Source organism: Diorhabda sublineata, chromosome 11 (genome assembly GCF_026230105.1).
Source record: "Diorhabda sublineata isolate icDioSubl1.1 chromosome 11, icDioSubl1.1, whole genome shotgun sequence".
Taxonomy (NCBI): domain Eukaryota; kingdom Metazoa; phylum Arthropoda; class Insecta; order Coleoptera; family Chrysomelidae; genus Diorhabda; species Diorhabda sublineata.
Genome location: NC_079484.1, coordinates 10,735,672 through 10,789,524, shown reverse-complemented (window position 1 = coordinate 10,789,524; position 53,853 = coordinate 10,735,672). Strand labels below are relative to the sequence as shown.

The 53,853-nt window shown below is 32.0% G+C and overlaps 1 protein-coding gene across 1 annotated transcript; it reads right to left on the bottom strand.

Annotated features, from left to right (window-relative positions):
- Positions 1–16,509: 16,509 nt before the first annotated feature.
- Positions 16,510–48,448, bottom strand: LOC130450269 (myo-inositol 2-dehydrogenase-like). Its single transcript, XM_056788585.1, has 8 exons — positions 48,309–48,448; positions 43,032–43,108; positions 35,301–35,469; positions 32,509–32,688; positions 25,131–25,258; positions 22,365–22,588; positions 20,029–20,197; positions 16,510–16,745 (listed from the first exon to the last, which is right to left on the bottom strand). The coding sequence occupies exons 1-8, from the start codon at positions 48,389–48,391 to the stop codon at positions 16,618–16,620; spliced, it is 1,158 nt and encodes a 385-aa protein (XP_056644563.1). The 5' UTR covers positions 48,392–48,448; the 3' UTR covers positions 16,510–16,617.
- Between the last annotated feature and the right edge of the window lie 5,405 nt (positions 48,449–53,853).

The following is a 53,853-nucleotide window of genomic DNA, read 5'->3' as shown; positions in this document are numbered from 1 at the left end:
CGGAACTTGTGGCACTTTATTGTAGTCGAAATTTTAAAATTATGATGGTTCAACATTAAGATGCATGAATACAAGAAAATCATCATAAACGTGGTTAGCGCTCACCTAGTGGTGACGTGTTAAACGGAATCTACCTCTAATTTTACAATATATCTCGTCTATCAAGATTTTATTTCATCGATGTGCAAAGCTAAAAGAAGTAGAAATAGAACTAAAAGGTACCAATACACTTATTGGCAATATGCGATTTTTCAGTGTTTCATATTTTTTTCGATTTTTAATTTTTTGCACCCTTAAGCGCTTCTAACATTTAATTAAAACAATTAAAAAAGAAACACTGTTAATACCGTGAAACATGCGATGGAAGAGAAATGGATGAAAGCATCTACTTAGTCCTAGTTTTAGATATGCCACTAGGAAAGCATGAAAACTTATACACAAAATTGAGCGTATCTAGAAACTTTTTTTCATCGAATAACGCTTTATATAAAATATACACTAAGCAAACCCTGTACTTTCAGAATACATGAAACGTTATACTATTGTCTGTGGTCGGTTTGGCAGAAAAAACCTTTAGGGTTGTTACAATAGCAATAAAGGATAACGATCGGCACAGAAAAAGGGTGCTGTTCGTTATTATCGCCATTAAGCATTTGGGGTTTTATAATGAGCGGACGATTTTAATCACATGAATGCATATGGATCTATTGCAACTGTACAATTTGTGTAAACGTGTCGAAGGTATTGAATAATATTGGATTTGTTATTTGTACGGATTTATTTTCAATAACAAAACGTGTAGGTTATTGAAGAATTTGGGTCGGTTTATCCATGTGCGTGCTTTTCCCTATATTATATGTTTGTGAATGTAAATATTCTATCACTTTCTGAAAAATTTCTTGAAAATAACATCCTAGAAATTCTTGAACAATTTTTCAAGTTTTATAACGTTTACATTTTCCTATGATCAATTGCTTAAAATTTTGGTTTGTCTGGAAAGTTTGAAGAATCTTTCGGAAGCTGCATGGCCTATTGGCACTTTCCGCAAACATTCCAGTGATTTCCAGTTTTTGGAGAATGCTAACATTTTAAAATATTAGAGAGTTCCATGAATAACTTTGTAGATAATAGTTTGAGTTTCTTGAAATATTTGGACAGTTCCAGAACTTTATTGAGCATAATAGAAAATTCGATTATCCTTTTTCAGAGATTTTAAAATCTTAAATCTTAAAACTGGCCTGTCTTTACCAATACACTGAGTCTTATATTTATACTAACCGATGCGTGTTTTGAAATCCAAGTCTTCTTCAGTGGCAGTTGAATTCTTGTTGAAACGCTTGTGACGAAGGGTCAATGTTGATGTAGAAGTAGTGAAAAGTGAGTTAATAATGTATATCTTAACGGTTCCAGAAATTTCAAATCCTTGAATTCTATTTTTTCTATTTTCATTATATTATTTATGGAAGAAATATTTTAGTATGCTTCATTTGTTTGAATATATTTGTTCCAGAAATATTTTCCATACTTTCTTCGACCTGCCCACTTTTCTGTCCACTCCTTTCCCTTGGGCGACAACTATTCCTACAATCGACACCTTACCATTCATAAAAAAATATGAAGTTCCTAGCGTCCTTGTGGAGAAAGTATTTTTTTAAATTCTTCATAGGAAATCCTTCGTCTCAATCCTGTATACTTCTGTGGCAGTTGCGCTGTTACTACAAATCACGAACTTATAAGTTCCTTCCGCGTTTGACGTACTTACACTGGGAACTATACACTATCCTTCAGGCTTTCAAATACAACTCTTCTTATACAAACTCTCCTTAGTGCATACAGTCAATTAAAATCATTTGCACCCATGACCCAATAAACCAAAACATCATTACATCTAACACATTTTTATTGCTCAAAAAATAACAGTTTCACTCTTCTGGCTGTCATCGCACACGGTAATTACTGGGAATGAATCTGCAATCTTCACGTCAACAACCAACAGATATCGTAGTAACACTTGACAATGACTTTTTTTTAGGCGATATATAAAGCAATGATACGACAACATGAGTTGGAGAGAAGCCGTAACAATCAGAAGACTTCGCTCTAACCATACCAAACATTTCACTGTTATTTGATATCCCTAGAGTCGTCCTATTTTCAAAAAATTGTCACGTTCTTTTGTCCGCTCAGCACATTATCTCCGATTATAGACAGTACTCTATCACATACCATCAGTTTAATCTGAAACCAACCTTAAAAAAGCACTCAACTGCCTCACATACATCAAGAAAGTCTTCGAGTTCTTCAAAGTTATTAAGCTATACCAGGAATATGATTTATATATTGTAATAGTTTTTGTAACTGTACTTAATGTGATTCTTATGCTTTTTGTGACTGTACCAATTACAGTTAAACAGAAACAAAATAACAGGGTATATCAAAGAACAAAGAGGTTGAAATGGAACATACAAGAAAACAATCAAGCGCACGGTTAGATGAAAAAAGATATAAAAGTATACGAAGAAGCCCGAAATTTGCCGAGGCGTTAATCTCATTTTCCATTGCATTTAAATAAAAGATAAAGCAAATTTTATCACTCATATACTTTGAGGTAAGTTTATGGTATACAACGCACATCTGATTTTTTTGTAGAAGTTTGCTGCATAAGAAACTTTCTCGTTTATTGAGAACATATATTCTTCCAGGTCTTTGAGGTCTTCCTCGTCTCCTTCTATTGTGCGTTTTAATACATCAATGCTTTCTTCGGCCACCTGTTTTGCTCCATCATTATCACATGTCCGTACCAGGGCAATTGTTTAGTCTTTATTCTCTCTGAAGTCGTGTATACTCGACCTTATCTTCGTCGTATATCTTCATTTCGTATATGCTGTGTTCTGGATATCCTGCACGATCTTCTCTCTACCGGGAGATTTTCCTTTTTTTAACATATTAATATTCAAACCCCATATTGAATATTCGTCGTCCAATTTTCTGTATCGTCCTCGTCGCAACCTGTAACAACTTGGTTGTATGCGACAAATAGACTTGTTAGGCACTTATCGTCTATCTTAATTCCCATTCTCGCAATTTTAATTCTCCAACTTCTTAGAACTTGCTGAATGTTTATTTTAAATAAGTTTGGTGATAAACTGTACCCTTATGTCAAACATCACGAATGCGAGAATGGTACTTCCTAGCTAGACTACACCTTTTTACTTTCAGTATTTGTTCTGAATAGCTCGAACATGAATATTACTGAGGTCCGATTTCGTCAATAGCGTTTTCAATGGTACCGTGTCGTAAGCTTTTACGAGATCCGAAAATACGAGGTGAGTAGCTAAAGTCCACTTTTCTCCAGTATTTACTTTAAAACAAATCAATACATGAGCGTCCCGCACGAAATTCGATATGTTCTTTTATTTCTATTTTTTTTCAATTTTATTTTTCCATACTTTGTCGTGGACTGTTTTTGCCGTCTTGCCCCCCGGGACAAATCTTTTGTTTGGGGTGGGACGCAGCGGTTATTGCAGTTATAGATAAAAACGAACAGACTAAACGATTTGAACTCTTGAACTCCTTTATTTATTACAATACTTCCAACAATTTTGGAATTCGTTATTTATACCAAGATGCCAATTTTGAAAACATGGAACTGCACAGAGGGCGGGCTCACTTTGGCATATCTTACATCTTAGATTCGTCTCTCTCCTTTTGTTTGTTTTTGCGCAATTTCTGCAGCAAAGGAAATAGGACTTTATTAATGATTCTCTGAAAGTTATAAACTGCAGCTTGTTATTATTAGTTAATCTTTTGAAAATTAAATAGCTGCTCCAAACTGATATGTCCAAAAAGTGAAAAATTACCTTGTACCAGAATATCGTTTTTCGAGGAGACGAATAATATGAAATCATTTGGTCGGATCTATCTATTCCTGACATAAATTTGTTATATTCAACAACTTCCATGGGCTTTGTTTTTGCTTGACCATACCGATTTTGATTATCTACTAATGCTGGGTGATGACCCGTTGTGAGAACAATTACATCGCGCTTATCCCTCCACTTTGACACATATACTTTTTTAGCGCTTCCAAATGTGTTCTCTCCGAGCCAGTTTTTTCACGACTAATGTTGGATTGCTTCTTTTATTAGATCGGAATGTTCCAGTCACATGAATTTGGTTTTGAAGAAGTCTATTTGCAAGATTCACGCAATTGTAATAATTGTCCATAAATAAATGGTGCCCTCTGGTTGCATTAGATTTAACACAAGAGTATCAAGTTTAGAAAGGTCAACAATAAAAAAAAATTATAATGCATCACAACACGTAATGTTAAGGTCCAATGCGAGTAAATATAGTTTATGTTCCTTCCAGAAGAATATTTTATTTAGAGGCTATGAAGGGCTGCAGCACATAATACGACTTGCCCGGTGGGACACCTATCATGTGTCTCATATACTTATAAAGCCTATAAAAATATGACGGCTACAGCAGGCGTGTTCCTGTGAGCAGGACGGCTATAACAGCCGTGTCCAGCAACGTGTTAATTTCCGTTGTGTTGGTTAGTACCAGGATAATGATATCAATTACCATTTATATAAAGTTATTATTGAATGTTTTCAGAACTATCTATGATTTTTTTGTCACTTATAATTTCTAGAAGTGTGCTAGGTTAAACTATACAGTTATTGGACTAGTTTTTAACCATATAAACACCGCATCTATATCACAAGAAACAGTAAAGATTTTCAATGTCTTCTCCACTATTACTTTCTTCTACGATATCTGAGTTTTCTCTGTAGTATTTATGACACAAATAGTCCAAATAGTCAAGTCCATTGTCTGGTATATGCAAAATCATTTTTGATAGCGTTTTTGTTCATGATTTTTGAACATATTCCACATAAAAACTTTCGTTTTCTTGGTTTAACTGCTTGATGACGTAACTTTTTTTATTTTTTATTTTTTTTATTTTTTACTTTCACGTTTTTTTTGTTCCTCTTTTTATTTTTCAAATAGCAAAGGAAGTTTTGTTTCAAATATCTACTGGTATTTTTCAGATGTTAAAGCATATGGAATTTTTTCAGTTTGACATTCATTTTTGCAATTGGTAGAATGTAGGTAGCAAAGGAATTGTGAAAGTGATACTGGTCTCTTGAACCTGATATACAAAAGCACTGATAGTAATATTGATCTCCAAATTAGATGCACTAATAGATGCAATAGGATTAGGGTAAAAACGACAGTAATTGGAAAGTTAATGAGCATCATAAAAATTCTTAAACAAATTTGATTTCAAAAATTTGAGAAATATATAATGATATGGTACTACCGACACTATAGGCTTACGGTTAATGGTAGGCTTCTTCTTAAGTGAAAAAGATTATATATAAAAAATTGAGGACAATATTGTTTTGACATAGTTATATTCGTAGTTTTTAGACATAACGAGAACATTATTTTAAAGACGTTAGTCCGTTGGAAATCCTTGATGGTTTTCTCAGAATTTATTCGTTCAACCTAAGCGTCAATTCCAGAAAACAATTGTCTTTTGTCGGATTCAGTAACACACGCGCTTGTTGTTGAAATTGCTTAATGCTGTCTACTCGTAATATGAAGATTTCTTTGGCCCTGGAAGATTCTTGAATGGGTTTGCCTGGGACCTATTTGACAGTAGAAACCAGGTTATCTAATTTCCTTGGAAATCCATTCCTACCTCCAACTCGGAAATCTATGGCAGTAAGTCGATAGAATAAATTCAGAATCAATAAGATCAATATTTCTATCAAACTTCAATTTAAATATTGAATTTTTGAAATTGATGAACCTAATATTTTTTGAAATATATTACAAAATTTAACACGCTGAAATAAGTAACTAATTGATTCCTAGATTATGAATACACAAGTATTCGAAATATATTGAAGTTAGTACACATTGGTGTTCAGTTTGGCCATAATCTCACACGAAAACTCTTATAATCTAGTTGGCAAAGACTCAAGACCAGCAGTGATTACTTTTATTTCTATTTTGATCATTTCATATTTTTTTTTTTTTATTTTAGCTTTTCATTTCCTAGGTGAAATTCCAATGTGTAGGCAGACTGAGACCTTGATATTAATAAAAAAGGGGCGATTCAATGAAAAATTATATATTTTTCATAGAAAACATTTTCTATGTTTTGGCCTTTATCTTTATATCCTATCGAAGACCGAAATTAGGTCGTGACGTCGATTCATGGAAATCTGAAATAAAAATTGTTTATTCTTCTTTTGCTCACCATATTATGTATTTTTATCCCTCCATTCATTTTTATTTTTTATTCCACTGTGTTCATTATCGTTTTCTTCTTCGCTATTATATAATTTCTCTTCATCTTATAGAAGTCCTTTTGTTCTGCATTTGATGCTGATTTTAATTACAACTCAGATGTGGAGATTATGTTGATGCAAAGTCAAACCTTCTAATTGAATCTCTGATTCAAAGAGACATTTTCATCTATTATTCTGTATAATATTCAATTGTTTCGAGATGGAATTAAAGCACCCTTCCAGTTTATCCCGAGCAGATTTAAATGTTAATAAACAAGTAGGCAACCTTTCATGCGATTTCCATGACAGTTCCCACAGTGACACAAAAAAGAAGTCAGAAAACCGATTATCGGCGTACGCAGTTCCTCTGATCGAAATTGATTCCCATTTTTCTCGTTCTCACATGCGAGCAGATGTGAATTTTCGGTCGCATGTTCCCCTCGGAGGGTAAACATTTGCAACGAGTCCCATTCATCATTATGATAATGAATTTCATGAAGTATGATTAGTAATAATCCAGCAATTTCATTGAGAGTAGGGGTAATAGAAGTTCAGGGCTGGAGTTCAAATATTTCTTTGATATTATTATAAATCTTGACTTTTTGCACTATATTATGAATATATGAAGTCATAATAATACTAATAATTATAATAATAATGTTTTATTTGACCATGTTTAGAAAAAGATTTTCCATAATTGAAAATATAAATTTCATTTTTAATTCAGGGTAAAAAATGACTGTTTTTTTCAGAAAGGAAATTTTTGGGATGCCCTCTCCCAATAATATCTTAAAAACGTAATATTTGATTAAATTAGAAGATTCAATGCCACAAATTCTTCAGATAGATCTTTCAATATATCATCTTCAATCTCGCTTGAACACAATTCTAAATTTTCTTGTCCATCACTAGGTAATAGCTTTTTAGTGATGTATTGTCAGAATTCATATCAACCAGGTATTTGTGAGTGATCCGTTTTTGATAATATAGAGGGTATCTCATAAATATTTTTGTTTTTCAATGCTCACCGTTTATTTAATATTCGTACAAAGAGAGATTCCTCATAATCCATACTAGCTCATCGCATCCTATGGTTTTAGCTCAACCTTCAGCAAGCTCTTTGGTAAAACCATTTTTCTGATTAAATGCAAAAAGTTGTCTCACTACATTTTCAACATCTCCTTTCCTATGGATCTGAATAAAGGTGCGGACTAAATGCTAAATTCCAATACCACTAATTCCTTCGATTATATTCTCATGAAACAACTCGCTTTCCATTAATTAAACCTGAGTATTTATCCGATAAAACCTCATACATTCGTATTAGCGGTCCACTATATAACTGGCATTGATTTCTCGACCATCTGGAATGATTTCGAAGAGCACTAAACCTTCATAATTTCACCACACACACAACAAGACTTTCCACTGTGCTGTGTGATCATTAACTGTGTATTTTCCATTAATTCCACATATTTTTCTTGCTGTCACAGCTACTTCAAATTTTTGTTTTCAATGATGTCTTAAAAACACAGGAATTTCATGTTTATCTCACTTCATATTACTTACTGCGTTGTCAATAAATAAAAAGAGAATGATTTGAGGAATGTGGTGCAACTGTTCTCTTCATAGGAATTTTCACATTTGAAAACCAACATCAATAATGAGACACCCTCTGTACCAAACATAACCTTATGTAACTTGCAGGTATTATCAATAGTATGATCTACTTAAGAATCTATTTGGTGGCTGCAAAAGGTCTATGAATTTCGTTTTAAGGTTTAGTGGGAAAAAGTGTTTGAATACTTCATGAAAATCCTATCACAGAAATTTATACCTTTCGCTTTGCGTTGGGTATTGAACTATCCGCTGAGGGTAACGCATCATGTTTATTTCTTTGTATGTAAATAGCTGTTTTGTTGATGTCTTTCTCTGGAGAAACCTGTTCACGAGAGCATGAAAGCCGAATAGTACAGATATTATTAGTTATTCTGAGTTCGTCTAGTAGGTTAGGTGTAACAAAATATCTCATGTTGGAAGATATCAAAATTTTCGTTTCAAAAAATTTGACGGGGCTAGAATTATAACTTATATTAATGTTGATTTATGTTACCGCAACTCCTACTGTCCTGTTAACTATTTTACAATGACGGTTATACATCGACCAAGTAGGCAAATTGCTGACCAAAGTTTAGAGTGGAGGGTAGACTCATTACTATTTTTATTTGACTGTAGACCACTATTGTCAATATTTGAGCTGGTGCAGGAAACGACAGCATTGAAAAGCAAAAAGGAGTATCCAGCGACAAATCGCGAATCTGTATAGGTATATATAAAATCATGGCACATGACTGAGTAATAGTTTGGGAGACTATTTCTTATGGTAGCACTTTACCAATTGTGTTTATTGAAGGCAATAGGATAGTTATGTGTAATGTTGATAATATACAGAACGCTTTACTGCCTCATCTTAATTGATGTCCACAAGTTATTTCTAAGAAGACGTGAACAATTTAGCTATGAGGTTCTTGAATATACGAGGATTATCTGAAAAACTATCGACCTAACAAAGAAGCAAGACATTTTTCTAATAATCATTTTTTAAAATAGCCACCTCATAGCTCAAACTTATTTAAACTTTCCAACTTAAAATTTTTATGGTTTAACATTGAAAAATACTAACATAAAATGAGATTTCAGTGTCTATAAGTGTGTCACATCATAAATGAATTTTTAAGGTGCCAAGCTAGGGTAATTGAGTGATACTTCAACTTAATGTCTATGAAGTAAGGAGTGGTATATGACAGGCGGTAGATGTGACAAAATCCAATAAATCTACTAAGACGAATTGTCGGAATTTAAAATGAGGTCAACTGATCGTCATTCCTTGTGTGCTCTCTCTAGCCAGTTCGTCTTAAGTTTGTTGCCTTTTTTACAACGATAATATCGTTAAAATATAAAAATTTATAAGCTCTTCGTCTAGTTGTCAATAAATAAACGCCACTCAGGAGAACAAAGGACATAACGTAGAAAACATCTTATGCCGACTTCGTTGGTCTGTTTTTTTGACATCAATAAGCAACTTTCATTGCTTCAAACGGGAGTCCAAAAAGCTCTGCTGCACTCTAAGGAAAATTCAAACTCATTAAGTCTTCTGAGGCATAAAAATGATGTTTTGGTAGCTTCTGCGACAGTAAAAATCTAATAGTTTTATTTCGTTAGGGCACTGGAAGTTGTGGGCTATGAGAGAATGGAGCCGAGACGAAGCAAGATCAGGATATTTGATAGGTTTTGATAAAACTATGGTACATGACTGTTGGGAGTAATAGTTTCTTATGGTAGCACTTCACCAATTGTGTTTATTGGAAGCAATAGGATAGTTATGTGTAATGTTGGTAACATATAGAATGCTTTACTGCATTATCTTAATTGATGACCACAAGTTATTTCTCAGAAGACTTGTACAATTCAGCTATGAGGTTCCTGAATATACGAGAGTTGTCTGAAAAGTTATCGACCTAACAAAGAAGCAAGACATTTTTCCAATAATCATTTTTTAAAATAACCACGATTTTAGATTATATACAGCCCAGTGATGCTCAAACTTCTTAACCCTTCCAACAACCTCTTTAACCCTTCCAACAACCCCTTTAACCCTTCCAACAATTTTCGCATTCATGTCTTCTTGCAGGATTAATTTTGCAAAACTAACAGTCACTGACGTGGTTTTTTATGGCACTCCCGAAATTATTGGTACTGTGAATTTCATTTTCCGTTTGTTACCTTAATGCCAGACTAAATTAAATAGAAATAACAATAAAAGTCTATTTATATAAAAGTGATGTTTTTTTCATTAAAAACTTGTATTCCTACCTTATAAATATCTTTTGTAATTACTGCAAGCAACATGTGGGGCCCAAGGTTTATACAAATTACGAACAGGGCATTTGGAATAAGATTTTAAGACGTATTTAAATAAAATTTCATATCTCATACTTTAACGAATATATCAAATCTATAATAAAATGCATCAACATCAGACTTACACTTTCTAGATGACATTTTAAGCTCTTTCAATCTTTTAAAAAAGAATTAATTGTTGTTTATCTCTTAAATGACATCAGTGTCTAACAGTTATGCCATCTTAATTTTTTCGCGGTATTTTTAAAAACATGATTATTGAGTACTTTTTCGTTTCTGAGTATGTGGGCATTTTTCTATTATTTTAAATCATTTACAAAATAGATTTTAGTACAAGTTTAGTTTCATTATTTCTACTAATCATTCAATCAAAGTCAATTCTTATAAATGTGTTATTTTTTATGTAACACTGTGAAAGTGTCCTACTTGGAAATTTTACAGTAATAAATAAATATTTGTGTTTAAATTATGATGAACTTCTAAAATCATCAACAGATTGAAACATTTCCAGTTACAGACCTGTTTATTATAGCAGTTATATCAAGCACACACCGACAATAGAATCGGGCACGTGTACATTAGACCAGTTTTTAGGGTAATTCCGCCCTATTCGCAGTCGGCCTTGCATCTGTCTCGTACAGATGTGCACGCGACATGGCACACTGCCGTTGTTCTGAAAGAGAAAACACCCTTTATACAAACAATTCAATACAACGAACAGGGGGTAAACTCATCAACGAATCTTCTAATGGGGATTTCATGGTTCAAATTAATAATTTTATTTCACACAGAAACATGCACCAGGTGCATCGTTAGCATTTTAGCCATGATCTGGAATAAAGAAAATATTATAAAATATTAATTATTCTTTTGGTCATTATAAACATCGGACCACTATAATCTTTTAAGTATAACTATTTTTTTTTCTAAATTATTCATCAGATCCAAAAAAGAAATATGCCGGTAAACAAGTGACACGTCTTTATGTGGTGATTGTAACGAATATCTGTAAAATGTTAAAATGATTGCGTTTGCAACAGAAATTTGCATATTATTCGTATCTATAATCCTAATAGTGTTCAAGTGTGTTATTTTGAAGCATACTTCACCAAAAAAACTACCCAAATTATTGCTTTAATCGAAAATGAACTTGGTCAGCGAGTTGTTGCAATAATTATTGTGTATGTATTGTGCAGTTGATCGAAGAGTGTGCCAGCGTTATAAGGAAGCTGGATCTTTTCATAGGTGACCTGGGACAGGCAGAAGGCAATTAACAACCACTCGTGATGAACGGCACTAAGGTAACGATTTCACGACAGGTCTGTGAGGTACGAGGAGTGGCAGTAAGACGAAGACCTTCAAAAAACCTGCGATTGGTCCAAAACTTACTCCAATTCATCAGCAAGTACACCTACGTTTTGCATAGGATCATTTAAATTGGACGTTGGACAATGGGATTCTGTTCTGTTCTCAGATGAGACCAGAATATGCCTCCGTGGTAGCCACCGAGGAAGGAAAATATACCAAACACCAAGTGAGTGATTTGCAGATTGCAGCTTTGAACAGCATACAGTTCTGACCTAAATCCGATAGAATATTTATGGGATGAGCTGAAAAGAAGAATTCGAGCTAGACTTCCTACTCCAAATTCGATCCCAGTGCTTATTTTAGCAGTAGAAGAAGAGTGACTTAATATCCCACAGGAAATAATAGCTAACTTCATTAGATATATGCCTAATCATATGAAAGATGTTATTGGGGCAAGAGGAGGTCATACCCATTATTAAGATATTAAGTGTTAAGTTTTAAATTGTCAATAACCCTATTTATGTTGATAATAAAGAAGCTCAGTTCGCTTAATGCGTTAATTTCACTATGTTAAACATGGAAGTCGAAATAAGTTTACATATATTTATACTTACAATAAAGCATATTAAATTGTCTTTCAAACAGCATAGTTTTTTGATCTGATGAATAATTGGAAAAAAATATATGGTTAAAATCTAAAATTTACATTGGGCCAATTTCAATACACACAAGTATAATTATATTCACTTCAATTTAGGCTCTATAATGTTCCTTCAAACATTAGGATATCAGGTAAAAGTAATTTCCGATAAGATTGGAGTCCTACGAGTTCAATTGAGAAGGAGACATAGGTTCTCTCTTTGTATCAGCTATATCAATATTGCGTGGAAGTGTATAAGCACTAATGTTATCCTAAAAATTTAGAAGCCGATATCCGAATCATTAAAAATCTTTGTGTCTGCGAAAGCAGAAATCGGAAGTCATTTGTCCGAACTTTGAGATAGCACTTCATATTATTCTACACTAACGACAAATTTTTCGGATGATTGGCGCTTTCTTTTTAAAAAGAGTGGATATCTATTCACAATCCACATTATGTCATAAAACGCTAAACGCTTTAGCTCTTTCTTACATAGAATTAGACCTGATGGACATAAGACTGGATAATTAATGATTTTACGAATTCAAAGGGGATCGCAAAGCTTTGCTGTGAGGTATTTCTATAATTCAACTGTAAAACCAACAGATAGATAAGAAAAAATATTTATTGTATCGTTTATAAACTGGGAGTATAATAAGGGGTTTTCCAATAAGAAATTGACCATTTTTTTTCAAAATAAAATGAAAACCATTTGGGATATTTGAAAAATTTTATTATAGGGTTGAAGTACAATCAAACAATCAAACAATGGAACTCGACTTCGCTCATATGGCCACCGTGGGCACGTTTGCAGCGGTTGATTCGTTGGACCCAATTTTCCATGACTCCACCACACATTTTGGCCGAAACGGCTGCTATTTTGCGTTCAATGTTGGATTTTAACTCTTCCAACGTCGTCGGCTTATTATCATAGACCAATGACTTGACGTAGCCCCAAAGAAAAAAATCTAGAGGTATTAATGCGCACAAACGAGGCGGCCAATCGATCGTGGTTTTTCATCAAGTACATGTGAATTTTCACCCGCCCAATACCGCATATTTTGTTTATTGACAAACCCATTGAGCCAGATATAAGCTTCGTCACTTCATTTTCCGATGACCTGATCTTGTATGGGTGTAAAGTAAGATTCTTACGCAGAATTCGCCATAAAGTGGTCTTGGCGATGCCCAACTCTTGAGAATACCGTAGAATTGGCTGATTTAGATCATTTGCTACGGACGCTATATTTTCGAAACTTCGACCAACCCATAGTCTCACTAGCACGGCAACATCACACAACGAATATATAGACTCAAACTTTTTCACTAAACTTGTTACTGCCTGTCTACTAGGAGGAGAATTACAACCGAAAATCGGAGTAACGCTCTTAAAGTAGCGACCACCAACTCCGAATTTCTGTAGTAAATTTTTAAGATTTGCAGTTCGTGTGCTTCACCATGAATAAAAGGTTATGTCTACTGAATAAACCGACAGTGACAGTTAAGTGAAAAGGTGCGTTCATAAACTAAATTCAAAATTGTCAAGTCCCTATTGGAAAACTTATGTATTAACGACACTCGTTGTGTATGCTATATTTATATTATACATTGCGGTGCACATGTATGGAAAAAATCAATTCAAGTGTTATTACGTACTTATGTGAAAAAAACCTGAAACACGTCGATTTTTATTCTTAAATTGACAACTTACAGTATGAAAATGTTAAATAAGAAAGGAGGTAAAGTGGCACCTTGTTGGGAAGGTATTTTAGTCCTCTATTCAGCAATATGAAAAGTTTTTCAAATTTTTAAGATGTGAAATTATGATAATGTATAACAAATACGTAGAATGAAGATGTCACATAATATTTAGAATGTATTTGTCAATGTACAAAAATTCCATAAGAAGTAATCGAGAGGAGTCAAATCGGCGAGTCTAGCCAACCATTCGGTCGTTCCACGTCTTCTAGTCCAACTATTGGAAAAAATCTCGTTGAAATAATTTCTAGAACTTAAAAAGAGGTTCGGAAATTAAATAAATACACATACACATAACAATAAATATCATGGTCAACATGTTTCGCGGTCTACAGTAAAATTGAGAAAAAGTTTCTTGAAACTAGACATGTAAAAAATATTGAAAAACCAGGTAGAAATGTTCAATTTACTGATGAAAAAAGTTAGGTGTGCTTCTAGAGATTGAGGAAAATCCGCATAAGGCAACTCGAGAACTTGCCACCGACAATGATGAATGCAAATCATCTATTTTGAGAGTTTCGCACAAAGAAACATACCACCTTTACAACGTTTAGTTGGTTCAGAAGTTGAATGAAGATGGTCCTGATAGAAGGAAAGAATTTTGTGAATTGATGATGAACAAAATGAACGTAGATTTACAGTACATAAAAAGAAGGTTTTTCCGGTGAAGCGACGTTCCGTTCAAACGGAACGGTTAATAAACAGAATTTTAGATACTGGAGCAGAGAAAATCCTCTCAGGATGTGTGAGGCTCACACTGAATACCCTAAAAAAGTGAACATTTCGGCTGGTATGTATCATTAACAATAAAATTATTGGTACTTATTTTTTTCTATTTACTACCAACAAGACGGAGCTCTACCGCATTTTGTACGTACAGTTAAAAATTATTTAAGCGATAGGTGGATTTGGAAGACGGAGAACGATCAAATGACCGGCTAGGTCCCCCGATTTGACTCCTTTCGATTAGATTCTATGGTTTTTTTTTTAAATCTAGAGTATATTTCAATGAAACAGACAATATTGGTGATTTGAAAGCTGAGATAACGGAAGAAATTAACAAAATAACCCCCGAGTCAAATGTAGGAGAATTACAAAAACGCTTCGATTTTTGTGAGTGAATGATGGTTATTCTGAGCATTTAATTTAATTGTAAAGTACATTGGAACGTACATTCTTAATATTATTATCTTTATTCTACGTAAAGTTTTATGATAGACAAAATTTTACATCCTAAAAATTAATGTTCTCAGTTATGATTGCACCAACTTTAAAAAACTTCATATTGTTGAGCAGAGGACTAACATTTCTTCCCAACAAGGTGCCACACCTCCCATTTTCTTATTTGAAAATTTCGATGGTGTGTTTATAATTGGATGCTGGAGAGGGTTGATATTTTTATATTTTAAATTGTCAATTTAAGAATAAAAATCGATCTGCTTGAGGTTTTGTTGACATAATACATGATAACGCTAAAATTGAATTTATTCCATAAATATGGATGTATTAGTGTTATTTTGAACGCAGTATGTGACTGAAATTGAAAGTAATTTGAATAATTTTCAACTAAGTTATCGAATATCAGTGGAGGCGGCAAAAGATGAGAAGTCTACAGTTTTATGAATGTTGTGTGATTGTGTGAAAGCAAAAATGTGATCCGTAAGTTTTATTGATTAATATTGCTTAATTTTGGAAATTGGAAAACTAGTGGGTTACATATTTTCTTTAAGAGCAGATTATAGAAAATTAATATTATATTTTTTCCAAGTCTCACGTCACTCTCCCAAATGTAACTGCAGATGTAAGTTATTGTATGATTTCCTCATTAAAACGAATTATAATGCGTTTCAACGTTTTAATAAAATCTAGTTATGTTGCTTATCGCGTTTTCCCTTTATCATTCTTAATAATGAATCCTATATTTAAACTTCTACAAAATTGAAATACTGTCTTACAGAGAGTAGTATTATCCGTTTTTAAATAGATTTAGTGAAATAAATCATGATTCATTTCATATATACAACAAAAAATAAAGGAGACAAATATTTTTTGGAATAAAAGAAGAAAGATATTTTCACTAGTTTTCAGAAAATGACATGATCTTAGACCTGGAATCGTACTTCAAAGCCATGTTTGTACTATTCCAATTGTAACAAAACAAGATATTCATAACTCCCGAATAATAAGTTTTAAAGTTATAAAACCAAAAAAACTATCATTTTCAATGGGAATAATAAAAAAGGTACCCAGAAACTATTGGTTACTATCTGTTATAATTAATATAATATAAAACCAATCCATCAAGAAACTTTTAATTTTGAATGAAAACAGTTTCTCCGAATTAAAATGGATAGTAGATTTTTCATTATAGTCTATAGGAGTACAAGATCTTGTGAAACTGTAATCATCTTAAACTATTGATGAATTGATAGAGAGTTTATCAAAAAAAGTGAAAAAATTATCTATTTTGATTTCTTGTTTTATTTAGCTAGTGATAGTAGAATTAATGACTATAAAATCCTAATCATTTCCTTGGGTATCCAACACACGCAAGATCTATGGATTAAAATTGACTTTATACTAGCTAAAACAATTTATGATTTTAACATATAACAAACATATATTAATTTACAGAGATATTTCTGATTCAATTCTGTCATATTTAGAACTCTTTGTTTGTGTTCAGTGTAGTTCCTCTTCAGTCCACGTTAAAAATACGACTTGGCCAGTTCTCCAAGATTTTTCACAAGCTGCTGCAATCTTGGAAACAGCTAGTAGATCTTTTTTGGTAATTATAAGTTCTTCTTTTCCTGCAAAAAATATAATATGAACTTGATATAGGGAAAAATTATTATTAATCTAAGCTACAAATTAAGTGGAAGACAAAAAACAACAATGAATTAGGGTTGAATCTTAGTGATCTGGGAAAATAAATTTTCTTATTAGATGTTTCATTTATTGAATTATACGGATTTAGTTTGAAGTACCTGAGTACCTTATATAAATGAAATAAACGAATAGAAACAAGTTATCAACAGATAGTTTGTTTATTATAGGATTATATGGTTGTATTAATTGAAAACAACGGTCTTACATACAGGTCTGTAAACGAGGATAACGAGTTGGGTTCATTTCACGGACGCTAAATTACCTTACTCTGTGGCCACCAGGTCGGCGTTGTAATCAAGAGATGGTGCCAAATTGTGTTATCCTAAGAATAGTAGTTATTATTATAGTAGTCTAAAAGTAGTTAATATGTAATGTAATTATATAGAAGTAGTTAAATAACAACAAATAATGATAATTGTGAATATGCTGTCAAAATTTTCATCTCTGCCCTTCCCCTTACATGAAACCATTTCCATCTTTATCATCTCTAGATAGCAGCGCCGCGGCATGGCTATTTCAATCATTTGGACAAGAGAACCAAGCCGCTATATATAAATTTCCATTGGTGTCCAGCCCTGTACGTAAGACTGTGCTCAAAACATATCATAACATGAAAAGGGACAACAATGATTGAATTTTTATATGGAATACCGTTTGTACTATATCAGTTTCTGAATCCCTCCAAAGTAACTTTGTTATGAAGTACTGTAGGCCTAAATTTGTCATTTTGATTATTGCTTACCCAACTTCTAGTGAACGGCAAAATTTGGACACTACGGAATGTATAATACATAGAAAGGCAAATAAAAGTTCAACAACAAAACATTGAAACTTACTTGTATTATAACTTGAATCTTTGAAATAATAATAATAATAATAATTTGAAGATATAAAGAAAAGGAATGAGACAAATTTTGAAAAGAATAACGTGTAAAAAGTAAACCGTTTACTATTTGACAGTATTCAACAAGAATGTTGAATCATAATTTCTTATTAGGTACTTAGAGTCTAGAGACTAGTCATGGTTTGTTAGTAAATAAGTGTAAATAAGTGTAAAATGTTGCGTGAAAATGGTTCTCAAATATTATAGGTATTCGTCAATAGAGGCTTTTTTATAACAAAATTAGGACCCATATTAGCATTCCTATGGAAAACCACAATTTTAGTTTTAATGGGATTTACTTCCAGCTTAAATTTTTCACATTAGGACTCTAAAATTTTAAGGTTTTTTGAAGCTCTATTCGAGACTCGTTTTCATTGTTGTCCAAAGTTACTCCTTCAGCACAATGATTTCAAAAGTAGGCTTCCAAGTCTGAGATCAGGAGGGAGAAATAACAAGGGGATCAGGATATCTCTTTGTCAGTTATTCTAATTTCTCCGGAGACTTGATTATTTTGCTCAATGAACAGTGAGGCCAAGTCGTAGATAATTTTTAGAATCCTAATAATTTTTGTACATATATGTTACGGGCAAATCATATAATTCAAGCATTCTATGAAATGTCTAGGCGTTACATGAAATTCCGGAATGAACTTAGGTCATGTATATAATATTCATATTAACTTCGTGAGTTTGCATTAATAGTTACTTTATTTATCTTCTGACGATTGACTTGAGCAGTGAAGTTTACAACTGATATATGGATAGTTAATACTTAATATAACTAACCTAAACTAACTGTGTTAAACATAAAGTTCAATGCAATTCAAAATGCAATTCGTCATGCAAAAACAAATTGGTGGATATGCAGCGAAAATTGATTTTAGTAATATACTTTTTTTACATTAAAACGACTGTTAATAATTTATATAAATAATTTGATTGAAAATTCTTTATAACTCAGTGTACACTGTGTTATGATAGTTGTTTTCTGCATTCATTGTTATATTAACAGTACGTACAATTACTTATCAGTTGTAAACTTCTCTCGTCACATCAATCGTCAGAAGATAAATGAAGTAATTTTGAATGCAAACTCACGTAGTTAATATGAATATTACATGGCCTAAGTTCTTCATGTAATGCCTAAAAAGACTAGGCATTTCATAGAATGCCTGCATTACATGATTTGCCGGTGACACATACATACAAAATTCACTTTAAATAAGAACTTAAGAAAGATTACCCAGGCTGTAGCGGACAGCGTTGTTTCTTGAAAAAATTGAGAACTGCGAAAACAAAGTTTGGCCTTAACGGTGAAGGAAATAGACAAAATTGCCGAATTTCCTCTAAACGCAATTCTCCTTGGATTAAGGAGAAACACACGCAACAACATATCTCCATTTCATGTTAACTAATATGTGGTATTAACAAGATGGTGCTTCATCTCATTATACATTGGATATACGATATACAGAGTTTTCATAGAGATGGAATTATAAAACGGCCGACCCTGTACTAGAGTTTTTGCTTTTAAGGATATCCTAAAAACAACATTGACAAAAATAGATCAGCATATGCAAACTCGTAGAGTACTGTCAAATAGTAAATGATTCGCATTTTTCATGCGTACATTTACTGTATTATTTGTTTAATCATTCTTTTAGGGTTGAAGTTATAATATAAATACAAGAAAATTGTGGGTACACTTTTCTTCACCATTCCGTGTATTTCATTTTCATTCGCAGCCCTATAATATTAGTGAAGAATGAACAGATTTGTCGTTCAATAGATCAGTTTAAATGTTGATGTTTGCGTGCCGATAGAATTCAGTCATGAGATTACAAAAATTAATTTAATTGACAGTAGTATGTATAAATTATTGGAATACAAAGAATATTATGAGAATAGCATTGCTGTTACTACACTTTCTAATTGTAATTATATAAAGCCACGAATTATTAAATAAATAAAATTTGTCATTTAATGTTTTCGAAAAGTGGACATTTCTTCAATAGTTGAGTAATAGATTATTGAAACAAAATAATATACTATAACAAAAGAAGCAATGATGGAGTCGGAAATTCAGATATGAAGAAAGTACAACAGTCAATCTAACTAGAAATCAATTGAAAATTATACCTACTCATATCTTATTTTAACTGTATTATCCTCTTTTTTTTATAATTTTTAATAATAAACCATTCTTAAAAACTTATGTTTCAAAAGTATATGTAGTTTTCTACTCAAATGTTTTTTTAATCTCATGAATTTTTAATAAGTTAGTAGTAATTTCATGAAAATTTTTTAACCAAATCAAATTACCTTCAAGAACATTCATGAAATGATCCATTTCTTTTCGATAGGCTTCTTGATATCGGGATGCAAAACTATAATAAATGGGTGATTTTTTGGTTACTCCAGGTTGATATTCCTCAAGATTTGACATGGGAGATTTATTTTCAGCTTTAATCATTCCCTTTTCTCCAAACACCTAGGCAATAGACACAATGAAAAGTTGAATAAAAACTCTTATGAAAATGTGTTCGTATTAAGTCATTGAAATATTTCTCAAATTACAACTTTTCAGATCTTAGACCTTTCTCTTGAAAAATCTATTTTTTATGGTGTCTTTTGATAGAAAATATTTATTCTTTTATTGTCTTATCCAATACGAACGTTAGCTATTGTTATTTGCTTACTGAGTTTCTAAACAGATCAACATATGATACTCCAAACCACTAGCGTAGGTTGTGCAACGATGAATGCCGTATTCTCTTACTATGCACTTTGCCTTGGACAATCAACTGTCTTAGCATGATACCAAAATACTACAGATTCTGTTTCCTTTCCATATTCTCTGCATAACATCCAGGTTGGTGATGACTCCGTCCAGGATATTTTCAAAATACGCAGATATATCCGCAACCTTCAGGTATTCTACTGAATAACCGAAGGATAAAAATATAATAAATCATTACTCTCATATTCGTAGTGGATTTTCTATCAGGTTGAGGCCTAGGGTGGCAGATTTCAAGGGACGGCAAATTTTTTTACAAAGATTTTTATTTGCATTAACAAAATCACACGTAGAAGACGAGTTTTGGAATTTTCACACTAATTTGATGAAAATTGAAATACAAATGCAATATACTAAATACCTAAACATCTCCACATGACCATTTGCTTAACGCTTTGTAAAATATACTACCACGATCATAAATTTTTAAATCATTGCAACAGACATCTGATATTAAGTTTGAAATTTAATCATTATTACAATCTTCAAGTTATAATTTTCCATCAATCACTATTAAAATTTTCCCTCCATGTCCCGTATATATTATCAAATCCACTCACACAATACAATAAGCAAAGTATCAATTTGAGTTTAGATATTTTTTATACGTAAAGAAAAAATAACTGAAGTAAGTTCTCAAGTTGAAACTTATAACATAGAGTTGACCACCATTGCAGAAATTTATAAATGTCATAAGCTTTTCATAGCCAAAAGAGGATGGCATCAAACGTAACATATGAAATACCTGATGAAGATATTAGAATTATTGCGAGTAATTACTTCAGAGTTAACACCTTTCTCTTCGTCATATTCGACTAACCAAAACGGCAAGAGGCCTATAACTGATTTAGAGAAAAATCATTACTCCTCACATGCCTCCAAAATCGAGTAAGTTAAAAAATCTTTGTTCCTACGAGAACAGAACTTGGAAAACATTTGTCCAAACTTTGAGATAATACTGTTATTTCTACTCCAACGACAAATGTTTCAGGTGATTGTTTAAAAAGAATAGACTATTCATGATACACATAAGTCAAGAAAAACTAAACGCTTGAGCTCTTTTGTGCAAAGAAATGGACCTTACATAAAACTAGATAATTAATGATCTGGTGTGAGCTGTATAATTTAACTATAAACTGTGAGTGTTCATATTATATGAGGTGTTATTTTGAAAGCAGTACATGACTGAAATTTTCTTGTTTTAAAATAATTTCTCTTAACAATAATTGTCAACTAAGGTATCGCATGTCACTAGTGGCGGCAAAATAAGAGAACCCTACTGGGCATACCTACAAATCACCCCGTGAACTAATGTATGGAAAACATATAGAAGGTTGTGGTACTTCTACAAACAAGCCACTGAAATTGCTTAACATCTCCTTTGCAACTGTGAAGCTATCCATAAAAAGCTGCGGCACATCCTTATCTCCGGAGCCCACCCAGACTGCGTTTCTCCCTAGTTCTAAGCCTGGATGAATAGAGAGGGATATTAATTGGGATAGCGATTCAACAACAGAAACAGTCATCTTAGTATGTAAGTAATAAAATAAAATTTTTACATCCTTATAAACGTAGTAAGTGTGTCGTATGAGTGAAATATATTGAAATTTAATTTGGTCAAACGTAGAAGTGGAGAGATAGAGAAGGATCGACCAAAATATATTCATGGAGGGTGTTTTCGTTGACTCTTTAACTTCTGTGGGTTTAATATTATTTTAAAATGTATATCAAACTAATTCTCAAGATTTTATTCGCCTTTCATCAAAATAATATAGAATCTTTCAAAGTATGATAGTTGAATTGAGAAATTTCTGTTTAAAATATTGATGCAGCTCTATTTTTACTGATTTTCAATACTTACTTCCAACCTTTGATCGTATCCAAAAATACATTGTCTACTGAGATCAATCATTGCCAATGTACCACTTTCGAATGACATAATTATATTGACGGTATCAGCATCGTCAATTGCTGCTATTTCTGGTATGTTAGCCTCAGCGAATACGGATACTTTGGTTGGATACTCACCAAGAACTGAAATGACTTGATCGATGTCATGAACAGCACAATCGTGAAAAATTCCACCTATAAATCAATTATGAAAATTATCATTTTGTCATGTTTGCTAGTTTCATTAAAGTTTTTACAGGATTAGAGTAATAAAGTTCAGTGAACTGTTCGTCCTTCACTTTGAAAATGTGAGGGATTGTAACCATCATTAGTCTTCACATTTATTACAATTATTTAAAATGTTACAAGAAGGTCCATATTGCTGTGCTTTATCGAAGTTACTTTTTCATGAAATATCCTTTATTTTATTTTAAAGATATTAATATTACAATAATATGAGGTTATGATGTACGGGATATTCAAAAAGTTATAACCAATTGTCCATCGTGACAAGCTCAATACCTCGTATAATGTAAACGAAATTCAGCAATGAAGCAATCTATTACACCCAAAATATTCAAATAGTAGTCGAACTTCTGGAAAGTTAATCATTTTGTTAATATTCATTGGATCTAATACAGGATGAATGAAAATAGTAATACATTATTTTCTTGGTTTTTTCAAATGAATCACCCTATGACCTTCAGAGACATCTATTCATACTTTAAAGCCATAATTGAAAAAAAAATGAGTCCATTTTATTGAAATTTGGTAACCTTCTAGGCCACTCCACTGGACCATTTCTTCCGATCCATATTCCAGGATATAGTTCATTCAGCTCACCATTAATGAATTTATTAGCGTAAGCAGACGTACGTGGACGAATTGAGTGACCAGAAAATCTAAATACATCTAACCATTTGATAAAATATGGTAACGTGCACGAACTTGTTGTATTGTAATACCATTCGTCCTAATCTGTGTGTCTCGTTTATATAGCTTTTCACATATTCATTGTAAAGCCTATGATTTTTTTCATATCCACTAATAGTTTCCTCTTGATATGCTGTTATGATACTATATTTAATATTTGATACGAGGGTAGCTACTGAAAGTTTGAGATATGGCAACACTGATGTGAATAAGTTTGACCATTTTAACACGTCAAATCACGGATCTATGCATGTGAGTGCGAAACTAAACAGCGATCGACTGTATGCGTCTTTCAAGACGAGCCAAATTTAACAGAAGTTGTTAACGCACGAAGCACTTCGAAGCAAATAATCGACTGTTTATTCAGAATAACTAATAATGTTGCCACCGTTCCATTAGAGCAACGTTGAACGGTAAATTTTGAATGGTAAATTAGAAATTGTTTGCCAAAAGTGTTCGAAATAAGGGTTACCAATCGCAAAAGACAATGCGAGTACTCACTCATCAGTTTCAACAAACACGTTTTTGAACAGTCAAAACAAGGAATTTCTGGATTATTCTCCGTATAATCCTTGTTGGGCACCCAATAGTTTCTTCTTATCACCGCAGATCAAAAGTCAATTGTGAGGTCAAAGTTTTTTTATACAAGAAGGTTTTTGCGTTCTAATCACTGTTTTGAAGGTACCTCAATCGGAATGGAAAAAACGATTTGATAATTGGTTCACACACATGCAAAAGTGTATAGATCATAACGGAAAATATTTTGAAAAACAATAAGATCATGTCAATTTATAAATTTGTTTTCCCTTCGTAATTACAAATGTTTGTTGGTAATTCCTTCTAATATGCCAGCCCCATGTGAGCTCTGATTTCTTTCATAGTTCTGTATATTGGAATAAATTGTTTAACTATAACTACAAACTTCGTAACTTCACATTAAATAGTCACCAAGTAGACATTAAAATTGGACTTCAAGACAAGACTAATTGTATTTATACACACTATGTCGTTGTGGGGTATAATCAATAGTCCCATATGAGTTATTTGTTAATTCGACATTTGTGGCATGATCTCACAAAGCAGCCACAGTTCACAATGCCCTCCAAAGAGTGGATCATTATGTTAGTAAGTCATTTATTTCATCCTTCACAAATTACTATATGCAGATGTTTCAATACTTGCTCAACATTGCTTACACTTTTCAATTTACTTCACGGGCACCGTGAAAATTTTTCATCATTAATAAATAATTTCACTTTTATCACGTTATCAATAACTGTCAGCTGTTATTTGCAATATCAACACGTGTATTAATATGAGTTTTCTTTTTATGCCGCTCGTACAATCATTACTAGCTTTATAAATTAATATTTTATTCTTACTACTTTCTATTTCTTTGTTTTTGTTTAAGTTTAGTTATATGTATATCCTTGAAAGTTGACTTCATTGACTGTACTCTTCATATATTCAATCTCAATGTTATATTCCCTGAATCTAATCCAATCCTAGTTCATTCTGAAGCCGAATATTTTATTGAAAATAATTGTGGCGGTTTCATTTGATACCTCAATGTATAGCTGTAAATTCCTTTAGAATAATTAGTTTGTTAAGCATCGTTTTTGTCAAAACAAAATGTTTAGTAAAATCCGGATACTACAAAATTGGTGGATCAATTAACGAGTTACGTGTTTCGAATGAAGTTTGACCATCATCTATCCAATTAAAATTTGCGTATCTCCTCGTCAATGAATTTAAAGAAGCAAACCAAAAATTGATGTTATTGTAAGATAAGATGAGATCATACCTGAAGTTTTCAGATAATCAAGTGGAGGGGGGCATCCATCTCTACTACATACTTTCACTGTTAATACCCTGCCTATATCTCCACGCATTACTTTTTTCTTTATGGTATTATACGAATCATCAAATCTCCTAAAACACACAACAAAATCATTAGAACACAAAACAAAAATATTCTTCACACACAATATTGCACCTATTAATAAAAGATGTATTTCGGGGAAAAACCTCTTAGCATTCACTATTTTGTTTGGGGTAAATTCATGCACTCTACACATTTCACTTTCAATTTTGATGATCTTGTGAGGCGGGTGTTTCTGCAGTTTATAGATTGAGCAATTTCTCAAATTATTCACTATTCAACGACAAAAGTCTACACATCGAAGCTGTTTACTTGACATCCTGTCAAAATGCATAGGTTAACAGGCCATTTTCTTTCCTTTTTTTTATTTTTAGTTTTTATTTTTAGTGTCGTCAATTCCGGTCGGGATACAACTGTATATTCTTCATAAAATCCTTTGTTTTTTAACTTACTTATAGCACCTATGATTAGTTATGTGAGTAGCTAAACATGTCATGAACCTGATACAACTGAATTTTCTCGATTCATTTAAATGCATGAGGCTATTCTCGTTAGTATCAGTCTTTGAATCAAGGGTTGTTTTTTGGTAGTAAAAATTCCATTTGCGTTCTTTCTATTATAAAGTGTATTCTTTGGAATTCACAAATTAGTTTCAAAATTGTACCACAAAATAGACAAAATATTAAATGTAATCCCATTTTTCCAAATACAACATACAAAAGCAGAAAAATTAAAAATGTTTTCAACTAATGTGAAGAAGTGTAAAATCACATAAGCTGTAAAGATGGAATAACTGAACCTCCACTAATCTGGCACCTTTGGGGATTGAAGGGTGTCTGTTGATTTAAAATTTTGTATTAACGAGCGTTGTATGAAATTGCCGGCAAACCCCGTCTTAGGTCGCTAAAAAACAGTCGTTGCTTGTCTAATAACTTATTCATAAATTTCGGTGTGTAAATGGTGATGAAATCTAAGGAGATGAATGAATTGCAACAAACATTTAGTTTGAACAGGAAATGTGTATACCGTAATTTAGACCATGCTAAAGATCCGCTGATTCGGCATCCACAGGCTGAAGCCCTGACTGAGGTCCTAACACATTTGCTAGCAAGTAGATTCCTCTACAAAAGGCTGATCACGATTCATATCTATACATTCCAAGACTTCTTCTTGTACCAATTTCCTTATTTCATGTTGTTATTTGTGGGTCACCAAGTTCAGTATTGCTTCATTGCAAACTGAATTAGTATTGGTGTTTGGTAGGCAGCTGGTTATAGTTTTCATCAAAATTTCTCCAAAGTAACAGATTTGAATTTTTCCACGTCAAAGCCATTCCAACGTAAAATAAAACACATTGTGAAAGAATGCACCACTACACTATACCTAAACTAAATTTCTGAATAAAGTGACAATGATTGAGGCAGACGTTAGACTAGGACGAACTAGCGGACGCTAGAGTCAAAATTGTTGCCAGACTATTAAAAGTGCCGGACTATGGAATGCCAGATTAGTAAGGGGTTATGTCTGTGCATCTATATCGTCTGACTGAGAGTAAATACACTTTTTAAATATTAACAATCGCATCAAATTATTTGAGAATTTTAAGAGAGGAGTGTTGCGGTAATTTTTAAAAAATACTGTAACTGTATTTGTTACAGAATCAAATATCCCCTTCCATTATCAATGTATCAATGTATTTGACTTCTCTTTCTTAGTAAATATAATATATGGGATAAGATTGTGCGTTTGGGCAAATTAATATCAACACCAAGATTGACCTCTTTCATATTTTTTTATATTGTGGAAATGTGAGATTATATTTTCGGAATGATATCAACAGAAATGGGTTAGAATTCTGCTTAAGGATTGGATCGCGTACATTTGTGCGATGACTTTCATGTTGGATTAAACCAACAGCCGTGTACCGATCAACTAGCTTCGATTTTTGGTGATAACTCGTCCAAAATTGGCTGTTGTTCCAGAAAACATCTCATTGGATATCGCATAATTAGAAAATCGCTCAAAAAAGCTTTTGTTGATTGGTGTTGATTGACTGCTGCTTTATTTGTTTTGACGACCTGCTCTACATCTCCATAGCTCATTATGTCTATTCCTAAATATCTAAATTTTAGTACCTGTTGTATTACATGACCATCAATTTCTATTTTGCAGCGTATAGGTTCCTTAGACATTGTCATGCATTTTGTTTGCTCAGCTGAAATTATCATATTGTACTGTTTACCTATTGTGTTGAAGATGTGTACTAGTCTCTGGAGATCGTCCTCGGATTCAGCTAACAGTACGGTATCATTATGACATTATTATATTGATTAAAAGGGGGCTTAATGAGTCATCTACTCTGATGCCGCTATTTACAGATGCAGCATTTATCAACATGTTATTAATTCTGGCTTGGACTTGGTTATGGGAATAGATGTTCTCGATAATCTGAACTATATTTATCGGGATGTCTCTATTATATAGCAGGTGTATAACATCTTCAAGTTGAATACCGTCAAACGCTTCCTGAAAGTCTATGAAACACAGATATGTTGGTTTGTTATATTCTATGGATATCTCAACTACTTGTCGCAATATGAATACAGCGTCCACGCATGACCTTTCGGATCTATAGCCTTATTCTTCTTCCGACAAAAATGTAATTGCGTTAATTGTGTTACTTTTGTGACTAATTTTAAAGTTGCGTCCAATAAGTTTATGCCCCTATAGTTATTTGGGCACATTTTTATCTCCTTTTTTAAACATTGGAATCATTATACTAGTTCTCCATCTGTCAGGTACCTTGCAGTGCAGTATAATTTTTTTAGTCAGATTGGTAAGTGCTGTTATTAAACTGTCTCCTTCGTATCTTAGTAGCTCGTTTGGTATACCGTCTTGTCCGGGTGACTTCCTATTTTTCAGAGATTCAAGGGCTTTTTGTACTTCTTGCTGATTAATATATAATTCTTTTCTTATTTGTGGTATATTAGTATGTTTATGGTTGTCATTTCCTTTATATAATTCTGTCAGATATCTTTCACATTCTTCTTGTGGTATATTGTTAGTTTCTACAAATTCTGTTATTTCTTCTCGCTGTGTCTGCAGGAAACGCCACATTTGTTTCCGAGCACCATGAAAATCACTTTCTAATCTTTTGGAGAATCGTTTCCAATATTCATCTTTTATCAGTCTTACTAGTAGATTAGTCTCATTTCGGATTAGTAGTATTGTTATTGGGACTCTGGGTTTCGTTGCATTTTGAGCTTGAACATGAACAAATGAGCATTCCGTTTTTCTTTGCATTTATCTTTCTCTTCTTTTGTAAGTCATGGTATTCTCTTAGTTCCCTCCTTGTTGAGTATTGACGCGTGTTCCTAAGGCTTCTTGTGCAGCGGATTGTATATTATTCATTATTTTATTCCTACTTTCATTTACGTCTTCTGTTTCATTCATTAGGTTCTGAACTAGCTTTTGTGTAAGTCTGTGTTGGTTTAGTTTTTTTGTGAAATCTTCCCACAGTGATTCTATATTGCTTCATTGTCTAGTTATTTTTTCTAATTCAGGCCTTGGTGTTATTTTCCCTAGTACCAACCTTTGTTCACCACCTACGTCAGCAGAATTTAGAGTCTGAACGTCCAATATCTGAGTTGGGTGTATCTGTCGATTTGTCACTATGTAATCTATCATTGACCTGCGTCCTCTAGAGTTTTCGAACGTATATGCTTATTTTTGATGTTTAAGATGATAACAGAGAAACAGAGTTTTTGGTAAAAAAAGATTGGTCTATCAATTATCCATGATATTTCATAACGCTGAGTAGAGAAATGATCGAGACAACATAGAGAGCATGCGAAGAACACATATATAGTGTTCGTTAAGAAAATAGCCAAAAGAAGTCTGAGAACGACTGAAGCTTGCACATAATAGATTTGAATTTGGACGATCCAGCTAGCACTGGATTGAATAATCGATTGTAATGTCTAATTTTCATGCTTGTGCAGATTGAATAGTTATATGCTTCAGATTATATTAGAGAAATTGCATCTTATTTGGGATACTGCAGGTAATTTGGAATACTTCCATATGCAAATTAATATAAACGCTATCTGGGTTTTTATATCCTAAACATAATGTCATAAGACACACGGTATTCAAAACAGCATGATATTTTGATATTTCGTCTGGCAGGCTTAAGGAATCGAGAAGCACGATTTAAAAATTTTTTCGGTCAGAATTAAATTAGTGATATATTTACTGTTATATGTTAAATCTCTATTGTAATTATTTCCACTGTTAAGTGACTTTGTTAGTTTATGATGTTACTACAATTTTGTGTATATTCTAGAATTAAAAATGTGTTTAGAAATTTTAGGTTAGGAAGATATTTTCTTTATTTGGAATACCGTAGTGAACGTAATTTGGAATATTCCAAATTTCATGCATTTTTATAAGTAGATATTATTCATTTTTTTTAAATGGCTACAACTCACAAATAAAAGAAGAGAAAGGCTATAGCCGCGGTAGAGAAAAGAGATGGGATACTTAAAGACAGCTAAACAGTTCAACGCTCCCAAGTCAACACTTTTTCGATTTTAAATGATAAAGACTCTCTGATTGAATCAATAACAAATAAAGTTTTTGATCAAGATATTGAAAATCTGCTAGTGGAGTATCTATTAATTATGGAGAGTAAGTTTTATGGACTGACCAAAATGAATTTGCGCCGATTGGCGCATCAACTAGCTATAAAAATTTAAAAAATCCTTTTGAAGAATGGGTTTTCTGGCAGATACTGGCTGAACGGATTTTTAAAAAACGCCAGATAATTTTTTCCATAATACTGCCTACTGGAGCTAATTTTACGACAATTTTGAAAGAATCCAAGCTGATAAGTCTTTCCCTGCTACATGCATATTTAACTTTGGTGAGAGTGGTCTCTCCATAGTCCAGAGTAAAATACCAAATATTATAGCTCCAAAAGGAAAGAAGCAAGGAATATTTGTACCCTCCATGTATTTGTACCGTCAAAATGACGTTTTTGCAGTTTGTTTCATTTGATACGTTTTGATAGTTTAATCAATGGTCTAATGAAAAAACAAGCTAGTATTCTAAATATGCTGCAGATGCCTAGTTTAGTCTAACCTAGAGTGATTGGATAGCTGCACTGGTGGAGTTTCAGTAGCCATGAGTCACTTCGACAGAAAGCGTCACGCTTTTTGTGTTCGCACGTTTTACGAGAACGATTGTTCATACGTCTTGACAAGGCGAATGTATCCTTCAAAACAAGGATTAAGACACATTAATGAAGCTCCGAGTGCAAATTTAATTAAAATATCGGTTGAGCGTTTTGAAGAGACCGGTTTCACTTTTAAACCACCAGCAAAAAATCGTCAAAGTACGTCTAGGACCACAGAGAATATTGATTGGGTGAAGGAGTCAGTATGACAAAATACGCGGAAGCGATCGGCAGCTTTAAACTTGTCGCGACGAAGATTGCAGCAAATTTTAAGTTGGATTTTAAACTGCATCCTTATAAGTTCCAGTTAATACAGGAATTAAATGATACCGACTTTGAAGCAAGGTTGGCATTTGCTTAAGAAATGTTTAGTACATTTTCCACTATTTACAACATCTTTTTTTCATATGAGGCTCATTTCCATTTAAATGGGTTCGTAAACTTACAAAATTGTCGTTATTGGACCGCAGCACTCACCCCAGATTTATTGACAAAAGTTTTCACAAATCTACGTTTAGATGAGTGTGAGTGCCGTCTTCGAGAGGACCGTCACTTGGAAGATTTTATTTTTAAAACATAAACTTCATTTAATTACCTAATCATCTTTTACTTCAATAATTCCTTATGTATTTATTCTTTTAGCATATCCTTACTAATTATAAATGTGAAAGCGTGGATGTTTGTTACGCTTTCACGCAAAAACTACTTGACGAATCATCATGAAACTTTGTACACGTATTCTGGGAGGTACTATAAGTAGCATAGTATACTTTTTAATACCAAAAATTTTTTTTACAAAAATAAAAAAAATATATTGACTTTACCGTCGGTAATATCGTACGTCGCTGATCTATTTTTTTGGGTTTGAACATATTACTGTATGTTAGATGGCGCCGAACTAGCAAAATATTGATATAACACCGACATTTTAAAAGATGTGCAAGGAGAAATAAAGGAATATTTGTCGATGGATACAATTTTGGATACGGAACTAAGTACTTCATATACTGTCGAGTTTTTGATTTTGAACTTGAACTGTCAGGTGTGCCGTAACATAAACTTTAATTAAAACTAAATGTACCAGAAATGCTAGATGCTCCTCGGCTATGTAATGGAACAAGGTTTCGTATAACAAAATTGGGGCAGAATATACTTGGTGCTACTATTTTCACAGGTGTCGGCAAGGAAGAAAGTGTTATCATACCTCGGATTCCAATTATTCCAACTGACCTTCCTTTTCAATTTAAAAGAGTTCAGTGTCCGGTCAAGCTTAGCTTTGCTGTTACTATAAACAAAGCACAAGAGCAGACATTACAGGTAGCAGGAGTGCATTTAGAAAAGCCAGGCTTCTCTCATGGCCAACTCTATGTATCGTGTTCACGTGTATCTAATGCCCGGAATTTACATACATTTGCACCCAAAGAAAAACTTATTAATATAGTCTACAAAAATATTTTTCTAGATTAATACTCAGCATTCTATCTTGTTAGTTTTTAGAAATCAAAACTATTTATTTTTGTCACAGGATAATATATTTTAACATTTGTTATTGTATTTTAATAAAGCTTCTTGTGAAACTTTGTAACATTGTATGTAGTAATTTTTAAAAATCGATAATATTAACCAAGCAATAAAATAAAATTATCATATCGATATATTTCTATTATAATGATTTCTGATACTTATTTAATGGATTAGATGCGAGCGAAGTCTCGGGTAAAAGCTAGTACTTAATAAATGCACGTTCTATTGCGCCACCCTGTATTATTGGAAAGGAGAAATACATGAAAATTTCCCGCAGTGGAAATACCAGACCTACTTTCCAGTTTGTAATATTTGATGATGATACTTTGTGAGCTAATAAAATAAATTTAGAAATAAATAGAAATTTTACTAATTTTACTTTTAAAAGGCTAATTTTCACTAGCCTCTTTTTATTGGTTACTGACATACCGTATTAACGGATGTGTATAATTAGTACAAAGATAAATATCAATTTACTTATATATACGAGTGTAATAAACTTTTTATCGGAAATGTAACAAATTTAATAATGAAACATACCTGTTGAACGCACTAAATAGAATTCGCTGCACTTTCTCAGAGAGTTCGAATAACGCTTTAGATTGAACTATTGACTCAGATATTGGTTTCTCACAAAAAATTGCTTTTTTGTTTTGTAGAGCATTTTTAACTATATTTTCGTGTGTAAATGTGGGGGAAGCACACACAATAAAATCAACACTAAAAAATAAAAAGTTTACATATTCTAATCTAAATAATAGTATTCATCAATTTTCTCAAGCCTTCTGAATAATCGTTTGGCATACTGGAACATGTATGTAAAGGAAGTGGCAATTATTATTGAACTGAAGTCCGTGTACAGTAATGGTGCCAAGTGTAGTAGCAGTACCTTGTATCAAGCTCTCATACAGTTTCACGTTGGAATCGTACGTGCTAGAGAATGCACACGCTGCGTGCAGTTGATTTATCCAGAATTATTCTGCTCTCTGTATTAAATGGAGGTAATAAAATTTGAGAACTAACAATTATATCAAAATAGTTGCCATTTTAATGGTAAGTGAAATGCAGTATACGGCTATTTGATTGGAGGTTATGACAAATTAATTTTTTATCCACGCCTCTCTATATTTTGTTTGATCTTTCAGTTTTATACCATTTCACATTTTCAATCCATGTTTTTTAGCCTTCCTCTATAGTTTTTATCTGCTTCTCTGGTTTGTGTTCAAACTATCTCAACTGTACTTTATGCGTTTGATCTATAGCTGTTTCCTTTTTCCACATTTAGTGACATTGAGAAGTGAATAATTGGTTGGATAGTTATTTACTTAACTAGTTGTGAAAAAAGGGATATTGTTCAACAAGCGTAATTCAAATTACGCAAGAACAATATCGCTCTTTCCATAACGTGTCTACGACCGTGTAGATGTATTGTTACTATGTATGCAATCAACGAATTTTCAAAATAAGTCAGAGCTAATTACTTAGAATGTCTTCAGATAGCAAATCTCAGATATTCCATTTGAAGTAAGAAAGTCTACAAATGCTGCAGTGGGTTGTTTAAAACTTAAAAAAATCAAGAAGTAGATACACCATGGCCTATCAAAAATTTGAAAAATGGCACAATTTGAGAAATATAAAGAATATCAACGAAAAGATACTACTTGCATATTTTGAAAATTTAGAAACATTAAAGGCGGTGACTGCGGAATACACATTCAATGTGGAGATCTGAACTCACCTTGAGCAAAAAAGTCGATATTAAGAAGTACATACACTATGCTTTTGTTTGGCTAAAGAGACGGTCAGCAGGATACCATGCAAAAAAAATTTTGTCGAAGTAGTATGTAGAAAGATTTATAAAAGAAGAAATATTTCTATTTGTAAAAGTATAACTCAATTTACGATTTGTTTATAATTTGTTATTAAATAAATTTGCTTCTTAGATTGCGAGAGCCTGCAAAAAGGCTGAATTGACGTACCTACGAGAAGGAGATATATTTGATGAAAGTAATTTTTTTAAAGACTTTCTGCTGTAAAGTACGACATTTTTTTTGTGCGATATTATAATGGAAAATGTGGCATAAAACCCGTGGGCATAGATACCATTGGACAATTACCAGCAATGATTGCTCAGTACCTCGGTGTACGTAACGTTAAAGGGTACACAGAACATTCTTTCAGACGCTCGTCAGCGTCTTTTTTTGGCAGACTTAGGGGCGGACATTCTGAAAATATAGCAGCACGGAAGATGGAAATCCAACAGTGTATGTTGAGAGTTCATTATAAAATAAGGGAAGAATTTCGGAAAACAATCAAAGCCAAGCCCTTAGCATACATGTAGATGTCACAGCTTCAAATGAAACTAACAAAATAATGCACTGACTTTAAATAACTCTGTCTTTAATAATATTGATTTCAATGTTTATATATCTTAAAATACTATAGAATTAAACTATTCAGTCAATTATCAGTTTAAATAATGAAATAATTGTCAGTTTTTACAGTAATTGATAAACTATTCTTTGAAACACAGAGCTAGGGGCTTGGGGGGCTATAGCCCAGGGCTCCAGGTCCAAGAGGGCACCATCATTTGGAAATCATTCTGTATTTTTTGATGTGTTGGTACCACAAATCTAACGTATTGATATACGTAGTGAATTTTTCCGGGTTTCCGAATTCCTTAAGGGAAGCTCCTCATTATTTTTTCCCCGAGCCTTATAAATCTTAATCCGGCCCTGTTGAAACATAATCATTTACGTAAAATTTTAATATGAAAAATGTTGCATTTCCTAATGTCAAGGAGTGACAAAGTGTCACATGTGATAGCGGAATTGGATAACAAATATTAGAAATTCACCCATTAAGTGTCTGTAGTATGGTGGATGAATCCAAACGTTCTTTTTACTTTTTCATTAACAATACACGATTGTTTTATCATCTATTCTAGAGCACGTAATATTCGAGTACAAAACTGAAAAACGCTTGATAGCTGTCTACTAACACACGATTTAGTAGTCTGATATTTGGATATAAAACAAAATATACTCGACACCGTTGCCGTACACTATCACGTTAGAAGTCGGTGTGTGTAAAACGCTTAGTTGTTTCATATGTCTTAATCCTAAGGGGTAGACGTTGACATTGCAAATTACATTATTCTACTACAAACTAGCATTTGGTTAGTTCGTATATAAAATAATACAACAAAATATATGTAATATATTTCAGGTCTTTTTTCGTATTCAGTAACTAGTAACTAGATCATTTTATTCATAAATTTATTTAAAATTTCGACTGTTTTGGTTTCTTACTTATAAGAATATATGACTCACCCAGTATCCTCAAACACTTGCTGTTGATCTTTGCTTTGGAGAAAAACCGTTTTATCTAAACTTCTTTTATAATAGTTTTTAATTTTATCTAGTTTATTAACATCGTCATCAACAATATACAAGATGTCTACTCTTCTATTCTCCGCAAGGTTTATTAAATGAATTGAACCTACAAGAGATCATTATTTCATCAGTTCTTCAAGCCCCATATCGAAATAGTTATTTATGATACAAGTGCGTGAAGTGATAAATTTGCGCACGAGCTGCAAAATGAAAAGCATGCGCGTAGCGAGCTTTATTTCGTAACGAGTGTCTAAAAGTACTTGACGCACGAGTATTATATAATATTTTATCTATAGTTACATTAAAAAATACTGTTGCTGAAAACAATTATAAATTTATGAATTTATAGTAGTTTTCAACATTGAATAATGAGATTATAACGTTGATGATTTCCTTTGAGATTGTCTTGATTTTTTCGAGAAATATTCAATAAGAACATTTTCCGTGTAATTTTTCATCTTTTTAGATTTTTCTAGAAGCAGGTTTTGAGTTACATCGCACGAAATGTCTGCAATCTCAGGAGGAGTGCAATCAGATTCTTCTTCAATGTTTATTTAGCTTAACAATCGGTGTTTTATAAATCAAAAGTAGAAAAACAATTTGCAATAACTTTTCACACTTCTTAATGACAGTACAAAATTCTTACAATTACAGAACCTTCGAAAGTACGAACAACACAAAATTATCTAAGTTAACGTGATAAATATACAAATAAAAAAGAGTGTTATAGTGATAATCCCATTTAAAAAGCATTGTACTTTTTCACTCTCTTTGTGGTTTTTTTTAATGAAACTTCCAATTAAAACGCATTGTTTTGTTTCGCACGCTTTTCACGTATTTATATGAGTTTTTAAATACTTAATTTTAATTGTGATCGTATATAAATTATGTTTTTGTTAGCCTTTATTATTGATAAAAGCCTTATTTTATATGGATTGTGAAATGATTTTTGATAAGTAATTATAAGGAATTAATGTCAACGTATTATCGGTGATATCAATGAAACATTTTATTTTTTATTTGTGATGAAATTGCTCATCATACACATACCGGGTGAGTACGGTACGTAAATCCATATTTATTGGAATTATCGAAAGAAGTCGATAGCTGTAATAAATATTGTTCTCACTATAATATGGGTTTTGTTCAGCTTTCAAAATTTTCAAATATAACTCAAATCACTACTACTAATATGTGATATGAATGGCTAAAGCTCATCAACATACATTAGAATAGGTACAATTTATTATTTATAATAAATCCCAATATCAAAATACACTACAACAACATTTACTGTTGGTGTAGTGGATACTTTCTGATGAGCATTTTTATAACCAGGTTGACTAACTAAACCCACCTATTCCATCTTCTATTTTTTGTCAGCTTTTGATTTAGAATAAAAGCTAATATTTCAATTTATTACTAAAGTAATGACCTCTAATGTATTGTCTAGGATATTATTATTCTTATTCAAACACTAATATTCAATTCTGAACATTGGTTTAGTATTAATATTGATTTGTAGTGCAAATATTCATGTCTGCCCGCTAGGAAATTATTTGCACTATTTTTCTATTTTAGGAAAGCATTTGACTCTGTAGAACATGCTTTATTATGGGAAAAACTATTCGATATTGGAGTGAGTACAAAAATTAGTAGGTGATTCAAATTTATCTAATACCCATTGAGTTAGATGATCAAATCTCCAAAAAAATTAAAATAACTAAAGGTGTTATGCAAAGAGATACCCTGAGCCCCTTGTTATTCTCTCTCTTCATCTCAGACTTGAGTCAACTTTCAAAATAATGGAGTAACTTTGTCTAACAATGAAAATATTAATATGTAAGCTTAAGATTTTGGAGTCCTACTGTGAACAATTTAAGTCAAATTAAAATAGTGGTTTTCCGTAGGAATGCTAATTTGAGTCGATAACCATAATTTCGTTATAAAGAAGCTACCATTGACCTTTCGAATACCTAGGAATATTTGGGAACCATCTTTACATTCAATAGAATATGTTTAAACAATCGAAGACAGGAAAAGCGAGACTCTCTCTAGCTATCATCATATATGCAAGCAGCATTTAGGTGTTAAGATACTTGAAACAAACAGAAAAAAATCAGAATAGTTTATGGAAGGACATCCTATATCTTGAAACACAAACAGCAGTTTATGTGATTAGAAGCGAAGTCGGTAGCTGGCCTTAGAGCACCTTCTAATGATAAAGGATTAAAACCCCAAAAGGTACTCTCATAGAGCACTTCTTCTGATCCAATTGAAGAACCCGTTTAACAACTTTGGTCAAAAATATAACTGGATTGATCAATTACACAAGCCACATTTACAAAATTCTATTCCCAATACATTCCGAACAACTCTTATGAGGATTTAAATAAAATAGTACACACTACGGATCCTATGAATACCTTCTACAGAATATGTTTTGTTGAAAAAATTACTTTTTGCAAAAATGAAACAGTGAGCAGGCATATTTTTTTCATCATGATATCCGCTGGAGACCGCATAATTTGACCACATTTCTATCACTATTACTTTAAAATGTTTTTTTTTTAATATAAAGGAAGGTAAATACGCAAAGGAGGACCAATTTGTTTATGTGGAATTACAAAGGTTGTTTCAAAAAAGGTAATCCTGTGTCTAGGATAGAAAGAAAACTAAAAATCTTTGGGGTTTTTTCAGTGAAAATACGCAATCCGTATTCAAGTTAGAGGGATTTGAAGAAAAAAATTGTATTAAAATTTTATACCAATATATTTTGCTGATACATCCAATGAATTTGTTTTTTATTTGACTCTCATACAGAGCGCTAGTTACACGGTTTGTACCAATTAATATTGAACATAACTTTTTCAATATTAGATTTATTAAGCAAAATTTCAAGTGGACTTAAACATCATCACACCAAAAAGGCACTCTTGATAAAATTCGATACCGTTATCTGATTATTTTGATTTGAAAATTATGAAGTAGTGACCGATGGTGGTAATTAAACAAAAATTCACAAGATAGACATTCATAAAATTGCTTATAACACAAAATAGAATTCGATTAGAGTAGGTGTTCATGTAGGTCAGTGTAATTAACAGAAACAAATACTTCAATCTTATTTAATTGGATGTTCAAATTGTTTTTTTTTGTCTTCTAATATTCACGACTATTATAAAAAGCGATATAGAATCAAGGCTGATGTCAGTATTCTATTCCTCAGTTCATTCCAATAACTATGTTTCCTAGAAACAATAGACTAACGAAGATAAAATGGGAGATCTTGCTGACGTGGTTCCACTTATTTGAATCCATCTGCCTCAGAAAATTTCATTGTTACCAACTGTACTTCTTCTTGCATTAACTGAGTCCACAACATAAATAAATGCTTCGATGAATACAAATTTTCGTCTAGAAAAAAAATTGCGATAACAGTGTTGTTGATATTACATACTTAGAAATAATCTTTCGAAAGTTCTTTTGTTCTTTGTCTTCGCATGTATTTACGATTAGTGCCACTCCAATACTGACAATTATGGCAATTGATTGTACCATTTAACAGAAACTAAAGCATCAACGTTTTTTTACCCCTCAGTGAAATCGATATATCAAAAATTCGAATTATTTTCTGAACACATATTAGTTGTTTAGAATTATTATTGAATGGACGTTCTTCTATCAACAGAAATCAATCATGCTAACATAAAATCGATCATCTTCTACAAGACATAAGTAATAGATTCTTTAATTATATATATTTGACGTAACGTGAATAACTGACTGTACTAAAAGTTGAATTTGACATAAGCTTTGTTTACTGAGTTGGTTATGACTAATTTTTGGATTGAAAGTGTATTTATTGTTGAAATCAGTCCTTTTAAGAACTAATTTTACTTTTTATTCAAATTTACATCAGTAAGTATAAATATAATACATCATCAACTTAATACCTGAAATGCCGTAAGATGGGAAGATTACAATACAGGTACTTGTGGTAACTAATGTTTATGATTTTGTACAAAACGTTAATCACTGTAGAATTTTAAAAATTGCGTCAAACAACTGTCTGATTATACTTCTGATTATACTTGTAACGGTATATTACGTAACATGCCATTCGGCTTGTTACTTTTTTCTTCGAACATTTTGAATATTCCTTTGTTTACGTATTATTGCACAGTAGTCACTTCTGATTTATATATTCCAATATTCGGGTTTTTAAAGAAATTAATTTGTTATCGACTCCATTCGAGAAATTCAATAAAACCTCGAAATTGATTCGAATTTTTCCTCTACCTATCTACACTTTAAATCAAAGTAAATTTGTGTTGATTTTACTCTTTATATTCGATGGTAAATTGTTCTTCGATTTTTTTATTATTGTGCTCACAATTTCTTTAATTTCTTATTTCTTAGACCTTTTGATATGTTTATGTTTCTAAATGTTCTTGATTTTGGGTCTATTTTGTTTCAAAATTAGTTTTTATGATAATTTTTAAAAGATAGACGAGATTGACGTTCCGACCTTTTTTAAGTCTTTACCAAAACATGATAATGACACCGACAATTTGCGTATTTATATTGAACAACGGATCATCTTCATCATGAATGTCAAAATAAAATCAAACTAAAACTTTCTTCTAATAAGAAAAATCAATTTTTCTTCAGTCCTTACATCTCAAATATTGAATTATTTATAGTTTTATTACAATTTACAAAGTGGAGCTATAAATTTTATTTAAATTATTCGGGTCTTTTTTATCATTTATAGCTGTTTCGTTTTTATGAATGTGAACCATTTCTAAAAATTCTCTAATTTATGTATTAGATTCCTTTCCAAGAATTTTTGAATCTTTATCATTGAATTTATGTTTTTTTGATATTTCATGGTTTGTTATTATTATTGATGACCTCTTAATCTATTTTCTAAATACTGAGATGTCTGCGCTATGTAGACAGCGTCACGATTAGTATAACGCACTTGATATATAATATTACTTCTTTTGTTTTTTATTGTTTTAGATTTTAATTCAGTGAAATATTTGGATAATGTATTATGTCCTTTATGACTTATATTAATATCATATTTCTAAAATAATTTGATAGTTGTTGGGAAAGATTAAAAAATTCTTGGAACGGAATCTAATACACGAGTTAGATAATTTTTAGAAATGGTTCATTTTCATAAAAACGAAAAATCTATAAATGATTATTAAATCTTTAATAATATCAAAAATTACCGGCAATCTCAATTAATTATTGTAAGTAAAATTTTATTATTGTTATACATTTATACATATTACTAATAATGTGTTTGACCATAATTTCAGTCCCAGACGATGAATACATAAGTATTCGAAAGCTCGGAAAATATAAGTAAGTCCACTTTTGTGTTTCATTGCCACGTTCCCAATAAAAAACTACTCTTATATATATTCAGTTTTTTTATCTTGGAGCATACACTACTTTTTATTTAAGTCTGTCATTTCTTCTTTAGTAATTTCCATCTGTATTTATGTTTCCTTCCTCATTTTTTTTCATTTTCTACAGCTACCTGGTTAGAGTTTTAACCACACTCAACCGGTACACCACAAACAAACAAATTCAACTCAACTCCAACAACTGGGAATTCAGTTGAGAGTTGCAATCATCGCGTATTTCCATTGATATGTCCCTGTCTTATCTTCAATATATATATATATATATATATATATATATATATATATATATATATATATATATATATATATATTGTGCTTCTTTGGATACGCAGTTAATGGGGAATTTATTATTTTTCCAATAAATTTATTTGTTGATGACATTTTTTTTATTGTTCTTAGCAATAAATATTAATTTTGATAATCGTGTCTAAGGGTAGTTATAGTTTGCTTAGTTTCCATTGTTAATTTAATTCATAAGGTGTTTCCGCTGTTTTTTATTCATTTTTATGTCGTTCGTTAAAAAGCTGGTGGCGTCCAATTTATTATTAATTGTTCACCCCATTTGAGTTCCGGATATTTATATACTTTAACTGAGGCCGAATACCACATTCTGAGGAAGAGTCTTCTGCTGGGGAGTTGAGGTTATAATTAACCCACAATTATTTTCAGAAAATGGCTGGAAAAAAGCTTAATTTCATCAAATATATTGAGATTAAAAAATAACAACGTTGGACCTTTTCATCCGTTCAGTTGATATTATTTTAAAGTTAATATTTATTCAAGGAAATTTGTGGCAGTGGCAACTGCGCTGAAAATATCATTGGAAGCAGTATGTTCCGTTTAAAAAAGGAGGGAAATAATCCAAATTTTCCAACCTCATTTGGATTTGATTGGGCATCTCGATTAAAACTATAAACAGAGGATGTACTCGAGAGAACTGAATTGGCTGTTCGGAATACCTTTTATAACATGTACGAACAAAATAAGTAAATAAACAAGGAATACAATGATACAATACTGTCCCATGCACCTAAATATTAGATTCAAGTTAGTTTACACTCTAAATAAACTTGAGGAAAATTAGAATTACACATAATAGTGCATGTAGTGATTTTTCACCAGTTTCCTATAGTGTGGTATCTGAAATTCGTAGAAAACTGGTAATTCAATGTAAGTCTAAGTATACAGATTAGGTAGTTTTAAAGATTTTAATGTTACTTTTAAAACCATGAATGACAAACTGAAGAATTATATTAATTCTATTGGTGTTATTGAAACATTTGAGATTTAAATTCAAAAAGGAATGCAACAGAAGGGCTTTAATAGAACGAACAAATATTGCTCGCCAAAGAGCATGTTTTCTTAGAAAATATAGAAAAAATATTGATAGTGAATTTTCAAAGCAAGTTATATTTGTAGATGAAACATAGATAAATGCCAAAGGAAACACATTAAGTTCTTGGCAGGGCATCAAAACCTCTCAAGACCTGAATCAATAGAAATAGATAAAATGAATCAAAAATAAAATGTATGTCATTGGTGAATTGTTCGAAAAACATGGTCATGAAGTCTTAAGGCTACCACCCTACTATTTCAAATTTAATGATATTAGAGGAAAGGATTTTCTGCTGTAATTCTACAGTCTTAATCAAATATTCTGAGTTATACGAGTGTTAGTCTTCTAACACTCCTAATATAAATTATTTTATAAAGTGCAATTTTTAATCAGTTAAGAAAATATCTAGAAGACAGACTCATTATGTTGCTTTCGTAAACTATATAAAAATATACCAACTTATACAAAATGCTAGTCATCTTGCAAAAAATCAGCTTTGCAGTAATAAGCCAGTATGGCTGATATTAATTTTGGATTTTGAAACTTATTCACCCACCCTTTATATGAATACTTTTATCGGAATACTTTTGTCAAATATGTTGATGTTAACCATAAAAATAAAATACGAACAATTAATAAAAGGCAAATTTCTTTTTTAAGTACCAATTCGTAAAAGGCCAACCTTTGGAATATTAGTCATAACGATTATTTCTTCTAAGTACAGAGAAATTTAGATTTGATTTAGATGAATATTGATTCTGACGTATTAGTCACGTGATGGAAGATATCTACAGGTCCTACTTGACTAGATGGCTTACAGAATACAATTGCATCAATTTTGTTACTCACTTACCGTTTACCAGAATAAATAAGTATATCACTCACCTGCCCTACCAATGCCAAAAATTGCTACACCGAAAGGTTCCGAGGTCGAACTATCAAATTTGGTTGTTTCTAAATAGCTGAAAAATAATATTTTGTTATAAGACAGGAGAAAAAGCGAGCAAGAAATCAATTTGAATCACAAAATAGGGAACTATGGATAGTTGTTAACCCATCAAAGAAACAAGAAATTTATTCCACAAGCGATATTGTAGTTGACTTTTTTCTCAAAATAATCATTTACGTATCGGACAACATCCTCGTCTGATGAAAATGTCCCTCCTTCAAGTGGAACCCCAAGGTTAGTGAACAGTAAAAATCGCCAGATTTTGTAAATACGGTGAGTGGTGAACCAACCAGAGTGCCAAGTCGTGAATTTCAGTTTCATGTTTCTGGTTGAAAAGAACTCTCGTTACTTACTTTCGGGTAGCTTTTTCCGTATTTATGCGTAATACTCCTGTCATTTTCTCATCTGTTTGAAGATAGTCCATCAATACATTCACATCCAAATAGACTGTCGCCATCATTTTTCGTCTGATTAAACCCTTTTCCGGAGCAGATTAAACCCCCTGTCTATAATTTCTTCTTTCTCTGTAACCCTGATCCGACCGTGAAATTTTTCGATGAATTCGCTGCTTGTCACAGTTTTTGGCCATCCTGAGAGACCGTCTCCAGTCAAGCTAACGTTTACGGGTCGAAGTCGAAAACTATTCACACAATTTTCGTATGTAGAAATGAAGCAACTTATATACTGCAGAAAACACCTGATGCAAACTTGGATATCCGTTTTGTTAATTAGAAGAATCAGTGAATAATGTCAATTATAATGTGTCATATGTCAATGCATCCGCATTATAATAGTAAATTCAATATATAACACTCGATGTTTGCAGAAGTAATAATGAAATATTCAACTGAGACTCCCCGAATGGAAATTTCAATGAGAATCTTTTATTGGGATGATATCAGAACCCAAGTAAACGTAACAATCTTCTTTATTTAAAAGTATCCCCGGTAATATTATAATGTGTCTTCATCTATACAGAAAAACTTTTGTCTAGGAATTATGAGAAGGAGATTCAAACCGCAGAATTTAATTCTGTAATAACCCACCAATAAATAGATGAAATGCTAAAATTTCTCTTCCTGATGAGTCAACAGTCATATTCAACGACGCAAATATTTGAGTCATCATTTTTTAATTCATCTTTATGAAAGGAAATTCATTTCAAACAAATAATCTCATTTATTCTCGAGCTGGTCAACCTATATCTCAATGCAATATTTGGTTGACAATCTTTTTGAAATTTTATTTGAATAACTTATATTCCCAGAAAACTAATAAGAATGGTGAAGCTGATTTGGAATAGAAATAAGATCAAAGTATTATCTTAATGGAAAAAGAGGGCTGAAACAGAAGGACTCCTAATCCACTTTACTATGTAACCTCAAGTTAGAGGTAATCACAAGGAAAGCGCAAATATAGACAAAAAGTTCAATCCATCACCAGAAGCATCAAATTTCAGCATACGCAGACGATATTGTGTTAATTGCCAGATCTCGGAGGAAATTGAAAAAAGTCTATAGGAATATCATTATGGAAAAGATGAGTCCTTCGACTATCTATCTATCTAGGTGTGTTGACTACGAATACGGATGATAAGACAAAACAGCTACAAAATCGGATAGGGGTCCTTGAATAATATTCTTACAGCAACAGCAATCTCCAAAGCAACACAAATAAAACTGTAAAAAATAATGATTAAGCCGACTGTATGTGAGTCCTGAAATAGAAGTATGGGAGAGGAATATATAAATATTCAGAGCCCAAAGAGTCCGGTGGCTGGGACAATTGTGCAAAATAGATGCAAACCGAATTGCCAAGAGATCACAAATGGAGAAAGAGGGATTTAGAAAAAGTAGAGGCAGGGAAAAAATGGATAGAAGAGGTAACATTGGATTTGAGAATAGTGGGAATGATTGAGTGGACAGAAAGAACATAGGAGATAAACGGATGGAGAGCTATACCGAAAAGAATCATTCAAAATAGAGTAGAGGAAGAAAAATAAAACGGAGCTTGAAGATTTTGAAATATGTATTTTGTATTTTTTTTAATTGTCGAAAATGATCCAACCATGGGCCTACAAGAATATTTCAATGAATTAATATTTTTATCAAAGTTCAATTCGAATATTGAATTTTTAAGTTGATTAATCCAATGTTTCTAAAAGATATTACAAAATTTAGCACATAGGAATTCTAAATTAATTGTTTTTTAGACGATAAATACATAAGTATTCGAAAACTCGGATAAAGTATTTCATATATGCAATTTTCAGAAAAAACTTTCTTCTAGGATTGATTATTTAGTATTAATCATCAGAGTTCATATACTATATAAATTTGCAGTCATTAAGAACGTTTGAAAAATATAAAAATATAAACGGTGTTTAACTCGAAATGAAAAGAATTCAGAGTGAGTTTTATGTGTGGAACACCTCAATCATTATGGTGGTATCTACATTATTGTCAGCTCATTCATTTTTCCAGAAAATAATGAACATTGTTATTTCAAACATTTTTTGCTTTTGGAAATCCTTAAGACATACTGATTATTTTTCATCTAATGTTCCCTGTACCTAATTGCCATATTTTAGTTATAGCTACATTTGCATTATCTCCCCCGAAGTTAAAATAATAAATTTAGGTGACGTTTCAATAAATTATTATTATAAAAATCAAGATCACAATGGTTGGTTTATCTGGATAGAACAAATTGATATTTTTTTAATGATATTAGGATATGGTGATAGGCGTAGAAGTCAACAAGAAACGGGTGATATCTTTAATAATTTATATCCTAACAGAAATCCCAAAACAAGATCTACTGCTAGTAAATTAGTAAGAAAGTTTAACGAAACTGGTACAGTAAAAGATTTATCCCAATGAAGGTGCAGAAAAACTTTATCAACCAAAAAAAAAATTTTTGTGTCCTGTTAAAACGCAAGACTCAATTGAGTACTAGACAAATATCCTAGGAATTTAATATTTCGCAAACATTCGTAATGAAAATTTTACGTGATAATAAATTCCATCCATCCAAAGAATCGTTGATTGAAGATTGAAGAGAAAAAGAAAGATCTAACAACATTGTTAATACCACCAATACCGGCCGCATTTAGGCAGAATCTACCATTGATTAGAAATAGGCTATAAATTAAGGTCTCTCATTGGTTGTTGCTAATCGCTGGTACGTTTTGTACAAACATTGCTGAGAGCGGGTAGACTTTGTCTCCTTGGGAATACTATGCGCACAATTGCCAATAGGAGGTAGGATTTGCCTTGATGTTGCTAATTAGCGGTATGTTTTATCTAACCATGTGCACGTTCATTCATGAACTTGCTGATAGAAAAGGAAATATATGGTAAAAGGAACAATACAAGCTTCATTATTCTATTATTAAAACAAAACATTTTAAATTATTACAGTAACATTTTTATGTTCAGTGCGCAGTAACATTTTTATTTACATTTAAAGCGAGATTTCTTTATCCAGCCTTTTTAAACATCTGTTCAAAAGTACTTTACATGTACCAAGCTCAGTATATTGTTCTCGTAGTGCATCTAGAAAATGTTCATACTCATTATCATTAGCATTTTTGCTTTCTGTGACTGACAGTGCTTCAGTATTTTCATTTACAGCATCATAATTTTCGTAATTTAAACTTATTTCATTTAAATCTGGATTATTTGAGCAGCTGATGTACTTACTTTCAACAAGCGGTGCATATAAATCCCTTTCCTTGGCGTTATCTCTTAATGCCAAAACTGCCATCGAGTATCTATCATTAGCATTAGTTGCAATTGGTTCAGTATAAAAAGAAAACACAGCAGCCTGATGCTTACAGAGTTTTCCGAGGATTCCACTTGAACATGTGCAATGCTTCATGCTAATGTCGATATCATAAAATAGTTCCTCATACTTGCTACTGAGTACTTGAAAATTACATTCGTTAATTTGTGTTATGTTAACTTTTGTCAAGTATGACTTTTTTTTCAGCAGATTATAAAGAAGATTTTTTGTAGGTTTTTTGCACGTCCATGTGCAAAGTTTCTGAAACGTCGAACATAATACTGTTCTAGAACGGTGCACGTAAAATCTACTAATGCCACGATATTGTAGGCTTTAAAGCGATTTAAAAGTATATCTTTATAAAGCAGGCACATATATCGGAAAAGTTGTTAGTTTGATTGCCGTGTGTACTACTATCCCTGTATGCCAAACAGCATGCATGTTGTCGCTCCCAGTACTTGTGCAAATAAGATACCCAATTTGGGTATTTCACATTAATTTCTATTAATAAAGCAGATTTGAGAAAAGTAGTATATTCTTAAATTGTATGTTTAAAAGTTGACGATCTTCCTTTTCAATAGAATGTTTCTTCACCAATTACCATCTCCAGATGGATTGTGAAACATGAAAAGTACAGAGAAAATGCTGATATTCATTGAATACATTTTTCACTAGACTTAATGTCAGCCCAGAAATTTCAAATCAGTATTCATATTGGAATGTATAATAATAATCAAGAGACACTGACTACACCATGCGAAAAATAAAACAGAAATGTATGACTCACAAAACAAGATAATGCAATAATACGTGTGTCGACAAAACATACCGCTGATTAGCAACGTAGGCAAATCCTACCTCCTATCGGCAATAGTGCGCATAGTATTCCCAGAGAGACAAAATCTACCAGCGATTAGCAATATTTGTACAAAACGTACCAGCGATTAGCAACAACCAATGAGAGACCTTAATTTATAGCCTATTGCTAATCAATGGTAGATTCTGCCTAAATGCATACCGGCCGTATCACAAGACCTTGTACAAAAAAATTTATAAAACACGTACAAGCTATTTCCGAGATAATTGAGGCGTTCCATATGTAAAACTCACACACACCAATTTTGTAATATAAGTATAAATAAACCACTTTATTCTGTTAGTGGTTTCCAAACTGTAATACGGGATCTGATTCATACGGAATTTTTGAAATTCTATTTATGGCCTCTGGGATATTTGAGAATGGTCATTTTTGGTAGTATTTTCACGTTGATTCAATGAAATAACGTGACATCCCACAAAAGTGAAAACTATGTGGTAATAAATAGAGATTTTAATATAATTATCGTTGATTAATAATTTCTTATTAACAGAAATGATAATTGATTATTTAAATAATAATAAAAATATTTATTAATTATAATACTTACGTTTTATATACTTCATCTTCTGGAGGACAATCCAAACTTTGTCTTGTATAAGGAGATGTTAATTTGTATTTATTAGTGGCCATCTTTCACTGAATGATATTATAAAAGGATTACTTCCATTATTCCATTCCTATCAGTAGAAATTTTGTACAAAAATATTTCTTGACCTCTGACTCTACAAAAATTATCACCGTTGCGTAATACATATTTGAAATAGATCAATTTGTACTAATAACGCAGTTGGTGTAGAAAACTATTCTCAGGACTCATTATTTTCAGTCCTGGTATTCAATACACTCAAACCTATCCAAAAGTATTAGACTCAGAACTCACGTATAAGTAGCTTCTCGTTCTTAATGAAAAGTTTTGAGAAAATAATGGACAAAAACGTTATTACTACTAATATAAAAAGAAAAAATGGGTTAGGTAATAAGTTTAAAAATAAGTTTCGAGATAGAAAAATAAAAATAAATATTTATAATTGGATATAGCATTATTATTTGACAAAATATTCTTCTTCAAGATCAATACACTTTTGCATGCGGTTAATTTTTTCCATGCGGATTGAGGTAACTCCAAAACAAGTGATTTAAACGCATCAAAAGCTTCAGATATAGATGCAGATGTTTTAACTGTTCAAAAACGATGTGTCAGAGCCCTTATCGACGAGGTGGAAAATTATCCGTCTTTTGCGATTAGTTTTCCTGACTTTTTTCGAACACTTCTGACTTCTGAAATAAATGCTTGTGTGCTGTTAAGAATTTATAGTTCTACGTTATTCTAATTCTAATTTTCTTGGATTTGGCTGGTCTTGAAAGACCCATATAGTTAATTGATATTTAGTTCACATACATACACCCATAATTAGTCGCCTAGGAGTCTTTTGAGGCACCGCGATTAAATTTTTTCAGCATCTCTTTGCACCAATCTACACGAGCTTCTTTGAGCAATTGTTGAATTATACGGTATCCAACGCAAACAAATATTTTTGACAGCCAAATGTTCATGCAATATTGAATGTATGTGAGTGGAACTTATGCCTCATTGTTACGGTATGTCACAAGAAAATCTTGCAATGTTACTTTACCCACAGCATTGATGTTTTCTGGCATAACAGTCGATTTTGGACGACCTGTACGAAATTCATCCTGTAGCGAATTGCGACCACAATTGAATTAGGAAAACCCGCGAAACACGATGTATCGAGATGGTCCTTCATCACCAAAAGTCGAAGTTAGTTGATCGGCACACTGCTGTTGGATTAATCTAAGTCGAAAGTAATAGAAAATCATCACACGTAAATATTGTCGATTTAATTCCAAGATGAATGTTTCAAGTATTTGTAAAGAAATGAAATTTCAATTTTGTCCATACAGTATGTCCCAATTTAAACATCATCGTTGTTTTCTTAAAATGGCGACACATAAATTGATATAGAGTATGTAAGTTGTATATAAGTATCAAATATGAAATTTATATTTGTCACCAATCATAGGAAAAATTCTCAAACAATATTCCATTTTTTCTCGTAATGAATTAGCGATTAAGTTTGATGGGGGTGTAATTCGACAACATTTTCTATATTGGGTGGATGATATTAACAGTGGATGGAGGGATACCATATTAATCACTAGAGGTTTTGAGCAATTATCGACACTAGCAATTGACAATATTTAAACATATTTGGAGATAATGAGTACCTTAATCAGCCAATTTTAGTATTAACGCTCTACTTTTTAATAGAAACATGTGGTTTGAGCAATATGGTGCTCCTTCTCTTTCATTCAAGCTAATAGATCTTTATTAACCTTCAGTCTCAGGAGACATTGGAGGCATTCAGCGGAAGAATCCGTTATACAACTGTTGTGAAACCTTAGCGAAATCGTTCGTTGGCGCATATGTTACGAATTCAACACGTTTTGGAGCGGACGCCATGTTTTGGAGCCCTTTTAATTTATGCTAGGTAAAGGTAGCAGAGCTGAAATGTGAAAGTAAACAAAAACTGAGACAGAACAAGGCCAGAAATTTGTTAAATCAACTGTGTTATATGATAAAACGTTAGGTTCTAGCCATCTTCCAGTTTTGAATTATAATGAGTTATATTGTATTAGAATATTATATATTATATTATAATGAATTATAATAATAAAATGCAGACTTTTTGAGTTATAAGTTTTTTTTTAAATTTGATCATGGCAGACCCTTATAAATTATTTTCTTACGAAAATACTCTTAAAGATATGAAAATGGTTTCTGTTCGGTTGCTTTTAACAAGTTTATACGTATTTGTATCTATGTTGAGAAAATTTTCATTTTATACAGGGTGTGTATAAAAAGTGTTCAATGTTTAACTTCATGAGTATCAAATTTCTTTATTTTTTGAAATAGAAATTTGCTTTTAATACATGGTATATGTGACATAGTTGTTACTAGAACATGTATTTCATTTGCTGCTATTTACATAATTTCCGTTATGAAATTGAGAAGGAGCCACTTTAACGATTTACGAAAGTATCAACAATTTACTAATGACAGTTAAATAAGTGTCACTTATTACAAAGCCTACTAAAATTAGAAATTAAAATTAATTAAAACAGACCTCGACAAGATAAAGGAAAATACTTTTTAAATAAAATTTAGACCACACCTACTTCTCTAAAAATTTACAGAAAACATTTAATATCTGGATAACGGTAAGGTTGAGGTATAGGAAAGTATACATAAATTTGCCGTATTTTTTACCCCTGAATGCATTAAAATGGAAAAAACTGGGTTGTCCTACTTAAAAAAATAAAGAAATAATATAGAAAAATAGTAAAGAAATTATTTTAAACTTTGAACACTTTTTATACACAACCTGTATAAAATGGAAAATTTTTCGACATAGATTCAATACATCTACTCTTGCTTAAAGCAGACGAATAGAAACAATTTTCATATCTTTAAGGGTATTCTCGTAAAAAAAAACTTTTTAAGGGTCTGCAACGGTCAAATTTGTTACAAAAAAATGAATATCTCAAAAATATGCATTTTTCCAAAAAAAAAGTTTCCATACAAAACTATAATAAAATGTTACGTAGATTTCAAAAATGTATTAATATACAGGATGTTTTATTTAAAATAACAAAATTAAAGTCGACTTCCAGTAGAACCGGAAATCAGCCATGTTTGAAAATATTTTAGTTAAGAAGATTGTATCCGAAAACCCAAACGTAGAAAATTTTATGATTTCACTCTAAGTATTCTGCTATATACAGATAGTTTTAAATCGTCGTGGGACACCCTGTATACATACAAAAGTGAGTGAAAGCTGGATATGCATTGTCATTAAAAAAAAGTATCACCACATAATGAACTCTCGTTAAGTTTAATAAAAATAATTTGGTTTGAATACAGTAAACAAAAAACAACCAATATAGCCTCTATGTGAAAAATACAAATGTCAAAAACTAACATCTTATAGATATCAAAAACGATTTGCCAACGAACTTTCAACACGTTCCCGATCACCATAGTGATATAGTGAAGAGTGTGTTCAATATATTGTATTTCACAGGATGTTTAAAAAAGATAAATATTAGAATTATTGAATTTATGCCCAATTGCAGATTATATAGAATTTTCACTTTTAACTCGTGAAAATTTCTCAAGAATTTTTTTAAATCATTGAAGGAACCAATTCAATACTGAGAGATTGAATAAAGACTTCGAATATTTCCTTTAGACATATCGAATCATGTACATAATGTTGTTCCTTATAATATTCATAATTTTTTCAGTTTTTCATTATGTTTTTTTTAATTATTAATAAACTCTAATAGCACCGGTGAACACTGTGTTTGTCACACGAACTTTGTTATGATTTTTCTTTGTCACCCAAAAACATTATTATTTTGTGTCAATCACATCCAGTTTTTTTGACTGGAGGCTATTCTGATGCAAGAGGCAAATCCTTCTACAAGCAGGGCATCGAGAATTTAGAGTAGCCCTGGAATGATTGTATTACTCTTGAAGGAGTTTACAATGATGAATAAAATCCATTGTTGGTAGAAAAATGTGTTATTATTAGTTAGTCACACGACTTATTGAGTGATGTGTTATTAAATCATTAGACGATATAATTGAAGAATCATATTCAAATAGTGTGTGATATCGTAAGAAATACACCTCAAATCTTTCAACATGTGAGGCAATCCATGACACGTATGCTTTGTTCATGTATTTTGGCTAAAGGTGGTTATTTCACTGTTTTTCATTCAATTTAGTGACGTTGATAGAAATATTTCTATCAACATCAATTTGAATATTGAATTTTGAAACCTATGAATTTAAAATTTTTACAAGAATCAATCCAATTCGAAACCACTGAAAATCTTAATTAATTTTTGCCAAGACGATGAATACATACGTATTCAAAATCTCGGAAAATATATTAAAGTTAATACACTTTGGTGTTTCATTGCCACGTTCAAAATAAGAAACCGTTCATAGTATAGCTGTTATGTTGTATTCTATTTTATCACATGGGATAATTGGTAGGGACCCTGTATCACCGTGTTCGTAATGAAATAAACTTTTATCTTTAGTTTCATTCATTAACCAGACCGGTGCAAATTACTAATTTTTACCTGTTCATATCTAGCAACCCGAGAGATGTAACAGAAAAAAGAATAGGCAACCTGATTTTTGCATGTACTGAAGGCTGCATATTTTCGATTGGTATAGAATTTATCTATCACCCAAACCGGTGAAATATTTAAAAAAAATTTTTTCAGTAATTGATTAAGAATATCCTGCACAGAAATTTGTTAGGTAACCCATAAATATTAAATTACATAAAAATTATGTTTGATCTATTAACCAGCTCGGTGAAGGTCTTTTCATATCGGAATCCTATACTAATAGAACTTCTTTGTGAAAAAAAGCTTTGATACCAGATAAAATGGTTAATCGTTCGCAATTTGGCTTTAGGAACGGAATGGGAACTCGGGAAGCTCTTCTCTCCTTCAATGTGCTGACTTAGGGATGTAGAGACAGGAATGATGTATTTGCATGCTTTATTGACTATAAAAAAGCTTTTGACTGTGTTCACACCAAAAAATGATCAACATCCTAAAATCAACCGGGATCGACGCACAATATCTAAAGATCACAACCGGACTTTACTGGCACCAAACAGCAACAGTCAGAATCGAAGAGTCCACATCAGAAGAGGTAGCAATAAGAAGAGGCGTGCGACAAGGATGTGTATTGTCTCCCCTACTGTTTAACCTCCAATCTAAGGTAGTATTCAGCGAAACCCTCGAGAATACAACTGCAGACATAAAGATCAATGGAAACATTGTAAACAATCTTCGTTGCGCAGATGATACCGTGGTAGTGGCCAGTAGCCTACCAAAACTTCAATCTCTTATGGACGTTATTGTAGAATGTAGCGAGCAATTCAGCCTTTATATGAATACGTACCAGATCAAACTATTAGTATTCCCAAAAATACAAAGAAACGCCACCCTAAGACTCCATGGAGAGTCATCATTGAACAAGT

Coding starts and splice junctions, on each gene's coding strand:
- LOC130450269 (XM_056788585.1), bottom strand. CDS start 48,391: ATGGCCACTAATAAATACAAATTAACATCTCCTTATACAAGACAAAGT. Junction 35,470..43,031: donor TTTTGGCATTGGTAGGGCAG/GTGAGTGATATA, acceptor GATCTCTTGTAG/GTTCAATTCATTTAATAAAC. Junction 20,198..22,364: donor GATACGATCAAAGGTTGGAA/GTAAGTATTGAA, acceptor TCTATTGCCTAG/GTGTTTGGAGAAAAGGGAAT.